Source organism: Delphinus delphis, chromosome 2, assembly GCF_949987515.2.
Source record: "Delphinus delphis chromosome 2, mDelDel1.2, whole genome shotgun sequence".
Lineage (NCBI taxonomy): Eukaryota > Metazoa > Chordata > Mammalia > Artiodactyla > Delphinidae > Delphinus > Delphinus delphis.
The window spans coordinates 133367471-133439559 of record NC_082684.1 but is presented as its reverse complement, the minus strand read 5'-3'; positions in this window follow the sequence as shown (position 1 = coordinate 133439559).

Sequence of the window (72089 nt, the reverse complement as noted above, 5' to 3'; positions counted from 1 at the left end):
TGTCTGGGGTGGGAGCTAATTAGGGTGCAATTTTTCAATTATGGAACATTGAGTGAGTCTCTCCCCCGCCCCCCCCACCATCATCCCTCAATGGCTACACTCTATTTGTCTATTTTCCTTTATTTCTTAATCATTTGATGATATGACAGCAATTATTTGTCATTTGGAAGAGAAAATTGTCACGGAGCTATTGTTTCCCTCTTGAAACCCCAGGTCTTCTGCTGAGATGGTTACATTTGATAAACGTTTTGCATTCCCCCCACCCCTCTCCAACTCCCACTCGGGGTTGGTGTGGCAACAGGAAAACATTAGCCTGTGATGCGGGCCTGCTCTGATTGAAATGCCATTTGCACAGAGGCTTCGAAAGGAGCAGGACCGAGTTTAAAAGCGCCACAGCTCAGAGCGCCGGGCCCACCCACGTCACCTAGGTTGAGACTGTGGGACATTTGCTTTGGGAAATTCGGTCATTTCTCTGAGCTAATAAGCCAGCCTCAGGATCAGGAATGCAAAACAGAAATGGCTCAAAAAGAAAAAAGAGGCAAAGCAAAGAGCAGAACTCCCCCAGAAATGGAAAAACTTAAATGACTTTGTTTAAATGTCATGGTACTCTCAAAACCCTGTTCTCATATGTATGCAAGTTAATTAAATGGAAAAATGTCAAATTAGTTGCTTAAAATATTAATGGCAGGAATTATCCCTGATTCTAGAGCAGGCAGAATCGAGGAAACGAACCTTTCAGGGCTTAACCCTTTTCTTGGTCATCCTCTCATGAAACAGGGCTTTCTTTCATCCACGAAGAGATCGGTGACTCTAAAGGGTTTGGTGGGCTTCAGGATGGGAGATTTCCAGTGGGTTTGTAACCTGCCATTCTCTCTGTGACACAGGACTCCCTAGGGGCATTTATTTATCAGCTTTGCATGGGGGATTTGAGGTCCTTGGAAAGGCCCAGTGATTATGAATCTGTCCTAATGGTCTGTTCTGTAGTGTGGGTAATCTGCCACTTTTTCTTTTGGTTTCTGAAGGGTATTTTGGCTTAAAGAGCCCATTAAAGTGCAAAATAGGAAATGATTGCACAAAGAGGGGCTCCAGTGTTCTACTCGCCAAATAATGATTCAGTACCAATGGGGTCCAGAGCCTGGGCTGAGCAAAATGGTGGGAAAAGTGAGAGTCACAGACTCGAGGGTTTGCGACCTGGTAGGGAGCCACGGGGCCCCTAATCTAGCCTCCTATTAGCATGCAGGGCAACCGAAGCCCCAGGAAAACAAGGACTGTTCCCATAGCCACAGAGCTACTGAGCGGTGGGTCAGGCTCATTCACTCCCGCGACACTGTTCCTGCCAGCCTCCCCCAGGGTCTTCCATATATTAGGAGAGGACAGGGCGGAGAGACACAGGACGGTGCAGGAAGAGTAGAGGGTGGAAAGTGGGGATATGGGCATCAGGGAGACTGCACCTCCGTAAGACAAAAAGCATTTTACTGTCTGCCATGGCAGCCAACCAACTGTCACAGTTTCTCTCCGCCCCAGCCAAGGCAGGCAAGGAAGACAAATGCCATTTATTGAGAAATTATGGCTAGTCCCTGTGTAAACACACTCAAAATTCTCTCCTGTAATTCGATCATCAGTTTAGCTCTGACAGATAGACATTATCCCTGTTTTACAGATTAGGAAAGTAGGAGACCACCAAGCAAAGAAAGTGGCTGCACTGAACCTGTAGGAACTTGTAATCCTACAGTAGACACTGGGATATCCGTTTATCACTAACGACAGATTAGCGACAGAAATGGCCAACAATAGGGGAACGGCCCAATTTCCAAAAGTGGCATCCTCAGAAGAAGGGAGGAGATATTCTTAGATGTGGGGAAAAAATTCCAAATACTTTAGGGAAACTCTACATATCCTTAGCCTTTTTTTGTATTACTCAGTGTGGTAAACTGAATTACAACCCCAAATAAGTCACATACTTATCTCCAGAATTTATGAATGTTACCGTGTATTTGCAGATGTGATTAAATTAAGCATCTTGAGATGGGAAGATGATTCTGAATTATTCAAGTGGACCCAATGTAATAACAAGCGTCCCTGTAAGAGGGAGGAAGGAGGGTCCACGTGAGGAGGAGATGTCGCAACAGAAGCAGAAACTGGAGCGATGGACTTTGAAGGTGGACAGAGGAGCCATGAACCGAGGAACATAGGTGTCACTAGAAGCTGAAAAAGACAGGGCAAGGGGTTTTCCCCTGGAGTCTCCAGAAGGAACCAGCCCTGTCCACACCTTGACTATAGCCCGGTAAGGCTGGTGTTGGACTTCTGACCTCCAGAGCTGTAAGAGAATAAACGTGTGCTGCGCTTAGCTCCTTGGTTGGTGGTGACGTGTTACAGCAGCGGTAAGAAACGCACATGGTCCGTTAAGGATAAGAAACAAATCATCTCAAGGCTGCTTTCTGATCCCGGGCTAGGCGCTGCATGTGGCAGCTCTGGTTCCGATCAGGGCCTGGGTTTTTGTTTGTTTGTTTGTTTAATTGAAGTATAGTTGATTTACAATGTTGTGTTTAATTTCTGCTGTACAGCAAAGTGACACAGTTATCCATATATATATATATATATATATATATATATATATATATTCTTTTTCATATTCTTTTCCATTACGGTTTATTACAGGATTTTTTTTAAACTTTCTCTTTAATAGATATTTTTTGGAGTATAATTGCTTCACAATACTGTGTTAGTTTCTGCTGCATAACAAAGTGAATCAGCCATATAACAGGATATTGAATATAGTTCCCTGTGCTATACAGTGGGCCCTTGTTACTTATCTATTTTATGTATAATAGTTTGTATCTGCTAATCTCATACTCCTAATTTATCCCTCCTCCCGCATCCCTTTTGGTAACTGTGTTTGTTTTCTATGTCTGTGAGTCTGTTTCTCTTTGGAGATAAGTTCATTTGTGTCATATTTTAGATTCCACATACAAGTGATATTACATGGTATTTGTCTTTCTCTTTCTGACTTTTCAGATAATCTCTAGGTCTATCCACGTTGTTGTAAATGGCATCATTTCATTCTTTTTTATGGCTGAGTAGTTTTCGTTGTATATATGCACCACATCTTTATTTGTCGAATGGACATTTAGGTTGCTTCCATGTCTTGGCTATTGTAAATAGTCCTGTATAGCTTGGTTTTAAGTCTCTCCACCAGCTACGTTCTGGGATAGTGGCTGCTAGAGGTGTGCTCTTTTCATGGCAGTGGCAAAAACAGGAGAGAAAACTAGCAGACACTTGCCATGTCTGTTCCCATTTCGGCTCTGAGACACCCCCCTTCGGCCCACCTTCCACTGGCCAAAGTCAGTCATGTGGCCAAGCTGAACACCAGGGGGAACTAGAAATACACACAGCCTAGTCTAGAGGGAGGTACTGCAAAGTCACATAGCAAAGGGCAGGGACCTATGATTCCAACACTGCGGAGGGGTAGTAAGAAGTTGGGACCTGCCACACTTTCCTGGAAAATGCACACGAACATGGTGCGAGCTCTGAGAAGCTCAGAGTAAACAGGCCTGTCTAGCTCTGTTAACGCAGTGTTCCCCCAATTTCTTTGAGCACAGACTCCTACTACCATCCTACAGGACTGATATTTTGAGACATGCTCATGGAGACAGTTCATCTTCAGATGTTCAAGGGAGGAGAAGGCTTTGGACTTGGCTGGGCCTGGAAGGATAGATCCAGCTGAGCAGTTGATGAGGTTTCCCCATGGTAGAGCAAAACCGAAAAGTTTTCATGTGAGTTAAAGTCCCTTTCCTCAAGGGATCTTTCTCATGAGAATCTCATCAAATCCTCCATTCCCCCATGGACCAGGAGAACCCAGAATACCCGTGTGGTCTGAAAGAGAACACGACTCTCCTGGAGTCTGATCTTCACTAGTGCAAGGCCTTATTGGAAATTCCTCAAAAGGAGATGCAAGAGGGAGGAGATATGGGGATATATGTAAATGTATAGCTGATTCATTATGTTATAAAGCAGAAACTAACACGCCATTGTAAAGCAATTATACTCCAATAAAGATGTTAAGAAAATAAAATAGGGCTTCCCTGGTGGCGCAGTGGTTGAGAGTCCACCTGCCGATGCAGGGGACACGGGTTCGTGCCCCGGTTCGGGAAGATCCCACATGCCGCGGAGCGGCTGGGCCCGTGAGCCATGGCCGCTGAGCCTGCGCGTCCAGAGCCTGTGCTCCGCAACGGGAGAGGTCACAACAGTGAGAGGCCCGCGTACCACAAAATAAATAAATAAATAAAATAAAATAAAATAAAAAATAAGAAAAAGGCAGGCATTCCCTTCTTATCCAAGGCCTGGGGCATCTCCCGCCAGCTTGGCTTCCTACAAACACGCCTGGATTGGGAAGTGTTGCTGGATTATAAACAAAGAGACAGAGGTGTGTAAGACAGGTTTCCCACCAGAGTCTCATCCTCTCAGGCCTGCTACTAGAAGTTCCCCTGGAACGGAGATGTGCACTCTGTTCACCTTCCCATGAGGCCCTAGGCTAGGGACAGGCAGAGGAGCAGGACACGCGGTCCCCAGCATGGATGCTTCAACTCCAACTTGTGCGGGAGGACAGAGGCACTGGGGGCAGCTTCTCACACCAACTCTGGGAGGCACCCAGAGCAACAGGGCGAGTCCTCTGACACACGGGGGCTGGGAGCTTCCTCTGCTCTGAGAAACAGGGGTGCGGAGGACGAACTCTCCCTGCACCCTGTTTTCCTCCACCTCGAGACATCTCAGCCCTGCCTGGGTAGGGCCGGCCACTCTGTGGGATGGTGACTTATTTGACACAATTAATTAGCCTATTTCCATGTAACACGTTTTCACGGAGGCCATTACAGCCTAATAAAAGGAAACAATAGTGACATAAATTCCAGGATCAATAGAAGAGAAAGCAGCGAGGAATATTTACCAGCTCCCTCACTCACTTAGCAAATATTTAGAGAACACAGACCATGGGCCAGGACACAGACAAAAGGCATGGGCTAGTAGGGGAGAAAGACCCAAAAACAGGACTGTTACAGTTCAGTGTGGCCAACGTTATGAACAAGAGCTGGAGGGAGAGACTTCCCAGAAGCAGAATATTTGAATGGGTTTTGAAGGATAAACAGGAGTTTTCTGGCTGGAGATGGGAATGGGGAAAGACAATGCTAAGACAAGGAGCAAGGCTCAGAGGCAGGAAAGGGGTGTGGTGAGCTTGGGGACCAAGGAGGGAGAGAGGAGCAGAGAGTGTAGACGTGGGGAAGGGAAGGTGTGGCTAGCGAGGTATGTTGAGGTCCGGTGGGGGTGGGGGAGAAACTTCAGTGCCAGCTGGATTTTGGATTCCTTTGAAATCCAGAGAAGCTGAGGGAGATTGGAAGGCACCGTGATCAGAGACAAGTACTGCAGAGAGGATTCCTTGTCTCAGTTCATTTGGGACCCCAGGGGACTGGCTTTGCAGGAGCTTCGGGTCCTGCTCTCCCAGGCAAACGTGGTAGGGGCCGCCATGGCCGCTTCTGCTTGTAGCTGAGCAGATGTGTACCTCAGCACAGCGGTGAGCACAGTACCAGTGCACAGGTTTGGAGGCAGGACTGGAGGGGGTGGGGGAAGACAGCGGAGGAGGGACTGATCCATTCACCTAGAAGGAAGGTGCTTGATCGGGAGACGCCTGTGAAGGTGTTTTGAGGGACACACGAGCTGTTCACACTCCAGGTGGCTCCAGGAAATGCCACCAGCTCTCCCGGAGGTACCACGCTAGTGAGTGGGTACATGCCTACGCCTGGTTAGCCTAGCGCTGGAAGCCTCACATAGCAAGGTCAAGGTCACCAGCTCAGGCCACTTTCCTGTTAACGGTGCTCAGAAATCTCACAAGTTCATTAGCTGTGTGCAAGAAGAGAGCTGGCTTCTTAGCTTGGCTTTGCCATCAGCCAGTGACTTCACCTCAGATGACTCACTCCATCTGTCTTAAAGACAGATAAAGACATCTCAGTGTCTTTCTGGTAAATGGATTTTCCTCAGTCACTCTCTCCTTCACCCAATCATCAGATCTGTTGCCAAGTTCAGTGGGTAGGACCACAAATATGTTTGCTTTCCCCTAGCTGAGGCCCCTGTCATATCCCACTTGGGAACTGTCAGAGCCCCTGACCTGGGTTTGACTTCCAGTCCTGCCTCTGTGCTCTCCAGGCTCTGTACTGAGTCTGTGAAGAGCTGGGTAATAGCTGTTTAGGCTTTGGGAGCCACTCACATCTACGTTACATATTCTTCTCTGGTGGAAACAACACCAATGTCCATCAGCGGATCACCGAAATGCGATCTATCCGTTCAATGGAATAGTATTCAGCCATGAAAAGCGATGAGATCCTGTCCGTGCTATGACGTGGTAGAACCTTGGAACGTTGTGGTAAGTGACAGAAGACAGACATAAAAGGCCGGATATTATAGATCCCGTTTACATGAGATCTTCAGAGTAGGCAAAGCCATAGAGACAGAAAGTAGGGCTGGGGTGAGGCGGGGGATGAGGTGTAGTAGCTAAAGGGAACAGGGTTTCTTTTTGAAGAGATGACAATGTTCTAAAATTCACAGTGGTCATGGTTGCACGACTCTGTGAGTATGCTAAAAGCCATTGAATTGTCTACTTGAAATGAGTGAATTATACAGTATGTGAATTATATCTCAATAAAGTGGTAGTAAAAAATTATAAAAATTGTTTTTTTAGTTCACAGGCCATTAAAAACAAATAACAACAACAAGCTGTGGACCAGATTTGGCCCATGGGCTGTGGTGTGCTGATCTGGGAGGTTTACACTGCTGCCAGTACAAATGGTCCTAAAATGCACATCTGGTCTTGTCCCTCCCCCGCCGGGAAATCTTCAATGGCTCCCCATTTCCCACAGGGTGAAGAGCGAAATCTCTGGCTCTCATTCATGGCCTTTGCACATTCTGTTCCAAGCTTGTGCTTCTGGTCTCGTGTCCTTCCATCCCTCTCAAGCTACAACCACATAGATGAGTTTTCATATGCACTGACACTGCCCACGGTCTGGTGCCACGCGCCTGCCAGCCTTGGGGATAGCTTTACTAAAACTGAGCGAACTCCAAGCTCTTTTCTTGGCCCACTTTTACGTTTTCTATGATTCTCCGACTTCTTGAGCTTAGAGATCAGCTGTTCCAATGTCTCTCATTTAGCAGAGGAAGAAATCAAGGAGCTGGAGGTCAAGCAACAACCCAAGATCAGCTAGCTAGTCGCTGACTGAGCTGGGACAGCAATCCTTGTTTCCCACCTCTCAGCTCAAGCCCTTTCTGTCCTCCTGGCTTGCCTTCCCATGACAGGCTTTCTTTCTCCATGGAAACGTATTGGACCATATCTAGTCCCTTCCCCTTTGGCTGTGGGAGTGCTCTTCCTCATCTCAGGGTGTGTTTCTATCTTTGCGATGCTCTCTCGTCTCCACGGGTGGAAATTGCACACCAGCTCAGTAACCAGGAGATGCAGGTTCTGTTCCTGGTTTCCACGCTGCTGGCTTTCAGAGAGGCCTCGAGTCCTTGCCCGAGCCTTCCCTGGCATGGATGCAAGGACAGATCTGGCAGGGGACTTAGACTCACTCTGTCCAGCCTCCCCCATCTTACAGATGAGATGTTGAGGCCAGGAAGGGTAGACGTGACAAACCCAAGCACATACAGAGCTTGGAGTCCCATCTAAGACTAGAAATTGCTACCTCTGCTGCGGGTTGTGGTTGCAGCTCTGAGGAGACGTTTGCTTCTTCCGGTGTGTCCCACGTGGAAGAATGAGAACCACGGGTCCTCGTGAATGGGGAGGCAGATGCTAGCTCATTTGAGGAAGCACATCCTGATGCCTAGCATTTTCTGAATTGTGAGAATGTCATCTGAGAGGTGGTAAGCTCCCTGTGGCAGGAGATGGCCAAGTAGAGGCCATATAAGCCCCCCAAGGGAGTGTGGAGCAGGGATCAGATTGAAGGGGGCTCAATGGCTTCAGTGCCTAACCCAAAGAGCCCATGACCCACCCCCCAACCACCACCACCAGGATCCAAGACTCCTGCCTTTCTATCTGGGAGACTGGGAGAGCAGGAGGGGGTGGGGCTTCCATGATAGCAAAAGCCTTCTGCCTAAAGAGGTCTCATTGCTGGCCGTCAACCAAAGATTTTGTGAGATGTTTTCTGAAATGTAGGTCTGGGCCTTATAATTTAATTTTAGCCCCCGAGGGGGTGTCTAACTAGATGAAAGGCCACAGCACTTAGAGGACCTTCCAGAACCTCCTTCTGGGGAAACGAGCCCAGGAAATGGGTGGGGAGTGTCCCAGACACTCAGCTGGAATTGATGGGGCAGATGAAAGCACAGGAAATGGTCCATTGTTCAATTCTGGGCAGCAGCCTGGACATCTCCAAGGACCAGGGTCTATGGACCTCAGCATCCAGGGGTCCTTGGAGGGTGGGGTCCATGGAGGTCTCTTCCAGTAGGTGAAGCAGGTCTGAATGCCTCTCCCAGCCCTGCGTCTCACTAGCTGTATCCCTGGGCAAATCCCATGGCATCTGAGTGGGTGTTTGCATCTCCCTCTCAGGTTGTAAGCACTGCCCAAGAGCAAGTAGATGAAGTTCCTAACACACAGCCGGGGGAAGAAGTGGTTTGAATCCTACATCTTGATTTACTGAGTGGAGTAGTCACTCTTCGAAGTTTCTTCCTCAGCTTGGGGCCAGCCCAGACCAAACGTGGTTTCCTGTGTGTGTGTGTGTGTGTGCACGTGCGTGTGTGTGTACATGTGCCTGCATGTGTATGGGCAAGTGTGCGTGCATGTTAGTTACTTGCCTTTCACTGGCCCCAGGCTTCATGTCCACCTGAGGAGCCCAGGACTCCCTCTCAGACCTGCCCAACATGCCAAGATGTCCCGGGACCCAGCAAGACCAGGGCAGACAGACCCCGGTGAGTGTTAATGGGGTGTGTCTCTTGTAAGGGTGGGAGTCGGGTGGGGATATTGCCCTTGGAAAAATCATGTAATGATGCAAGTCACAGAAAATAAAACAAACTTCAGTAAGCGAAAGAATTCTCTCCCTTTCAGTTTTGTTTCTGACAGATTTTCTTAAACCTTTGATACCTGGCGTTACCTTTACGTTAGAATCTGGGGTAAGTCTGGATCTGATCTGACACCGAATCAGCTATTAGTTACTTCATTTAACTCTCTCTAGGTCTTTCAGAGAGTACTTTCGCTTCCAGACCATCTGCCCCCAGAAAGCTTTGAGAATCCCTGAGAGCCACTGCTCCAAAACGATGCTTATTCTTCGGAAGCAGGGAGACTTGGGACCTAGACGTGGTTCTCCACCAGCCCACCATTGACAACCCTCCTCACCTTGCTGGGCCTCAGTTTCCCACCTCTGTCTGGAGAACAGCAGTGCCTACCTCATCCTACCTCGTGGGTTGGTCCCAGGCTCGAGGGGGTGGAAGAGTTGTGAAATGCCAAGTCAACCCGTTCTAGTTGATTCTTACGTGAGTAAATTCCACAACGACTGGGCGCAGACTCTGCACAAGTGTCGTGCTAGGCTCTGGAACCCAGAGATAGCAGGACCTACCCTCTGCCCCCGTGAGCTCACAGGCTCTTCTTGCTTCTAGAAGTGGACTTCACGTCTGCGTGTTTTTTTGCGCCCATGTGGCATAGAGTCTGCTTGCCCTGTGAAGTTTTGGTGAGGGAATTCTTAACATGCTTGCCTCCCCTCCTCCCTTTCCCCCCTCCACATGCTCGCTCTGCAGGAGAGGAGGGGGGGCCTGCTAATACCCCCTGTCCAGATAGCAGGTAGGGCCAATGAGGCTCAGAGGAGTGAGTGACTCACAAAAACTGTGTAGCAAGATGGTGGCCGATGGGAGACCAGGGCTCCTGCCTGATTTTTTTTTTTTTTTAGCATTTTATCAAGATTTAATGTACATTTTTCTTAACACGTGGGACATATAGTATAAAGATTTCATGCTGAATAAATGATATTCATTAAGTCAAAAAAGAAAAAATGGAGGACTTTGCATTTTTTTGGCTACATTATTTGAAATACAAATATGCAGATTTTGTCACTGAGAAAAATCTGAACTGTGTTTCTCTATCGGTGGCTTCAACTGAGGCTAGGACTTTTTCATACCTCAATTAGAAAGAAAACACAACAATAACAGAAAGCAGAAAAACTAGACTAATAGTTCCTTGGCTTCTGAGACAGTCAGGCCTGTTCCACATCGTGTCAAGAGAGGTGACATCTGGCAAGAGATTAAATGGCTATGTTGCACTTTGCGTAGGTCACCAACTTGCTAATTCATGATACTGTAAAAGGGTGGCTGGGAGGGGGCCAAATTGTGCGGACCCAGAGGGTGTGCGCAGCAGGAAGGTCATATGTACAGATAGCAGAGTTCGTTTCTCACCCAGCAATGAGTTGCAAAGCAGAGACACCAGGGATGCTCAGAGCTTGAGTGCCCAGGGCAGTCTCCGTGTCACTGGCATGGCTGGGCTACCATTGGAATCTCATCACATGCCAGGGCTCAGGAAGAATGAGGGAGGGCATCTTAGGGAGGGCCCTTCCCAGCCTCTGTGGACCAAGCCTGGAGGAGCCAGTGCTGGAGAGGCCCATGCAGGTGGGAGCAGGACCAATGTGCCTGGACTGGCCTTCCTGCCCTTCATCACAGGAAGAGATGACCCTCGTCCCTGGCTTCCCCCAAAGACTGTTTCCTTGAGTTCTTCCACAGAGGTCACCAACTGGTGACCTGAGGGTCTTGTGTGGGCTGCAGACAGGTTTTATTTGAATGAATTTTTTTTTTAATAATTGCAATAGCTGTCAGCATCGAAACACTGAGTGTTTTCACATCAAAAGTCTGGCCTTTCCTGAGAACTTGGGACATCTGACCACACTGGGCTGGGCTCCTGCATGGCCACCATCGCTGGGGCCAGTTGAGTCCCCACTGCCCTTTATTATTATTATTTCTTTCTTTCTTTTTTTGGCCACACGGTGCAGCATGTGGGATCTTAGTTCCCCGACCAGGGATCGAACCCACAGCCCCTGCATGGGAAGCCCAGAGTCTTAACCACTGGACCGCCAGGGAAGTCTCCCTCCCCCTGACCCCCCCACCCCCCACCCCCCCACTCCCCGTCGCAGGGCCACCGCTGCCCTTTAGCATACGTGTCTTGGTCCCCACCCAGCCAGGCTCACTCACTTTCATCACCTCCCTGGCCCCATGGCATGGGCACCTGTGACCCATCGCCAAGCATGTCTGTATTTTATTGATGGGGAAGCTGGAGACCTGGTTTAAAAGTCCTGGAAATTGTAACTCTGAGAGTACTCCCCTCCCCCCTCCCCCCACCCCCCACCTCTTTCAAGCAGCTCCAGGCTTCACTGGCCGGAAACAGCTGGGTCAGCAGGAGAGGCAGAGATGTTGGCCTCCACCCCACCCTCGCTGTGGACTGTGCCCTCTCCCCACCCGCTACAGCCATTGCAGTTTCCAGATTAAAGATTCCAGGTAGGCTGGGGCGTATTTCCCACTCAGTGTCTGGGGCATATTTTCTCCTTCAAGTCACTGCAGGCTTGAGATCTCTAGCGACCCCAGGTCTTGAAGGCGGAGCTGCCTTTCCTGACAGCCCCCGGGGTGCTCAGACACCAGGCTTCCTGTGTCCCCTTTCCATATGCCTCACTCTAGCCTTTGGTCTGAGTGTAGCCTGTCAACATTAAATAAGTGCTTCTTGTGGTTCGCTCATAACAATCCTTTACATCTTGGGAGCCAGGCTGTGGAGCTCTGCATATGTACAGATCTCATTTTCACACAACAGGCTGCTTAGCAGATGGGGACCCAGACCAGCCTCCAACATTTAGCTGTGAGTTAAGACGTGGGAAACTAGGTGGCTTCTAACCAGCCCGTACTGCCAGTGCTCAACCTTAGGGAATTTTCACAGGGAAAAGAAGAAAAAAAAAAAAAAGAAAACGACCCAAAAAACCACCACCACCACCAACACACACACATAAAACCAACAAAACCACAGTTTTCCTTGCTCCCCCAAACCAGATGGCAGATGGCATGGAACCATTAAAACACAGATTCAAACGTTTGTTTACTTAACTTTGAATGTAATATGGCTTTGTGGTCCCTTGCAAGGAAACACCAACCTTCCAACCGAAGAAATGACGGATTACAGTCAAACCTCAGGGCGGCCGTTGGAGAAGTTTCTGGGGAGGCTTTGAAAGGAGGGGCCAATTAATGGCCGGACCCCAAGCCTCGTGGCCCATTCGCCTCTCTGGGCGAAGGCCTAGGAGGTCTTCTTGAGCGCTGAGACGCTTGGTTTTTGTGGCTGGTCTTTGGTCGAGATTCAGGGTAGAAGGCAGCCAGCCACATGAGGAATGTTTCTGCGTCATTTCTGAAACAGCTGTGGAAGATGTCGATCTGGGCCACCAATGCAAACGATCATGAGAAAAAGGCCAGAGTACTTGAGCAAAGGCTCTCTTTCTTGGTGCTTTGTGGTTGTGATATCAGAGAAGGGGAGCTTTGTGATGCAATGTGGTTCCCTTTTCGCTTTGGCTTCCAAGAGACCCAGAGCTAAATTATATGCTCAGTTGAAATAACGACATTCGTTAAGATGCTTTTGGTTACAAGTGGCAGAAATCCAACCCAGACTACTTTAAATAAAAAGATAATTTATCAGGTCAAGTAAGTGCAGCGGGCTTCAGAGATGTCTGGATCCAAGGGGCTCACTCTTTCCCGGGCTCCCTTTCTAGATCTCAGATAAGCTTTCTCCAGAAGACAGCCCCAAACTGCCCCAAACTTACGTCTTATGAGTTTAGCAGCCCCAGAAGAAAGATAATCTTTTCCACCAGCTCTGGCAGCAAAGCCCTATTGGATATTCTGAGTGGTCCTGCTTGGCCTATATGCTCATTTTTGAACCAGTCACAGTGGCCAGAGACTTGAGGTACTCTGATTGGCCAAACCCAGGCCAAGTGACCATCCTATAGGTGGGGAAAGGAGCCCCACCCTAAGCACATGGAATAGATTCTATATAGGAGATGTGCGGAGGGGGAAGGGGAGCTATCCAAGCAGATGTCTGCTTCAGCCTGGGATCCTGGCATAGCTTTCTGTCCCCTCCCCCTAATTCATTATATGTCGCTCTCTTTTTTAATGGTGTGACTAAAGGTATGTTTTACATGGTTAGCAGTCCTAAAAATTATTGCAAGGAGAGGTAACTTATTCTGAATGAATGAAGGAATAAGTGAAAGATTGAGCATGCTCTGAACTTTAGAGTTCCTTGGCAAAACTGAACTGTCATAGACTCAGAATGCCAGAGCCAGAGAGAGCTATGGAGCTCAAACTGTTCGTACCAGTTGGGTTGCGGATGAGATCATGGAGACCCAGACAGGGGCTGCTTCGCCCAAAGCCTACTAGCAAACTATCTGCAGAGGCTGGAACCCGGAACCTGATTTCAGGCTCAGGGCTCTTCCTGTTTCCTGTCTGACTGTGGCCTCTCATCTTTCTAAGTCTCTCTCTGTCTCCCTGGGCCTGACCCCACTTTCACTCTCCAAGCCCTTGCTCTGGAGTTTTGCTATGAGTTGGCTGGTAAAAATTTCTTGCCAATGCACTGACTTATTAGAATGAAACTGAATTTCCCCCAGACTATTTGGGACTTCCAGACCCCAAAGAATGCATCTTTAAGGATAATCTATCAGGGGCTTCCCTGGTGGCGCAGTGGTTAAGAATCCACCTGCCAATGCAGGGGACACGGGGTCGAGCCCTGGTCCGGGAAGATCCCACATGCCGTGGAGCAACTAAGCCCATGCATCACATCTACTGAGCCCGCGAGCCGCAACGACTGAAGCCCGCGCGTCTAGAGCTTGTGCTCCGCAACAAGAGAAGCCACCGCAATGAGAAGCCTGCGCACCGCAACAAAGAGTAGCCTCTGCTCGCTGCAACTAGAGAAAGCCTGCGTACAGCAACAGAGACCCAACACAGCCAAAAGTAAATAAAATAAAATAAATAAATTTAAAAAAAGAATAATCTATCAGCTTGTTAATGGCTGAGTAGCAGAGCAGCTCAAATGTAGCAACTTAAAACAACACACACATTTATCATCTTGCAGTTTCTATAGGTCAGGAGACCAGGCACATCTTAGCTGGGTCCTCTGCACCAGATCTCCCAAGACTGCAGCCAGGGTCTTGGCTGGGTAGCATTCTCATTGGGAGGCTCAACAGGGGATGGATCCACTTCCAAGATTACTCAGGTTGTGGCTGAATTCATGTCCTCGTGGCTGTATGACCGAGCGGCCGGCTTTTTGCTGGCTGGGAGCTGGAGGCCGTCCTAGAGCTGCCCACCCCCGGTTCCTTGCCATCGGGGCTTTCTAAACATGGCTGCTAACTTCATCAAGCAGGCAAGGAGAATCTCTCATTGCAGTCTGTCAGTGTGGAGTTTTCTATAAAGCAACATCATTGTGAAATTGACAGCCTATCACCCTTGCCTTACAATGTAACCAAATCCTGGGGGTGATACCCCATCACCCTTACCCTGGTCTGTTGGTTTGGAGCAAGTCACAGGTTCTGCCAGGGGTAGGGGTTATTAGGGTGACATTAGGGGCTTCCTCCACAATCTCTAACACCTTGGTGAATCACCCAGCATCTACCTATCTCTATGTAACAGGAAGCCCTTGTTCCATGCTAGGCAGCACACTGGTCTCTGTAAATAGTCACGTGGGGATGATGAGCCTATGAGCAGAAAATGGTCTTATAATAAGGTAAATGCCCAAGGCTGTGTATCTGAAGGGTCTGGGAGTCTGGGAGTCACAGAGAATAGAGTATCTCCTTGGGCTGGGAGGGCAGGGCGGTAGGGTCAGAATGGGCTTTCCAAAGGAGTTGGCACTGGCACAGCCTTGATGGATGTATCGGAAATTGACAGGAAGATAAAAAGTGTGGCAGAGAAGGCCAAGACGTGGAAGCAGAGGTCAAGGGGCATTTGGGGAGGTACGAGTAACCTGGTGTGACTGATGTGAACACACACCGGGGTAATGGGGGCGAAGCCAGATCACTGAAGGACTCAGAAGCCAGCTTTAGAAGTGTGTCTTCCTTCTGTGGTCCCTGAGGGCCACCACGAGGCCATAAGAGGGAAGCTGGGGGCAGTGGCGTGATGAGCTTGGGGCTGCAAGGAGAGATGGACCCCAGCAGCAGCCCGAGCAGGGAAGTGGCTCTGGGCAGGAGACACGCCTCGCTTGTCTGTGTTAAAAAGGAGCCCTCCGCTCTCCCCCACAAAAGCCCTGGGGGAGGCAGACCTTCTTCCAGCCGTTTCAGGCAGCCAGGCTGTCAGAGTGATGAGTCCTGCAGCCTAGAAGCTGAACGAAAGAAGAAAGTCCCAACAAGCTCCATTTCACTGCCCTTGACCTTGCAGTAGAGCTCTAAGTGCAAAATCTGTCATCTATTAATCTGTTAGAAGTTGACAAAAGGGACTTTGATCAGCGGTTGTTCCCCCCCCCCTTCTTAAGTTTCCTGATGACATATAATAGCCCATTTCAGCCGGAGGGCCGGAAGCACGGCCATCATTCTTTTGCTCACTTCAACCCCAGTGGCCTCCCAGCCCTGTGGCTCTCTCCCCGCCCCGATATTAATTGGCCTGTAAGTGGTTACATGTGTTCCTTTTTATGTGTCAGTTGGAGTCTGTTATTTGAACTTCACAGCTATTTGGGAACACAGGAGTGATGCTCGGGGCCATGTCACACTGGCTCTCACCTCAGGATTTTTGTCTTCTTCTATCCCCGAGGCCTTGATGCCTCCTACCCTCAAACCCACTCCCACCTCACCTCTCGCCTCTGAGTTAGGCCCTCTAACTCTGCAGCCCAGCTCTTGGAACCACGAAGTTCACAGCTGGGAGAAGCCTTCAGAGGCCCACACCGTAGCATCTGTTTAAAGGAATTGAAGCCTGGGTGGGACGGGGGGATTTTTTAAATAAAAATAACATCTGTCGAGGCTCCCTTATGTACATGTTTCTTACATGTGTTCTCTCATTTCATCCTCAAAATAACTCTGGGAGTTAGGAACCATGGCCATTTTTTTCAGATGGGGAAACTGAGGCTCTGGGAGACGAAGCAGAGAGAGCTCTAGGGCCAGCTTGCCTCAGACCGTGTCCTGCCCCTGACACTTAGCAGCTGTGTGGGCTTGGGCCAGTGGTTTCTGTGTCGCAGATCAACATCATCAACGATGGGTCTAGCAACAGTACCTACTTCCAAGGGCTGTTGTGAGGATTAAATTGATTTTACGTTTTTAGGGGCTTAGAACAGTGCCTGGCGCACAGACAGCGCCTGATAAACGTCAGCTGCTGCTGCTTTGTGAGGCAGGGTAGTACAGTGGTCTGGAACGCTGATTCCAGAGTGAGCCATCCTTGGTTTCGATCTCTCCTCTACCGGTTCACTGTGTGGCCTTGGGTGAATTGCTCATTTTCTCAGTGACTGCACCCCAATCTACAAAGTGGGGATATTCCTGGTGGTTGGGGGTGTGTGTCCCTAAATGAAATGGTTAGTTCCCCACATCATTACCTTGTAGTGAATTTCACCAAGTGACAAACCCCATTCAACCCCACAGAGCTTTTCATCTAATCCTTAGCGACCCCTTTTCAATATGTTTTTTGGACTTCAAAAAATTACAAGTAATATCAGAAAGATGAGAAGATATTGCATCCAAAAAGCCAACATCAGAATGTAAAAAGGAACAGTGGGGGATCTAACTAAGAATTACACAGAGCTCTTGAAAATGAAAATTAACAGACCAAAACAATGTTTTAAATAACACAACATTTGGAACACGAGGCGAACTCTCAGAAAGTAAAACAAAAGGATAAATAGACTGAAAATAGGAAAGAAACATAAGAAAATTGCAGAGTCCAGCTAGGATATTCAGCATCCAAGTAGTAAGAGTCCCAAAGAGAGAAAAAATGGAGAAAACACAGGGGAGGCAATATTCAAGGAAATAATACAACATAATATTCCCAGAACTGAAATCACGAGTTTCCTTGTCTGAATCCAGCCCATGCTTGACACAGCAAATGATGAAAAGACCCACATCAAGGCAAATTGTTAGAAAACCAGGGATAAAAGGAATATTGAAAACTTCCAGAAAGGAACAAATGAAAAACAAAAACAAGATATGTATAATGGATCAGGTTACAGGATGACGTTGGATTTCTCAACAAGAGTCTTTGAAGGTGATTTACACCCTTGGATTCTATACCCAGCCAAACTATTAATCCAGTGTGGGCTTCCCGGCAGCAGCACTGAAAACTAGAAGCAAAAAAGCAACGTCTTCAAAATTCTGAAAAGTATTTGCAATGTAGAGTTCGTACCCAGCCAAATAACACTCCAGCAGAGGCTCTAAAGACATTTCTAAAACTGGAAATTCCTCCCAGATTTGCCTCTCATTTTCCCTGTGTCATGATGCTCCTGGAGGGGGTGTTCTGCTAAAATGAAGGAGGTCCACTAAGGAAGAGGCAGACGTGGGATCCATGAAGCAGGTGATCCAACAGTGGAGAAAGAGAAGGGATTCCTAGGATGATACGGAGAGATGTCAGGATTGCTGCCATGGCCCAGGGATAGGGCTCCATCTCTCCCTGCCACCTTACTGAGACTGGTGCCGTGCACCCCCTGACAGCTGACTGACCCTCGATCAAGCCCTGTCTGGCTTCCCGAGTCACCCCCACGGCAGCTCTCTGTGCCCCACAGGAATTGAGGAAGACTCTGGTTCCGCCATCTGTGTTCTCTGTTTGAACGCCCCACCCCAGTTGCCTCATCTTTTAAACATGATAATAATAGCACCAGCGTCATGAGGTCATTGTGAGGGTGAAATGAGTGAATGTTTGCTGAGCACTTAGAACGGTATCCAGCACGTAGTCATGCAACATTGGTGTTTGTTAAATGGAACACGTTACGTAGTGACATGAAGGTCAACTTGTACTGTAGTTGGTTAGAAAGACATAAGTTTAAACTTCAGCCACAGCTCCCCATTGTCCTGTATAGCTAGACACTCCCAAATGTATTATTCTAGAGGCATCTCAACTTGTGATGCCAGTACAAGTCTGACCACATCAGTTCCTGCTGAATGCGCTTTAGCGGCTCCTCATTGCTCTGAGGAAGAAGCTGGGGTCCTCTCCCCAGTCTGCCAGGCTTGCTCTGCTGTCCTCTCCAGCATCACCTTGACCCAACCCTCCTTTTCTGCCCGTCTTCCATGCCAGCAACCTCCTCCAGTCAGCCCCTCAGGAACTGTGTCCTCCTGCGTCTGGACCTTCAGCCATGCTGCTCCCTCTACCTGGGCTTCTCTTCCTGCCACCACCCCTCCCTCCTTCAGCTGGTTTCTACTCGCTCCTTGAATCTCAGCTAGATCATCATTTCTGCAAAGAAGCCTTCCCTGGACCCAAAGGTGACCTGTGACACATTCTCATGGCCCAGGATAGGTTTAATTCTTGCACTCGGCATGACATCTGCAATTCTTTGTGTCATTCATTCATTCAGCACATACTTGTTGAGTGCCTGTTATATGCCAGGCACTGTTCCTGGCCTTGACGATACAGCAATGAGCCAGATAGACAGAAACCCGCACCATTGACGGGGTGAGTGTGCTATCTAGTGATTACTGGATGTCTTCACCTTACTAAGCATCAGCGCCATGGCTAACGCGTACCTGTCAAAAAAAATAAATGTTTGCTGAGAAATAAACCACAGGAACAATGCTGACTTCCCCGAGAGAGTGAAGACGGGGGCTGAGGCCACCGTCCCCCTTCTATTAAGCGTGTAAAGATCTCCTAGTAGCGCTGGCAGGAAGGGAGTGGAGTTGCTGACAAGCAGTTTCTCGGGCAGTTTGGCAAGAGAATGAAAGAAGAAAAGAGAAGCCCCATCCAGGTGGAAGGGCAGAGTGGTTTCCTCAGCCATGTCTCCCCGCCCCCCACCTTCCCCTCTTCACCCCCTGCTCACCTGGCCTTGCTGGTGACCAGGCCAGCCTTCCAGATGAGCTGGGGTTGTAGGGGTAGCCAGTGGCAGAGGCATTCGTGAGTGGGTAACCATGACTAATCTGGAGAAACAGCTCTGGCCCAGCGGTTCACCCCAGGCTTGTTTGTGTCTAATTTCCCCGGAGGCAAATGGGCCCCTTATTTTCATTTTGAGGTTTAGGGTTTCCCCTAGAGCTGGTGGGGAGACGGGCCAGGATGTTTTGCATACGTGCGGAAAGTCTTGGAGTTGGAAGTAAGAGATGAGGTCAAAGTGAAGGGGTGAAGGTGAGCCAGGTGGGGGGGCACCCAGCTGAGCCTGGAGGAGGGCATACTCCCCAATCTCTCAGTTGTTTCTTCCCAGGCCACTCTGCAGAAGCATTTAACAGTAACACCAAAGGAGACAGAAGGATTTAGGGGGTTTTTTTCCCCTAGGGGAAAGGTGGGGAGAGGAATAAGAATTAGGGAGCACAAGGCCCTAAACAGATGAGAATAGGTTCCATCTTTTGTACCCGAGCCGGGCATTGAGCTCAGCATAGAGCGTGCATTTCACACGTGCTTTGTATTTTCACACACAGTTCATTCCACACATGGGCTGGAGGAACTGGGGATTACAAAGCACATCTCCCTGGATTTGGGCCCAGCTCTCTTACTTCTGTCCCATAAATTATGGACTTCTTTTTTTTTTTCAGGTGTCCGCTCTGTGCTGGGCTCCGGAAGTACAGACACAAAGGAGAGAATCCCTGTGCCTTTGTCCTTGAGAAAGTCACTTCACATCCCTGACCCTCATTCTGCCTAGGTGAACGTTTTCTCTGCCTGCCTCAGAGGGTCATGAGGCTTACCCAGGACAGTGCTCTGCACATGACAAAGGGCTGCGGCACCTGTGGTTAATTAGCAGCACCCTCTTAAACAATCTCCAACTAACCACCTTGCCAGATTACTGGAGGCTCTCCATGCCCCGCAGCAAGCACGGCGCCTGTGCCCAGGACACACCAAACCCTTGAAGCTAGCAGGTACTCTCCAATTTCCCCCGCACGTCGGTTCCAATCAGTTGAGTTGTATAGGCTTATCAAGAGTTATTTGTGTTTGTTCTCAACCTGTTCCTATCACTTTAATTAAATAGTTCAATTATTATTCCGTAATGCAATGAAATATGAAGGCGTAAAAACAGAGTCGTTTCATCATAAGCTAAGTTGAACGCTTGGGAGAGAATCAATGCATGTGATAACGCAACAACTTCCTGGTGAATTAATTGTAAGTGATATAACTGTAAAGGTTAGAGGGGAAAAAAAAACCTGTAAAATTGAATCTTTGGCATTCACTTTTATGTTCTCAGTCTACCTTAAGGAAACAGAGGCTATAAATTGTCCACAATACTTTGTGGGCGTGGTTTTTTTGGGAAAGATAACAAAGGGTTCAAATCAGGGAACCCAAGGGATTCCCCACTTTCTATGACCTGTTGGGCCAAGTGACCCTCATCAAGCCAGCTCTCATCAGGTTCAAGAGAGTTTGTTCTGTACGTTTAATGGCTCCCCATGAGCTGGAAGGGGGAGTGTCATGGCTGACTCAAGCCATATCATCAGGGTGAGCCCCTCAGAGCTGGGAGAGGCTTCGTAGTCACTGGGCCGAGGCTCTTCCTGTGGTGGGCATGTCCACCACAGACCCACTGCCACCAGGGATGAATGCCACCAGGGACCCACCACCACTCAGATCAGAACCTGGCTAATTTTGAATTGTATTCTGGTAAGCACGCTTGATGCCCTTCTATCTCCTCTTTGCACTCCGTGAAGAGCCCTCCTCCTTTGCCTACAGGTGAAAGAGCTCCATGACTCACCCTCAGCTAAGAAGACAGCAGGTCCAGAAAGCAGCTAACACTCTAGTCTGAATTAGCTTCATTCATATAATGTCTAGGAATCCATTTTCCCAGCGGCAGCCGCAGGGTCTTCTTATCCCTTCTAATGATTCTTTATTCCTTCCTAGGGCCTTCCCACCTCTCCAGCCCCTTCTTCCAAAAGATCGACCCTTGACCCCATTTCTGGCAAGATTTCTGGCAAGATTCTACCTGACCCCTGCTTCAAGTATAGAGGGGTAAGTACTGTACTCTGGATCAAGACAGAGTCTAATCCTAGCACTTTCTACCTCTGAGAACTTAGACTATATACTTAACCTCTTCTGAAAGCTGTGATTTTCTCATTTGTATAATGGGAAGTCAAATAGCTTATTGTGATGGTTCATTCATTCAACAATTATTTTCTAGCACCTGCGCTATGCCAAGCGCCGTGCTGCTAGGTGCTGGGGTTGCAGGAGTGGGAAAACCAGAGACCTGCTGGAACAGCGAAGGGAAGGAAGCTTTGCTGGGTGATTGATGTGCCGAGACAGGGGTTGGCAAACTCTTGCTGTAAAGGGCCAGATAGTAAATATTTTAGGCTTTACTCTGCCATTTTAACACAAAAGCCAAGCAAGCCATAAGCAACGCATAAACAAATGGGGGTGGCTATGTTCCAACAAAACTTCACAAAAACAGGCAGCGGGCCAGGTTCCGCTGGTACAAGTGTGCCTGCTTCTGGGCTAACGTGTTAATACTTTCGGACCGGAGGCCAGTTCCAGATCACTCCAAGAAGGCTCCTTCTAAATTGTCTGCTGTTGGATTCAGCCTTGAATGCAAGGAGTTCTTCTGGAGGGTCTCCAAAAGTCTTTCTCTCCCTCCACAAAAGTCTCGTGCCTTTTGCTTATGTGGAGCTGGATGTATTAGATCCCAAGCTGGCTTAATTAGCTTTTCCAACCTGCTTCCCTAATGGGGAAGTGCGAATTCAATAGCATTCAGTGGTCCCTTTTAACGAATTCAACAGGCACGACAAAGAGGCAACCGGTTCTGTGCTGCTGGGCTGGGAGGGCAAAGTCAGGTCTCCTCTCCAGACTTCAGTTTGTCTCTCTTAAAATGAGAGGGCTGGACTAGTGGTTTCCCAAACTTCAACACTCATTGAAGGATGCAGGGTGCTTGTTAAAAATGCAGATTCCTAGGCCACTGCTTTGGCTCCATTGTCTCAAATTCTGGAGATGGCTTGGGGACTCTGGAGTATTAACACGTGTCCCAGACGACTCTGGAGGAGGACACCCCAAGGAGCAGAGAACTTGGCCTCTTCTAACCCTGACATTCAGTGGATGTCAACAGAGTTGAGGGAGACTGTGTGCCTTCTCTGGGCTGGGCTGGGCTGTGGTGGTACAGAGAATGGTGGTGGTGAGAATCATTATCTCGTCTGCAAGGACGTGGCAGGATGTGGTTGACCTGAACTTCCTGTGAGTGGGGGGAACCAGAGAACACGGGGACAGATTCGCACCCAGGCAGGAGGCTCAGCCCAGAGGCCTAGAGTGTGCTCAGTGGGTATTGGGAAATGAGAGCGTGGCCCCACCTCCTCTCTCTGACCTTAGGCAGGTCATCTCACTTCTCAGAGTCTCAGTCTCGTCATGCATAAAATGGGGATGCTGGTGGGTCCTTGCAAGGATACCATGAGGAACAATAACACTTATAAAAGCTCTCCCTCCATTAATGGTAGAAAATCCTCTTTCAGTGGAATGAATGTCCCCCTGAAAAGATCCAAGGCCAAGGTTAGGAGACTGCTCCAGGGGCCGGGTTTTACTGATGACTCACTGCTTGACCATGGAGTGAGTGAGACCCTTGGCCTTACTGAGCCTCACTTTGCTTGACTGTAGAATGGGATGCTAATGCACTTATGCTTCCCCACCGCCTTTCTCAGGACTCTTGAAGACCGGAGGAGACTATAAGTTAGAAAGTAGCAGTCAGGGACTATGGCAAAAATGTCCAAGACCTTCCTCGTTAGGCAGGGACGCATCTGACTTTCATAATGCCCTTGCTTTCCATCTGTTCTTTTTCAGACAGAGGAAGGAAGACAACAGCATCTCTGAAAGACATCCTCATCATATACAGCATTCTCTCTTTGACTTCTTTCCCTCTGAGTTTATCAGTTGATTAAGAAACTCACTGGATACCAACCGTGTACTAGGTGTAGGAAGGGGGATCCCTAACCACGAGAGACTCACTGTCCGGTTTGGAAGATAACACGTGTGAAATAGCGCTGCAGTGATGCTGCTGACGGTGACGAGGCTGGAAACGATGGGGAGAATGAAGATGATGGCGGCGCTGCCCATCCTGAACCATGTACAGTCACAAAGCATGTTTATGGCCATGATCTTATTTCATATTCAAAACTATCCAAAAGAAACCCAATTTCAGGGATGAACAAACGGAAGTAATAACTGCTCTGAGATCAGATAAGAAGAAAATAGCTGAGTTGGATTCCAGCTTCTTTTTTTGGGCTCCACAAATGTCATTGTCCCCGAGATATCACAACCTTCTTCCTTTAAATTGCAGCAGAACGTTGCAAAATGCACATAATCATTAGACAGTAACTTGAGTAATTGCCACATGGGAAGTGAATGTGACCAGAGATCAGAGAGCAGGCCGGTCAGGAGATGGGGCTGTAGTGATCAGAAGAGGCTTAGAGGAGAAAGGAGCAACTGAGTGCCGCCTAGGGGGCTGCACAGTATTTGGACATGCAAGTGGTAGAGATGGGAGATGGGGTGGCATGCTTGGCAGGAGGAAACATGTAGGTAAGAAAGGAAGTAAGAGAGTTCAAGGTGTATCAAGAAACGCCAGACCCTCGTCTGACTGGAAGGAGGGCATGTACAGTAGATCTGCTGGAGAAGAGGAGAACTTGGGGACGGTTTCTTCCAAAGGCCTGGAGCATTTCCCTTCATTTTGCCATAGGTGGGAGGGTCCACCCATCTTCTCTCTGTCGTCCTTGTTGCTTTCAACCCTAAGTCCCTTTATAATCAAATCAAATCGAAGGACTGTCTGCAGTCTTAGCCCGAAGACAGAGCCTGTCACTTCCGACTTTTTTCTTTTAAAAATGTCAGAGTGCTGCTGAAACAGGAACAGCATTGAGGCAAGAGCTGCTCTGACTCACAAAGAGAACATCAAAGAAGCAGCAGCGATAAGGGGCTGGCAGTAATTGTGTGTGTGAGCAGAGTTTTCCTGACACTCTTTGAGGCCTAGGGGCCCCTCTGGGCAGCCTCGTTGTGGAAAGAAGCATGTGGTTTTCAGAAACAGGGTGACTCACCACACAGGCAGAGTTTGGGGACAGAGATATAGTCTTGGTCTGCTGGGACTTTCAGCCAGGAGCCCAGGCTTAGGGCTCTGGGTCGTTGCACATCTCAGGTCTCCAGTGAGCTAAGATTCATCTGTCCATCCAAACATTCAAGCATCCATCCATCCATCCACCCGTCCATCCATCCATTTAACAAATACTATGAGCACACACTCTACGTAGGCCCTGTGCTAGGTGCGAGATGCTATAGTGGTGACCAAGATAGACACAGTCCCCGCCTTCAAGAGGCTGACAGTCTAGTGAAGAACAGATGTATTGAAGAAATAATTACATGGGTAACTGAATCACTACTGTGATAATGCTGTGAAAGGAAATATAGAGTACCCTGAGGGGGCACATAATAGGAGAGCTGACCTGTTCTGGGAAGCTGGCCAGTGAAATCAGGGGCAGATGCTAGAAGATGGTGATACTAATAACCGTATGATCAGCCTTTTAGCACCATCTCTCCCACCATCAGGGATGGTAAGAGTGTAGAACTCACCCTTGTTCTTTCAAACCCTCTCTTTCTCCCCCCTCCCCCTCCCTCTCCTTCTCTCTCTCTCTCTCCACACACACACACACACACACACTCACACACACACACACAACCCATGATGAGTTAATGGAACAATCAAGTACTCTTTTTTTTTTAATGTCTTTATTGGAGTATAATTGCTTTACAGTGCTGTGTTAGTTTCTGCTGTATAACAAAGTGAATCAGGTATATGCATACGTATATCCTCATATCCCCTCCCTCTTGCATCTCCCTCCCACCCTCCTTATCCCACCCCTCTAGGTGGTCGCAAAGCACGGAGCTGATCTCCCTGTGCCATGCAGCTGCTTCCCACTAGCTATTTATTTTACATTTGGTAGTGTATATATGTCCATGCCACTCTCTCACTTCATCCCAGCTTACACTTCCCCCTCCCTGTGTCCTCAAGTCCATTCTCTACGTCTATGTCTTTATTCCTGTCCTGCCCTTAGGTTCTTCAGAACCTTTTCTTTTTTCTTTTTTTTTAGATTCCATATATATGTGTTAGCATACGGTATTTGTTTTTCTCTTTCTGACTTACTTCACTCTGTATGACAGACTCTAGGTCCATCCACCTCACTACCAATAACTCAATTTCGTTTCTTCTTATGGCTGAGTAATATTCCACTGTATATATGTGCCACATCTTCTTTATCCATTCATCTGTTGATGGACACTTAGGTTGTCTCCATCTCCTGACTATCGTAAATAGAGCTGCAATGAACATTTTGGTACATGACTCTATTTGAATTATGGTTTTCTTAGGGTATATGCCCTGTAGTGGGATTGCTGGGTCGTATGGTAGTTCTATTTGTAGTTTGTTAAGGAACCTCCATACTGTTCTCCATAGTGGCTGAACCAATTCACATTCCCACCAGCAGTGGAAGAGTGTTCCCTTTTCTCCACACCCTCTCCAGCATTTATTGTTTGTAGAACAATCATGTACTTTTGATTCTAATAGACTTGGGTTCAAATCCCATATTCTCAACTTCCTACCTCTGTGGATTTGAATAAATTACTCTTTCCGATCCTCAGTGTCTTCCACTATAAAGTGGAATAATGGCCTTCAAGAGCTAGTTTAGGATATATAGACTGAAATCATTTCTATCCACTTTCTAGCCTAGAGTAGACCCTCAGTAACCTTGGTCAGATTTTAACCTGCTTTCACCTGTATGCAACTGTATGGAAATTTCATAGTAGGTTTTCTTCTCCAGAGATGGCCAGAGCACCAGTCCTTTTGTCTGAACTGGCTGGTGGAGTTCTAGAACATACCCATCTTTGATGAGAGTCTGAATTTGATGATCCCTGTTGCCCCAGGCTCTTAGAATTCTAGAAAGCCTTCATGAAAAAAGCAAAAACACAGCCTGGATGTAATACACTCAGGTTCTTGTCCTGATTCTGCCATTGATAGCTATGGAATCTCTTTTGTCTCTGTGAACCTCAGTTTCCCCATGTGTCCAATGATGGAGTTGGACTCAAGTCCTCCTAGCCTAACAGTCTGTGACTTTGTGATTCTCCAGGAGGCGAGGTCCTGGCCAGAGCTGGAGGCTGGTCCAATCGTGGCATCAGTAGAGTTTTACGTCACGTCTTGTCCTTCCCCAGGATGCCCTTTCTGCCGGCTGGCTCCCAATGCCAGAGCTCCCACCTGCCCAGGTTCCTCCAGACAGAGTGGGGAGCACGGCCAACCAATAGCTCAGGTTGTTCACACTGTGATCCTTGCACATTAATGCGCTTTCTTTCCCGAAGGGGATGTGCCTTTGGAAAGATGAACCCGGGGAGGGTAATGCTTACCTCCACCAAGTCCATCAGTAACGGGGAACTCCAGGGCTTGGGGTGGGGAAATGTATAGCTTCATCTCATATCACACCCAAGAGGGTGCTACTTACTCTGTGTATAGGCGGGGTACCAACCCTTAGGCTAGGGGGAGGGGGAGGGACCTGGGAGTCAGAGAGGGCAGAGCTGAAGGGGGCCTCCTGCCTTGTGGAGCCTCTCCCAGGGGAGAAGGAGTAGCATCTGCTGAGGTTGAGGCTTCTCTGTTTTATGGTCTGGCTTCCAGAGACCAGCCAGGGTGGACCAGGTCTAGGGGCATATTGTCCTAGACTCCCTCTCAGCTTGATTCAATTTCCTTAATACTTATATATAAGTCTGTTCAGATTTTCTATTTCCTTGTTATTCAGTCTTGGTAGATCATGGGTTTCTGCGAATTTATTTCATCAAGGTTATTCAATTTGTTCATGTCTAATTTTTGTTCACAGTACAGTCTTAGAATCATTTTTATTTCTATAGACTTGGTAGTAATGTTCCCATTTCTCATTTTAATAATTTGAATCTTCTCTTTTTGCTTAGTCAGTCTAGCTAAAGATTTGTTAATTTTGTTGATCTTCTTTTTTTATTTTTTGATCTTTTTGAAGAAACAACTTTTGGTTTTGTTAATTTTTTCTATTGTTTTTCTATTCTCTATTTTGTTTATCTCTGCTCTAGTCTTTATTATTTCTTTTCTTCTGCTAGCTTTGGGTTTAACTCTTTTTTTTTCTAGTTCCTTTAGTTGTAAAGTTAGGTTATTGATTTGATATCTTTTTTTGTTTTTAATGTAAGTGTTTATAGCTATAAATTTCTCGCTTAGCACTCCTTTGGCTGTGTTCCATAAGTTTTGGTATGTTTTATTTTTTATTTCATTTGTCTCTAAATATTTTCTAATTTCCCTTGTGATTTCTTCTTTGATCCATTGGTTGTTTAGGAGTATGTTTTTAATTTCCACAAATTTGTGAATTTTCTAGTTTTTCTTGTTAATGATTTTTAACTTCACCTCTTTGTGAAGGTACTTTGTATAATATCTATCTTTATAAACTATTGAGACAATTTATGGCCTAACATATGGTCTATCCTGGAAAATGTCCCATGTGCACTTGAGAAGAATGTGTATTCTACTGTTGGGTAAAGTGTAAAGTCAGGTCTGGTTAGTTTAGTATGTTGTTCAAGTCCTCTATTTCCTTATTTATCTTCTGTCTGTAGTTTTACCCAATACTGAGAGTGAAGTATTGATGGCTTCAATTATTATCATAGGACTCTTTATTTCTCCCTTCAATTCTGTCAATTTTTGCTTCACATATTTTGATGGCCTATTATTAGGTGCATGAATATCTATAATTGTTATATCTTCTTGATATATTGAAACTTTTATTAATATATCCACTCCCATTCTCTTCTGTTTTCTATTTGCATGATATATTTTTCTATGCTTTCACTTTTAACCTATTTGTGTCTTTGGATATAAAGTGAGTCTTTTGTAGACAGTATATTGTTGGGTCATGTTTTCTTAAACCATTCTGCATTTGCATTGTTGAGTTTAATCCATTTACATTTAATGATATAACTAACAATGAGGCTTACTTCTGTCATTTTACTATTTGTTTTCTATATGCTTTATAGCTTTTTTGTCCCTCTTTTCCTTCATTACTGTTTATTTGGGGGGTTTTTGTAGTGAAACATTTTAATTCCCTTCTCATTTCCTTTTGTATATATGCTATACCTACTTTCTTTGTAGTTACTATGGGGATTACATTAACATCCTCAAGTTATAATATTCTAATTTGAAATGATACCAGCTTAACTTCAATAACATACAAAAACTCTGGTCCTTTAGAACTCCATAACCACCCTTTGTTATTGATATTACAAAATTACATATTTATACATTGTGTATCCAAAACCAAAGTAATAGTTGTTTTTTTTTTAGAGCATTAATCTCTTAAATCATGTAGAAACCATAATATGGAATTACGAACCAAAAGTTACAATAATGTTATTGTTTTTGATTTTTTCTTTTAGCATTTTGACTATATCGGCACAATACCTCTGGTCTCCAAAGTCACTGATAAGAAATCTGCTAGGGCTTCCCTGGGGGCGCAGTGGTTGAGAGTCCGCCTGCCGATGCAGGGGATACGGATTCGTGCCCCGGTCCGGGAAAATCCCACATGCCGCGGAGCAGCTGGGCCCGTGAGCCATGGCCGCTGAGCCTGCGCGTCCGGAGCCTGTGCCCCGCAACGGGAGAGGCCATGACAGTGAGAGGCCCGCGTACCGCAAAAAAAAAAAAGAAATCTGCTAATAATCTTATTGACAATTCTTTGTGAGGAATCACTTCCCTCTTGCTTTCAAATTCTCACTTTGTCTTTGTCTTGCGATAGTTTGATTACAATATGTCTTTGCGTGGGTCTCTTTGAGTTCATTTTACTTGGAGTCTTTTAAGCTTTTTTTTCACGGCTGCATTCTGAGAGGGGGCAAGTGGTAAAGCAGAGGTCGTCTCTGTGCTGTGATTTATAGGGTGCTTTGTCAGCAGCTGCCTGTCTTCCCCACAATGCTGGAAACTCCCCATTACGACTTCAGGTGAAGACCGATAAAGGGGCACCGTGGCCTCCTCCCATCAGCATGCAGTTCTGTACTAGGGAACGCGTGACAACTATACACGGTGGTTCTCACTAGGGCCGTTTTTCCTCCAGGGCACATTTGGCGAAGTGTGGAGACATTTCTGTTTGTCACAACCGGAGGGTGTGGTACTGCTGGCGTCTAGCGGGTAGAGGCCAGTGATGCTGCTTTACAATCCACAGGGTAGCCCCCGTAACAAAGAATTACCCAGCCCAAGACATCAACAGTGCCGGGGCTGAGAAACCCTGGACTGTGGGATAAATGGATGAGTCGGAGCATCCCTAGAAACATTCATTTTACTCATTGGTAAATAATTTAAAACAATATTTAATATTAAAATAAGTATACCTATTAAGGTATAGTAAAGCAGGACAGATTTTTTTTTTCTTCCCCTAAAACCCTGTCCTCCCTCCACCCTCCCCTCCTCTACACCCTCTTCCTGGGGCTTAAGACCCTTCAAAACCTCCTCAGGAGGCTAGCCAAGCTGAGATAAAGGAGAAGGTCCTTTGTCATCTATCTCACTGCAGGCCTAAGGGTCCACTGGATGGTGGAGCCCGGGAAGAGGGGTAGCACTGTGTATGTGAGGGGGAACAATGTGGGCTCAGAGGTGAGAGTCAGGTAAGAGGGCTGGGGGAGCTGCATGCAGGGCGAGAGCAAGCTGTGTCCTGAGAAGAGCACAGGGAGTGTGAGGAGGGAGAGGACGAGGCAAGTACCACCCGGCAGGTGAAAGTACAGTGGTACCTGAGAGACCACGGTTAAAGAGTAAATATCTGCACTGCAGAAAAACGAATTACTCCATAAATCACCTGGGAAAGTAGTGGGGTGTAACAGGGGGATAGGAACAAAGAGAACAATCCAGACTGAGTAGGATGAGAGGGGCTACTCGAGGAGTAGCCCTTCCTGCATCCCTGACCCCTGGTGCCCTGGGTGCAGCCTGCCTGCCTGGGCACTGATGCCTCGGGCTGGTCTGGCCGATCAGGCTCCTTTCCCTGCTCTCAGCCTCTCCCTGCCACTCTGCCGTTCTTCTGGGTCCTCCTTGTTCAATACCACACTCGTGCTGCACTCCCCTGCTCAAGAACCACCAGTGGCTCCCTATGGCTCGTGTCATCACATCCAAATGCCTCTCTGTGGCTTCTGAACGCAATTATTAATTCAATGAGTCTTTATTTTTAAATCACATGTTGGAATTGAAAATGGAACACATGAACATGATCAAATAACCCAACAGTATAAAAGTATCAATATAAACAATGAACATTGCCTCTCACTCAGATCCTCAAATACCCCAGGGACACGAAATGTTCTATAGATATCAGATGATACATGTACATGCTTTTTCTTACAAAAATAGGACATTATATACTTTGTTCTTCACCTTGACTTTATCCCTTATAAATATATCTTTGAGATGCCTGCCTTTTAGCACAGTATTCCATCAGACGAAGGCACCATGGTTTATTTAATCAGACCCCTACTGAAAACGTGGCTTCTAATCTTTTGCTAAGATAAGCAATACCACAATAAACACCCTTGTACAGCCCCTTTTGCATATGAGCGATGCACAGCTACATCTGAGAACTAATTCTTAGAAGCAGAGTGGCCATATCAAAGGGCATGTGTGTTTTCCGTTCTGCTAGGTGCTACAAACCGCTTTGCAGGGCAGGCAGAGCCAGCTTCCCTCCAGGCTAGTCAGCCTGTGTTCTCATCAAACATTGTGATCTTTGCCAATCTGCTAAGTGAAAAATAGCGCTTGTTTTATTTTGCATTTCTTTGATTATGATTGAGGCTGGGTATCTTTTCATCTGTTTCAAAGTCATTTGTATTCTTTTTCCTGTGACCTGGCTGCTTTCAAGCCCTTTGACAATTCCTCTCTAAGGGTCTGGAGCAAATATTGATCAACAGCCACTTATGTGCCAGGTAAGTCAGCGATGGCCTCTGCCCACCCTAAATAGTCGATCCTCGTCCTCCCTGATCCACTGTTATCCCTTAGTCCCCCCTCCCCAAACCCCAGCTTCCATCCCGTACTTCTGTCATCTTCCAGACACCACTTGTCCTCACCACAGCCTCCCCTGCACAAGGTAAAGGCAGGTGAGTGTGCAGAAGTGATGAGTACCTCTCATTCTGTTAATAACATCCTTCAATTTCTAAAACAGTTAATTATGAAAAAAAATAATGCATACCGGGCTTCCCTGGTGGCACAGTGGTTGAGAGTCCACCTGCCGACGCAGGGGACACGGGTTCGTGCCCTGGTCCGGGAAGGTCCCACATGCCGTGGAGCAGCTGGGCCCGTGAGCCATGGCCGCTGAGCCTGCGCGTCCGGAGCCTGTGCTCCGCAACGGGAGAAGCCACAACAGTGAGAGGCCCGCGTACCGCAAAAAAAAAAAAAAAAAAAAAAGCATATCCTCGTAGAACACATAGATCATATAGAGAAGTGTAAGTAAGAAAATTTAAAAATCCCATGTGATGCCAGTCACACTGAGATAAACATCTTTAGGTTACTTCTTTTGCTACTGTACTCTGCATATATGTGTCCTTCTTATAAAACTGAGATCATACTGTACGTATAGTTTGTTTTGTCTTTTCCCAGTTAATACTATGTTATTGAGAACTTACGGGCCTCTCACTGTTGTGGCCTCTCCCGTTGCGGGGCACAGGCTCCGGATGCGCAGGCTCAGCGGCCACGGCTCACGGGCCCAGCCGCTCCGCAGCATGTGAGATCTTCCCGGACGGGGGAACGAACCCGCGTCCCCTGCATCGGCAGGTGGACTCTCAACCACTGAGTCACCAGGGAAGCCCGAGAACTTTTAAACTATTCAAAACCCTCACTTCTATTGGTCAAAAATCTCTTTCATATGAATGTTCTAAAATTTATTGAACCAATCCCCTGTTCATGGATTTTGTTTTTCTTCTCCCTTCCTCCCCTCTTCCCCTCCTCCCCCCACCCTCCCTTTCTTCCCTCCCTCCTTCCTCTTTACACACCAGTACTGTTTATATCTCCAATTATTTCCTTCATGTGGATTCCTAGAAGAGCATCTACTAGGTCAAGGGTTAAATTTTTTATTTTTACAATTTTTTTTTAAATTTAAATTAAAATTTTTTTTGCGGTACGCGGGACTCTCACTGTTGTGGCCTCTCCCATTGCGCAGCACAGGCTCCGGACGCGCAGGCTCAGCGGCCATGGCTCACGGGCCCAGCCGCTCCGCAGCATGTGGGATCTTCCGGGACCGGGGCACGAACCCGTGTCCCCTGCATCGGCAGGCGGACTCTCAACCACTGCGCCACCAGGGAAGCCCCAAGGGTTGAATATTTTTTAAAAATTATATTTATTAAACTATAGTTGATTTACGATATTGTTTTAGTTTCAGGTGTACAGCTTCCGATTCTTTTCCATTATAGGTTATTACAAGATATTGACTATAGTTCCATGTGCTATACAGCAAGTCCTTGTTGTTTATCTATTTTATACATAGCAGTGTGTCTCTATTAATCCCATACTCCTAATTTATCCCTCCCCCTCCCCTCAAAGGATTGAATATTTTTACGGTTCTTGATTTGCTCAATTGCTGGTTCAAAACATATTCTACCTCCTTCTAACCAGTATGTCTAGATATTGGACAGCAAAAAAACATGACCCCCTTACAGTGTGGATTCTTGATGTGATTTTGGTTCTGTTACTGAGGCGAACTTCTGTGAGTGCGATTCAAAGCTAAGTCATGGGTCGGGGAGAAGGCAGGAGGGGCACGAGGCACCCGTTTTGCCAGCACAGATCAGGGCAGAAGTGGCATGGTCCTGGAGCTGTGAGTCATGGTGGCCATTCCTGTTCTGGAACTTTCTGATCGAGGCAGAAGCAGCAGTTCCATTGGTAGCCAGTTCTGTCTTGTGCTTTTGAGACTCATCCCTGGAAGCCCAGCCAAGGAAGATTACTTGCACGTCCTGGTGATTCTGCAAGCTACCTATTTTCCTTAATAAATTCTGTTTTGCTTAAACTAGCTGAGTGGATTCTGTTGTCCACGGCTAAGAACACTGACCAACAAAATCCCCGTTTGTCAAGATGTCCACCAGGAAGGTCATATCAATTTATGGTCCCACAAAGTGTGAGCGGACGTGATGCTGAGGGCATTTCAGGAAAGCCTGCTTCTCTTTTCTGGGGAATGTGGTCAGGGAAGGTGTTCTTAAAGAGATCCTGGCTGGGACGGTCAGTGCTACTGCTTCATTTTTGAGCGCTTACCATGTGGCAGACATGAATCTTATCAGCCTTTCAAGACCACTATGAGGGATGTAATACTATCCCCAGTTCACAGAGGAAGAAACTGAGGCTCAGAGAGGTCACATGACTTGCCCCAGGCCACGCAGCTAATTCAAAGGGAAGATCGGACACAACCACAGGTTGGCTAGACCCCAAAGCCCATGCTTGGCTCACAGCTGTGGTCTACCTTGCGTGTCCAATTCTGTTCCCGGGGTTATCCGCCTGTCACTAGAAATTCTCTTCTGCCCCTGGCGCCTCTCTGAGCTCAGGGCACGTCACAGCACCACCAGTGACATCTGGTCCCTCTGCTGCTGTTTGCTGGGAGCCCCTTCCATCACCAGGGGAGGGGGACCGTCTTCTTGATCTCCAGGTCCCCTCCTAAACCTCAGAAAGATGTTCATTGAACACCCACTGCTGTTCACCAGGCAGCTCTTCCAGTGTGCCTGGACGTTGTGCTCAATACTTTATTCACATCGTCTCAACCAGTCTCCAAACTTCCCTGAGAGGCAGAAGTACAATCTTTGTTTCATGAGTTTAGAGAAATTAGGTAATTTGGCCAAGGACACACAGCTGGTGAATGTTGAAATCCAGCCACAACCCAGCTCTGCTTGACTCGAGTTCAGGGTTAAAATAGGATCATATTCCCCAAAGAGTAGGAAAAGTGGCAAATGTGCGGGGGAGAAAGCCTGCAGATACCACCTCAAGCCAGAGTCAACCAACACAGCCATCCCTGGCGATGAGTGGGCTGACATCACATGTCCTGACTAGCGGCCCCGAGAAGGACTCTTCATCTCTCCTGGGATAGCCCTGCCCCAAGTGCGTGTCCTGAGGAACTACCCTCAGACAATGCCAAAGGGAGGGACGTTCTACAAAATAACTGGCCTGCACGCTTTACAAGTGTCAAGGTCAAGAAAGACAGAGAGCACAAGAACTGTTCCAGACCAAAGACATCCAACAAGCAAATGCAAGGCCCGATCCTAGATTGGACCGTGGACCAGAAAAAAAAAATTGCTCTAAAAGACATTAGAGGGACAATTGGCAAAATTTGGATGGAGGCTGCATGCTAGCATTACATCCCTGTTGTGTCCTGAGTTTGTTGATGTGGGTATATGAGAAATTATCCTTGCTTTTAGAAAACACCTGCTGGGGTAAAGGGGAGAGGGAATAGTCATAGCAATAGACAGTGTGATATGTATAAATAGTGATAAAGCAAAAATGGTAAAGTGCTAAGTTGGCAAATCTAGGTGAAAAGTACATGCGAATTTGTGGTCCTATTCTTTCAATATGTACTTAGGTTTGAAAAATTACAAAATAAAAATTGGAAAAAATATCGATCCTTCCTGGAGCCAATGCTTTAAGCTACAGACAGAAGAGGAAGAAAGGCAATCCCCACTTACAGAGGACCTGCCCTGTGCCGGGCACTGACTTCCATGTTTAGATTTCCACAAGGCCCCTGGGAAGTGGTGCTGCTTGTGCCCATTTTACAGATGAGGAAACTGATGCTCAGAGACCCAAAGTAAACAGCCTAGGGCACACGGCAGTTAGTGGCCGGGCAGGCTTTCAAGTCCACGGTTGTCTGACTGCTAAACTCACGAGCTTCCCACCTACCGCTGGACAGAGAGGCAGTGCAGGAAGGGTGTGGGTGGGGATGACAACCTTGATGTCTGGTCCTAGACTGGCCCCCATGGGCCCTGAGGGCAGAGACCCTGGCCAGTGGAGGGTACTTTGGGAGGATGACCAGTGAGGGGAGAGAATGTTGGGAGGGGGCCCAGGTTTCCCATGCCTGCAGCTTCGGATCACAGCCCCTGTTGTCACCCAGGCTTCTTCTGAACGGGGCCGCCAGGAGGCAAGAAGAGGGCCAGGGTCCGAGCCGGCAGGAGCTCAGAGCTGCTGGCTCTTTGGGGAGATGACAAAGCCTGAGCTGGGTCTGAATGCCAGTCCCACTCTCCTTTTATGGGCAGAGCCTACTTTCTCTCACTGAGGCGTTAACTAGTAAAATGACATGATGGAGAATGGCTGTTCTCAGCATCCACCCTGTCACTGTGAAGCCATTTTATATTTCATCATCCTAACAATCCTTGCAAGCAAGTATTGCTGTTCCCATTTTACAGAGGTGGGGACTGAGGCTCAGGAAGCCTAGGTAACTCGCTCAAGTTTGCATTGCTCAGGAAAAGCAGAGTTGGCTTTCACGAGGTCTGGGTGGCCCCGCAGCCTGCCATGGTGCTTTGGCCCTGGCTCCAGACCCCAGCAGGGGGAAAGGACCTTTGGGAACCAGCATGTGCCTCCTCTTATTTGGCAGTGGAGGGAGCTGAGCTCTCCAGGGAGGCATGGAGACATACCCAAGGCCCACTGCCAGGGAGTGGCCAGCCAGCCCCAGAGGCCAGGTCTCCGGACTCCTGGTCCAGTGCTCCCTTTGGGAAGTGTAAGGTGTGTGCAGAAGCTGGGCTGTTGGACTAGTTGGGGCCACCGTGGGCCGAGTTGTGCATTGGATGAAAGGGTTTCTGATGATGCACTCGGCCACCTCACCTGCTTTCTCACATCCTCCTGTACCCTCGGCTCTCTCATTGCAACCACACCCAAGCATACTCTGTCTACATGCTGTGTTCTGGATGATAAGGGCCCCCTACTATGGTGGCCTGTGCTCTAGTAACCCCTGCCCCTAGCCATCTGGGAGAGGGGTCTGCTAAAGAAACTGACAGAGTCAACAACTATAACACTATGTAGCATCCCTTTATTTAACAGGCATCTTCAGGAGATCATGATGCCTTACTTCCAATGAATAAAGCTCTAATATAGAACTTCAGGCACTATGGTAGGCTCCCAGGGAGACATGTTGAGATGGAGCCTGTAGTTTGAAAAATCACAGTATCATAAAACCTCAAGCCACCCAGTGTAATCCCCTACTCCAACCTGAGCCTGGAATGCCCTTAAAGTATCCCCACCAGGGGTCATCTGGCTTGGTTACCTCTAGTGCCAGGGAGCTCATTACCTCACGAGTCAGACTATTCCATCCTGAGCGGCTGCTCAATAGCTTCGTTGTGTAACAGCTAACGTGATCCTTTTTTTTTTTTTCCAGGGCTCCAGCTGGTCTGTCTGAGGGCGGGTGGCTGGTCAGGGTTGACTCTATTCCAGCAGGAACAGGTGTGCATTTCTCCCCGTGACAGCATGGAATCAGTCATCCTCACACCCGAGGTCAAACATTTGTCGCCTCTCCATGGTGGCGGCAGTCAGCCTGCCTTATTTTTCCATGTCGGAAGAATCCAATTTTAGCAGGACCTTTCTTGGGTTACATGTCACAGAGTTCTCTGACATCAGGTCGTATTTACGGGCTCGGTGCCAGGACTGTCCCCCAGCACGCCCCACCTTGGCTGGCCTTATTTCCCATCAGTTTCTTTTGAAAACATGGAAGTAAAGCCCCCGAGTCTCAGTTGAGTGTAATATGCGTGAATGGTGGCAACAGAGGTCTGTGACCCGGGCCCACCCTACAGTGGCATACGGCGCTGTCTGGAAGGTACTATGCTGATGAAAGAGACACCAAACCAACCAGCTAAGGTCATATCACCCAACTCAATAACTGTCTTTCCACGCTTCCTGATATGTGCCACACTCTATATTGGAACAAATAACACTAAATAAAATAGAATTCGGTGCATCAAGATTTGGTTTAGGCAATACGTTCTGGAATGCATGGTGTGGTATGGGAGGCAAGATATCATTGGTGTAATCAGGGGATACTTCCTCGGGGAGGTGGCCTTTGGGTAGGTTTTGAAGAATGGTTACAAGTAGCTATGCAAAGTGAAGGAGTTCACCTGCTGTAACTAACGGCCAACGTAAAAATAGCAGTTTATTTCTCCCTCATGTAACAGTAATAACTTAAGCAGTCTGGGGCTAATGTGGCAGTTTCATGGTTTTGAAGACCCAGGATCCATCTGTCTTATTGCTCTGCCATTTTCTATCAGCAACTTTTATCATATGGTCCACAATAGCTGCGATAGCACCTGCCATCATATCATGAGTTCAGTCTACAGAAAGAGAAGAAGTTGAGGAAATGCCATCTTCATTAAGGACAGACATGACCTAGAACTTGTACACACCACTTTCCTCTATCTCATTGGTAGAACTTTGTCCATGGCCACACCTATCTCCAGCCTGGGGAATAGAGTCTTTAGTTCTAGTCCCAAAGGCCATGGGAGAATGGATGCCTGAGGGAAAACAGCAGTCTTTGCCACAAAAAAAGAACCGAACCCAGGCAGCAGGAGATTGGCATGAACTTGGCCTGGGAGTGAGGGGATGAGTCTGTGAGGAGGAACATTTCCCCAGACGTGGAATAGTGGAACACTGGACCCTCACATTGATCTTTGAGAAAAAAATCTGTACTCCAATAAGTCTGGAAAATGATGCCCATTTTATCTCTCTCTACTTAGAGATCGACCAAGCACAGCAACATGTTGATGGTTCTGATAAGTCCTGCAGAATAGAATCCGATAGGCTTTTAAATCATTATTGTTTCCCAAACTTTCAGGATCAGAAAACAATCCATGCATCTGGCCCACCAGGCCACTCCTCACATTCCTCTCTGATAGGGTTCCTCCAACTGGAGAGAGGAGGACGGTTAATCGCCAGGGGACCCCAGGTAAGGTCGTGGCTTATCTAAGTTGCTTAACATTTCTGTTGAGGTTTTAGAGAAACAATAAACAACACCCCTTATCTTGCCCCACTTGAGTTCAGGACACGTTGAGAGGTGGCTGCAGGGTCACTCAGACGGAGATCAAAATGTCAGCTTTATTCTGGTAAGTGTTACATATGGGTACAAGGCTCAGGCTCGTGGGCAGAGGGGTTGCTCACATCCCGCCTGAATCAGCCAGACTTTCCCACCCAAGCACGGACACAGCGAGCTGACTGCAGGCCCCATTCTCAGTAGTAGGACTGAGGGTGCCCTCGGTACAGGCAGGCAGACCCCCAAGAGGGAGAGCCCAGAAGGGCAGAGCCATGGGGCTCAGTTCCTTCCCAAACTCACCACTCAGGTAAGTCACCCACCCCTCCCAACACACTCCACGCCTCGGTTTCCTTACTTGTCAAGTGGGAGTATTGAAACCCATACTACCTGCCTCCACGGTTGCTATGGGGATGCCACAAAGGTTGATGGGGAAATGTCTTGAAACAATTTAAGCCCCAAATTATCTTATTTGGGTATCTGTTCTCATATTTTTCTCATTGGGTTGATGTTTATGTTAAATATTCAATGACTCATTCATTCATTCGAAGAGTACATAAGTTAGGTATAAGCTGGGAGCTGGAGAATACAGCACAGATTCTCTGCTCAAGGAGAAAGAACAAGCTGGGCTCACCTGGCCCAAGCCCTCATCTGTGGCTGAGGAAGCACAGCTTGGAACCATCAAGGGCCTCATCCAAGAGCTGTGGTAGCTAGGCCACTTGAGCCCCTAGGTTCTCCCAACACGCCACATCCCCGCCCCACCTCTGTGCCTGCCTGACACCTTGAATGTCCTCTCCTCTCGACTCCACTTACACAAATTCTATCAATTCTTTGAGATCGCTCCAGACCCATTCTGTCTGCTATACCATTGTTTATTTTAGCCATCCCTATCTTGGCGCTCACCAGACCCTTCTTATCTTCAGTGTTCATCTTAGCCCTCGACTTTCTTCTCTGGTTTTACGAGGCTACGTGTCATCTCCTCCCTTAACTGCCCCATGCCCCGGTCTCAGGCGCAGGACTGGACATGTAGGAGGGGTCAGGGAGGGCTTGGCGACTGACAGCCTGCTGACAGATTTAGCCGGCCGGGAAAGGTGACAGTGTGGACATGATCTCATTTTCCCCTTTCGCTGACATGTTCCTAATTCGGCTTTATGAGACTTTTCTGGAGTGTCAGCTGTGCTGTTTTGAGCTGGGCTGTGAAGGGCAGAATGTCCAGAGGTAGGGGATGGCATGTGGGAAGGGCTTGGCCGAGGGCAAGGGTGTCTGCAGCCTTTCCCAGCTTTCAGAGGGTCTCGGAATGTTCTGGCCCACTTTGGAGTCTTAAAGGGACACGTTGAGAAAAAAAAATACTTAGAGAGATTTGGGAATGTGGACCACAGGGAAAACATAATAGAAGGCCCAGGGTAAGGTGCCCCGCCCTGGGCAAATCACTTAAGACCTGCGAAGTTGGGGCTGTGAGCGGAATGCCATCCCATGATCAGTGCCGACGGGACAGGCGACCCGGAGGTGGGATTCCCCAGAAATGACTCAGCCATGCTGGACCTTGGTCTGCGTGTGGTCTCTGATGGCCGCTACTCCGTGCCTCAGTTTCCTCATCTATTAAAAGCGGATGGAGTTGGACTCCACCTCCGGTTACAAGTTAGTCTCGGGTGTTTCATTTTTAAACTTGAATTGTTTCTCTATTTAAAAGTTGGAATATTTCACATTAAAAATTGTATTTTATGGATGTCCTTTAAAAAAAGTCAGAACGCCCAGAAATCCTGGGCCCGCAAGACAGTAGTCTGTGTGGCTGTCACCACCCCTCTCCCTGACGTGTCCTGGCTCTCCTTTTCCTCCGACGTGACCTTGTGGCCCCAATGGCATTCGGGTTTGTCTCCAACCATCGCCCTGACCCCATGCTTCCTGTCGATTCTTCCAGTGACAGCATCATGTGATTCTGAGTGGAGAGCGGGAAGGGCAGTGCCTAGGGGACCCGGGCTCTGTGTTCTGGCCCTGACCCTGTGCTGACCCGTCGATTGACCCCGGTGACCCACCTCCCCTCTCTGCCTTCATTTTCCTCAGCTGTTAAAAGAGGCAGTCGGTCAAATCCATCAATAAGGTCTTTTCAAGTTCTCACAATCTGTGACTCTTTGAAAATGCCAAGTACCAGAGTGAAATGGAACTATGATTTAAACCTTGTGGAATTTGGCTGCCCTGTTCCCTTGCAAACTTCATGTTGTGTGTGAAGGGGGAGAGGGAGGGAAAGAAGGAATGGGGGGGCGGGGCTTGAGAAAATCCTCCCTAGTGAGATGGAGCAAGTCTTTGACTCAGGCAGACCTTCTGGGCTGTGGATAAAGTTGAAAGAGGCAGCACCGTCTCCTGAAATTCCTTCCAGGTCAACTGAAGTCTTGGAATTCCCTCAACCCAACACTTCCAGAAACCTGAGGCTCTGAGTTAAAATGGATGGTGTATGTATACTACCAAATGTAAAATAGATAGCTAGTGGGAAGCAGCTGCATAGCACAGGGAGATCAGCTCGGTGCTCTGCAACCACCTAGAGGGGTGGGATAGGGAGGGTGGGAGGGAGACGCAAGAGGGAAGAGATATGGGAACATATGTATACGTATAGCTGATTCACTTTGTTATACAGCAGAAACTAACACACCATCGTAAAGCAATTATACTCCAATAAAGATGTTTAAAAAAAATGAAAAAAAAGTTCTTTGACAAAAAAAAAACCAGTTATAGTAGTAATAAATGTTCAGATGAATCCGAAAATTCACATAAGCAGAGCACAAGTTAAAATTATGAATAACCTGAGAGAGAACTCCTGTTAAGATTTGCTGTATGATCGTTCAGAGTTGTTTCTATACATATATACATATATGTAATTCTATGTATTTTTTCCCAGTCAAAATAGAACTCATAGTATACCCATAAAAAAAACAAAAAAAATTGATGGTGTGCAAACCAAGTGTTCACAAGGGCAGACGCAGAGACAAATTCTCTGTCTACTCTGTGCCAAGGAAACTTCCAGATAAGGCCTGGGGTCAGAGGAGAGTGTGGAGCCGTGGCACTCAGCAGGAGGGGCTGCTCTGGGCTTGGGAGCTGCCTGTGTTCACTCCATCTCTTTCCTAACTGGCTATTACTTTATTTATCTGAGCCTCGGTTTCCTTGCTTGTCAAACGGGATTGAAACAACCCCCAAATTAACCTGGGCTATCCGTCTCCTAGAGGGAAAAACACTAGAGAACAGAAGCCAAACTCTTAGAGAAGAGATGGATGGGCCACCCGTGGGCTTTTGGGGTTTCTTGGGAGTCCTCTCTGGGGTTTTCGTACCACGGTTCTCCAGGACCATGAGGGTCTGTCTGGAGCAGTGCTGGCGGACAGGTGCCTCCCCACTGAGCCCTCCTATCAGAGGGCGCCTCCCAAGCAGCAGGAGCCCTGAAGAAGGACTTGCCATCCAGGGGGATCATACACTAACCCCCTGGTCTCCTTCACAGCACCTTCACTGCCTCAGGACACCCCAGTCCCTGCATGGCAACTGTGCAAGAGGCCTCCTGGCTGGGGGAGGACCCCTGAGGGACCTGCAGAATCCTGGCAGGACTTGGCACCAGAGCCCTGATGCAGGCAGTCCTTGTAAGCCGGCCGTCGTGAGCTGCAGAAGTTTGAAGACCTGTGGAGTCACCAACACACCTGGGTTCGCAGGCAGTACTGTGAGATGTCACAGAGGGACACTGGGTTTCGAGGTCTGGATCTGTCCCATCCTAGCCCGGATGACGGGGTGTTGCTGGTTAACCATTTTGTTTATCCCTGAGCCTCAGTTTCTTGACTGTAAAATGGGAGAACATCCTTGCCTGGTCTCCCTCACATCACGGTTGTGAGAGCAGATGGAAAGAGGCACCGTTCAGGCCTGCAGGGCAGCTGCTGCCAGCAGGGGCATGGAACTGAGCAGGCCGACTTTGGAACAAGAGCAAAAGTGTGGTGGAAATGCCCTGGTAGAAGGTAGTGAGAATGGGGGAGGGAAAGAGGGCCCGCCTGACGGAGGGACACCCTGTCTCCTTCCCACAGAGGCTGCCTGGTGAGAGGGTGAGAGCTTGGACTTTGCAGCCAGGCTGGCCAGAGTCTGAACCTGATCCTGCTGCGTAGAAGCTGTGTGGCCCTGGGCAAGCCGTTGTCCCTCTTTCAGCTCATTGCCTCTCTGTAAAATGGCGCTAGTTATTCAGACCTCACAGGGTAGTTTGGAAGATTAAAATGAGAAGGGTAGGTGTATGTCAAATGTCTAGTGCAGAGCCTGGCACACAGTGGTTGCCTGATAAGTGTTGCTGCTAATATTTTCTGTGAGTCTTTGCTGTGGCTCACTTCCTTCCACTAGGCAGCTCTGGGCAGGCCCCCGCCTGAGCCCAGCTCCTGGCCCAGCAGAGAGGATGTAAGATGCTCCCTGGCTGAGGCAGGAATGACGTCAATGATGCATCCCGCCTGGGACCGCGCTTTGCGCTGCTGCCTCGACCTCTCACTTGGTGGTGGGTGTCTGTCTTGCCTTGACCATCAACACCAGGCATCCCCATTCCTGACCTAACGTATTCCTTCTTGACTCCTGGACCTGTTGCGGCCATTCCCTTTTCAGCCTGCCTTGATGCTGAGCGACAGGGATTAGTATCCAAAGGCCTCGGTCTTCCAGCCTTGAAGGAATCAGAGGAGGCTTATGAGCTGTCTGAGGCCAGTCCAAGGCTCCCTGAGGTGGCTCCTGTCCCCTACCCTCCAATCCCCTCCAGAAATGAACTCACAGCTGCCTGGACAGCGGATTTCTATCCACCTGAAATTGATTCCGTAGGTGACAGCCCAACAGACTCCTTTGAGTTCCTGTGAGTTTCTCCTACAGCGTCCCGACCAAGGGCACGTGTATGCTCTGTAGCCAGACTGACTGGATTCATGATCCCAAGATCACGGCTATCTAGCCACGTGACTTTAGGTAAGTTCCATAACTTTTGTGCATCTCATTTTCCCCAGGTATAAAAATTCTTCCTCACAGAATCCTCATGCGAATTAAACGAGACAATGCAGTTCTTGGTGCGTAGCAAATATTACATTCATCATTCATTTTGCCCCATACCTCCTGAAATACCCACCTTGGATTTGTGTCCAAGTCTTCTCCCACCCACCAGCCCACGTGGTGCTTCTTGGAGGGCATAATTCCCCCATGAACTAAGTCAACACTTGGACCTGGATTGGAAATGTCCAAGGACTGACCTAGAGAGAAAATAAGGGATGGAGAATTGAATAGTGGGGTCAGCCAAGCGAGGGAATGGGCCTGGGCAGGGTGCCTCTCACCTGCCCGCCTTCACCTGGGTGTAGAAGGCAGAGAGGTCACCCAATTGGATGGATCCAGACTTTATGTTGAGTTCCCTGTCTTCTGAAGCACCGCTCTCTCCCTGCAATAAAACGGTGAACACATGCCTGGGCCGGATACGGGCAGGGATACGGGATACGTCGGCCCTCCGACGAGGGCCTAAGCTCCAGGGTTAGGCATGGGAATTGCCCCCAGGGCTCCTTTCACCTACTTACTCCCTTCTTCCCTTTGCCCCTCGTCACCGGAGATACCATTCACGTGTCATCCCACACCCAAGCGATTGGGTCCATCTGCTAGCGAGTCAGAGGTGAGATGGTGGTCTTACTCTGCAGTTCTGTGCAACCATGTGGCAGTGCAGGGGGCGCTGGTGAGCACCCCTGGAACGGGAGGTCTGGGCAGGGGTGAGGCCATGGCAGCCAGCGTTAGGCCCACTTCCCTTCCCGGGTGAAGGCCAGAAGACCAGGCCAGGCAACTGGACTAGCCGGTCATGCGTAGGGCTGTGGTGGTACATGTGACTGTGAGGGTGGGTTGGCTGGGAGAGGTGGGTCCCCATTGGGCAGGTTTTGGTCCCAGGCCTGGATGGCCCTGTGGGTGAAAGCCGTCTCCTGGGGTCTACAGAGGGAGAAAGCAGTCAGTGAGCTGGAGCTTTGCTCAGGGCTTTCACAAGCCTTATTGTAGCAAACCCTCAGAACACCCAGGGGTGGAGGGGCTGCTTACAAGCCCTTTTTTCCCTGGTGTATGACTTGCCCAGTGTCACGTGATCCATGAGCAGTGGGTCTGGGATTCACAAATACAGCTCTTCTGGTTCCAAACCCATGCTCTATCCCAGGATCTTATAATTATCACAGAGGGTTTACCTGCACTGTGTGTGCAGTGCTGGTAAAAATAGGAGATTAATTCATTTACGAATATTTTTATTACCTATTGATATCCTGACTACTTCCAAAGAATTTTGATCCAACTTATAATATGCAGCTTACATATGCGAAATCTGAGAGAAAGAGAACATAAAATCAAGGTCTTGGTCTTGAAAGCAGAGGCAAGGGGTAGGAATTAATAAAGGCCAAGAGGTGAAACGCCACTGAGAGCCCCCAGGTGTCCAGCACCATAGAAGGTTCTGCGGGATGTGCAAAATAATTGGATACACCTGCAAAAATAATTAACACCTTGATGATCATAGTTCAAATAGAATGAAATAGTTAAATAAGAGTCAACATTCATTGACTGTTTATTTTGTGTCAGGCCTTGTTCTAAGCACTTTACTTGTTTTGAAAATAAATTTTTATTTTGGAGTAATTTTCGATTTACAGAAAGGTTGCAAAGAGAGCACAGAGAGCGCCCCTGCACCCATTTCCCCCGTGTAATTGTGATACATTTGTCATGACCGAGAAACTAGCATTAGTATGTCAGCAGGCACATAAACTACAGTTTAGCATTCACTAAACTACAGACTTTATTTGGATTTCCCCTGTTTTTCCACTAATGTCTTTTCCCTGTTTTAGGATAAAATCCAGGATTCCACATTACATTTAGAAGCTTTATACTTTTTCTTTTCTGCCTCCCTCTCTTTCCTCTCCTCCCCTCCTCTCTCCTTCCCTTTTCTCACTTTTAATCCTCACAGTTAAAGAGGAACCGAAGGGCTTCCCTGGTGGCACAGTGGTTGAGAGTCCGCCTGCCGATGCAGGGGACACGGGTTCGTGCCCCGGTCCGGGAAGATCCCACATGCCGCGGAGCGGCTGGGCCCGTGAGCCATGGCCGCTGAGCCTGTGCGTCCGGAGCCTGTGCTCTGCAACGGGAGAGGCCACAGGAGTGAGAGGCCCCCGTACTGCAAAAAAAAAAAAAGGAAACCGAAGTAGGAAGAGTCATTTTCAGACGGCTCACGGCCACACTGCTGGGACGTGGCCTTGCTGAGTTCAGACCCAGACAGGCAGCCCTACTCTTGGCCTCTGTGTTGGACAGACAACACAGCACAGGGTCCTTGCTGAGGAAGGGAGGACCAGAGGGGAAAAACAAGGTACAGTGAGGACTCAGAGATAGAGGCTTCCTGGAAAGTGCTTCAGCACCTTTTGTTTTACAGAGGGAAAGGGAAAAAGGCGTGGGCTCCAGGGTTCATGCCTGCACAAGATTAGGAGGGACATTCACCCCATCTCTCTCGCTGCCTCCCCCTCCACTGGCCGGGGAACGCTTTGCAGGGAAAGACCCAAAGCACAAATGGTCCTCCAGACCATTCCTCCCCTTGGGATGAAGGAGCCCTTTCCTTGGGATGGCTTCTTCCTTTTGCTATTGTTTTCATACCCTATAAGTAATACCTATTTATGTAAAAAAAAAAATCAGACAATGTAGCTAAAATATTTATCATTGAGAAGACTGTTTATCTCTGAACTGTCATGCTATATATCAGACTTTTTAGCAGAAATGAAATGCTACTGGATGGACTACTGTGTAAGCTGTTTTTTCCACCCAACAATATTTCATGAACATCTTTTTTTACGTTAATGTACACCTTTGATTCTAAAAGAATTCCATAGATGTACCACAGTTAATTCAACCAATCCCCTCTTGATGGACAAGTGGGTTCTTTCTAATTTCAATGAGTGTTCCTGAATTCAGATATTTGAGCCCATTCTTTATCATTCGGTTGAGATGGACACCACCACCCCCTCCCCAAGTAGAACTGCTGAGTCCAGAGGCAGGTGCCTGCTAAGAGTTTGCCTTGCACCTGCCGTAACTCTGGGCTTCTCCACCTGAGGGTCTGCTGCTCTCGACAGGCTCCCGCTACCCTTGTCCCCACAGGGTTGTACCTCTTCTTTTCTCACGTGTGCCACGGGCATATCATTGGTTCATTCTGGTTTCCTTGCTTTTCACCAAGATTGAAAATATGTTCACGTGTCCCCCGGGCACCCTCTTCCTACTGTGAATGGCTTGTTCGTCTAGCTGAACTTTCTGTGTTTGCTTTGCTTTCTCCTGCCTGGAAGCAGTAGTTCCTGGCTGAACTGATGGCTAAGAGTTAAGCCAGGATGTGGGCATCCTAGCTTCCAGAGGTTTCTAAGGTGGAAAGAAATGAGCCAGTTGGCCTGAAAAATCTGGGCGTGCACCAGCCTCCGCTCCCTGCAGGAAGCTGGGTGGGACAAGCTTTCCACCGGATGTTTTCCAGGGAGGATGGACAACTACTTGCCTTGATAGAGAGGGCTGGGCCGAGTGGTTCTGGTGGTTTCTCTGATCCTCAGATTCCATGAAAGATTGGGAAGGTGGAGACCAAACTGAGATATGGCCTGGCTTTCAGATCTGAGTTCTGACCTGCTCTGGAATCAGGGTGGGGGTGATAGTCAGAGTCGGGGGGAGGGGAGGCTAGACAGGCAGAGGAGCGGCAAACTCATTATGCTCCTAGAGCAAGTGAGCACCCGACGTGGTGCCTGACTCACCACTTAGATCCACGCATCACCGTGGCCCCGTGGCACTGTCTGCTTTCTTTTCCCCTTTCCCTGGAATTTTTCTGGCCTCAGAAATATGACCACCAGAGCTAGAAGGGTCCTAAAAGATCTTCCAGAGTGAGGACAGGAGCCATGCAAAAAAAAGAAGAGTTAAAAACAAAGCTGAGGGCTTCCCTGGTGGCGCAGTGGTTGAGAGTCCGCCTGCCGAAGCAGGGGACACGGGTTCGTGCCCCGGTCTGGGAGGATCCCACATGCCGCGGAGCGGCTGGGCCCGTGAGCCATGGCCGCTGAGCCTGCGCATCCGGAGCCTGTGCTCCACAACGGGAGAGGCCACAACAGCGAGAGGCCCGTGTACCGCAAAAAAAAACAAAAAAAAAAACAAAGATGAGCACACATGATGATGACCGCATTTATGTGCTTATAGGAGGTTAAATGTATTTTGCAGGATATCTAAAAAGAAAATGAATAAAACGTTTTTTAACAAAAGATTTCCTTCCTCCCAGTTATTCCACTAAAGCTCCGTTTTTTTAAAGAAGGTGATGGGAGGGATGAGAATCTTCCGATCCACCCCACCTATTTTATAGAAGGGGAAACTGAGGCCCAGGGCAGGCACACGATTGCCACACACGGCAAGTGGTGTTTGAATCTGAAGCTCCTGCCTCCAGGGCTGGGGTCCTTTCCTGTGATGTCTGGCTCCACTATTCGTCCCCTGAAGGGCTGCTTCTTGCCTTGGGATTGAGAAAATAAACCAGAGCACGGGCTGTGTTAGCAAACGTACAGACAGAGGAGAAGGATTCCCTTTTTATTCTGACCTCCTTCGACAGGACACCATTTTCAACCTGATGGAAAATGGTCCTTTTTTCCTTCATTTTCTATATATAACTTCAGGATTTTGTTTTTGAGCCTCATGTGTCATCCCTTCAAAGCTGACAACACACATCACACGGACTAGAATCAGAGGGACAGACGGGGCTTGGAGGTGGTCCTAGAGCTAGTGTCAGGGTCAGGACTTGTGGAATATTTCCTGCTCACTAAGAAGCCTCGGAGACTTATTTTTCCTTCTTTTCTTATAAGTAGGATGCTGGCTTTCTAATATTGCTCCCTCCTCTACGTCCATTCTAGAATATTCTCTTAGGTTCTTTCTTTTCACTCTCCATGTCCTTAGAATCCTGCTAACCTCCATCCTGGGATCCCTTTCTCCTTTTCGGAGCACTTTCCCACTGAATGCCTCGCTGGATGTCAGAGTGCTCTGTCAGGGAGATGCAGCTGGCTTAGGGTATTCCTCTTCTACAGAGACCTTGCCCTGAGATCTTAAGGGACAGTCACCAAGCGCATCAAGGTCAGAACTTCAAGACTTCTGACTGCAAAATCAGAGCTCTCTCTCTCCTTCACCAGCAAGTGTGTGGAGGGCACTTGGTGCGTTGCCAGGGGTTGGGACTGAGCCTCAGGGCTGAGCAAGCTTTCTTGGAGGTTCCATCCCGGGGTCGAGCTCTGGCGGACGCACGGGCTGGGCTGAGAATACCAGCCAGATGGCCTCTCTGGTGTCAGCCACTCTCCACATCTCGCAAAGTCTGTGATTCGACTGCTCGCTGAATTCAACCTCACTAGAACTGCTGGGATTTCCAGGCCGACAGACTTTTATTTTCCAGAGCTGTCCTGAATGTGTTACTCTGTTGAGCAAAACCCTTTCTTCATGGGCCATTTCTCTTTCTTGGATGGTACTGCTACTTCTCTTTGGCAGAATGAAGAAGACAGTTGTCTCTGCTACCTGCTCGCATCCCTTTTGGCCCTATGAGCCTGCCCAGGGTCCTTACAGCGGCCCAGTTTCCCCCAACTCCTGGTACCTTGCATCTGGCGTGAGCATCCCCCACGATACGTCTCACATCTCCGCGATACTGCAGATAAAAACGGAATTCACAAGGCTGAAACTGAGCCTGCAGGCAAGTGAAGCCAGACTGCCCACAACTCAGGCACAATTCAGCTCATGGAATTCCCAGCTCTCTGCATAACCTGGGTGCACTGTACCCACGGACAGATGCCCTTCCCCTTCTCAACACGACACCTCCATCTTCCTTCCTGGTTCGTCTTGCCCAAAGTTTGTTTTTTTGGTTGTCTGCTCTAGAAATCAGCTCTAACATTTGTACCTCAGCCCTGCTATGTGTCTCTCGTCTTCCTCTCATAACTGTCACCTCTTTATCCTTTTTTTTTTTTTTTTTTCCCCTTGTATCCCAGGAGAGCTGGCCAAGTTCTTTCTCTACTTTGCTGATTTGTTTTTCTGGGTCATCAAGTCTGTTTTTCATTACCTTCTTCCAAAGTGGTTTTTAATTCAGCTATTATGTTTTTAGTTACTTTATAATTCTTCCACTTCTCACACGTCTCCCTTTTCACATTACCTCGTTATTTCATCTTGAAATGAAGTCTATATTCTCTCCCTAAGGCTTTCTGCTCCTCTTTTAAGCAGGTCACGCCTTCTTTTCTACTGAGCTCGCTGGGGAGGTAGATACGTGTTCCTCTCAGATCTATAGCTGGGGCAGGCTGGCGTGAGGGCTCCCAGCTCAGTCCCTGACTCCTGGTGTATCTGTGCTGTGCTGCGGTGGGATTCTGTCACCACCACCATCCCTGCCCCGGGGCCTTGGGCACTTGAAGATGCTGTTGGGGTGCAGGGAACCCCAGCACACCCTGGCAGTTATGCTTCTCCCCTCTGGCCCCAGCTCCAGCTGCCGGTGAGAAAGCCATGTCCCAGAATGCATTCCTCCACCTGCTCCAGACTTCCATCTTCTATCACATGGCTGTGGACAGACGGTGACAAAGGAAAGAGAGCGCTACCGTGAGGAGAGGTTACAACACTCTGCTTCAGAGAATACCTCTTAAGAGCCAGAGAGGAGTAGCTGGCCCCATTTCTGGTGGGTCCGAGCCTGGGTCACTGACACAGGACCCATGAGAGAAGAGGCGTGAAGGATCCTTCCACCTTTTCCCAATGGGTCCTTCGCTGCCTGATGGAGGGCATCCTGGGTAGGTTGGGTGATATTACTGGGAATTCTCCTAGACAGGCTTAGTGAGACGTTTTAAAGGCTAATTGGTGGGCCACTCAAGATTTTGAGCTAGATGTCTCATAGTCAACTTTTAGTGCACACTTACTCTTTAATCCCTCCCCTGCATTGACTCCTTCCTCTTACAAGGACAGCTGACTTTTCACTTGTTACTAATCCTCTCTTAGTCCAGGTGACCTGGGTGGGGCTCTGGAGGTGGAGCACATGACCTTGACCTCAGCGAATCGGCACTTCACGTTCCTAGACCACAGTGATTTGTTCAGGGGTGGGCATGTGACCGGAGGCTGGTACAGTCAGAATGAGGTTCAGGACTTTTGTGGAAACTCCTGGAAAGGATGCTCAGGTTTCCCTCTAGACCTGAGCCTGAAGGCTTGTGAGCTGTGGGCTAAGCTGCGGCAGCCTGCAGCCTGGGACTACAGCTGAGGACTGGGGAGGGGGTGTGTCCTGAAGGCGGTGAGGCGCTCCTATTCCAGCTTTGCCTGAAGCTGGCCCTACCCTTGGATCTTTTAACACTGAGAACAATGAATTCTCTTTTATGTTTAAGCTCCATTTGAGTCAGATTATCAGTCACCTGAGGTAGAACGAGTCCTCATTTACACAAATGTGACCACAGGACTAGGAAAAACAAGACCAGATGTTTACAGTATTATCTTTGGGTAGCAAGATCGTGGGTTATTCTTATTTCTCTCTTCATATATTTTATTGCATTTTCCTACATTTTTGTAGCAAGCATGTTTTGTGAATAAAGATCAAACAAACAAGGAAAACCTCCAAGATATACTATAGTAAAACTCTGCTGCGTCAACTCGGAAAGGCAAGAGGCTAAAGGGACCGGTGCTCAGGGCCCGTGGAAGCCGTGGATCCCCTAGAGGGCTGTGCGGTGGAGGCGGGCCTCCCACCCAGCCCTGTAGCAGACATTTGAGGCGCTCCCCTTAAAGCTGGACAAGGAAATCCTTCTCTGGGCAGTGAGAAGCAACTTAAAGCAGCTGTTCTCTCCAGAGAAGGTACAAGTTGAAAAGAGAAACAGTTTCAAGAGGTTTTGAACCGTTCCCGAAGGGCAGTTCTGCTGCAGGATTGGAGGGAAGGGTGGTACATGTGGAGCTGTCTCTGGCCTTAGGGTGGGAGTCAGGGAGGCCCCCAGATTCTCCCTCGGGGCCGAGCCAGGACCGTCTGCGAGGCTGGGCCACTACACTAGACCCATCTGGTCTCCCATGTCAAGGTGTCGGCGAGGCAGGTGGCAGCACACTGCCCTCGGCCCAGCTGAGTGCCCAGGGCTCAGGAAAGCACACATGTTTTTGCACTTGCTGCATCCTGAGTGGTGCAGAGGACGAATGGGCCGATGGAGAGTGGAAACCCCAAACCTTGAGTCACCGCAGACGGTTGCCACAGGCATAGAACTCCAGCTGCAGGCACTTAGTGCGGCTTATACCTGTGCATCCAGGAAGCTGAGCGGTGGCGGAAAAAACATGTTAAAATGGAGTCAGGCCGGGCCGGTGTGTTCCTGTGTGTGTGAGGGAGAGAGTTTTGGAAGTCATGCAGGACGTTGTCTTTCCTCAGGTGACACCTGGGATCTAGTTGTCTCAGAGTGGGTTCCATTGTGTTCTAGTTCTTGAAATGGGCAGCGAGGAAACGTGTTTGCAGCAATATTCATTTGGGAGCTAATTTATGAATCCTATAGTCCTGTCTCGGAGAATCACAATGTACGCTAGTGTACTAAAGGCTCTGAGAGGTCCTGCGGTAAAGGAACCTTATTGATTGAAGGATCATAGAACTCATTTTGGGGGGGATCACCCACACGCTGGATGGAATGTGGCGTGAGGCCAACTGTGCAGAGGGTGACTACTCCCCAAAATGTGGACGCCTAGAGCATGGTGGAGTTTGGGGTATGGATGTGTGACCCAGCCAGGTAGGCTGGGCAATTCGGCCCCAGAGCATTAAAAGCATAAGGTAGACTGTAAGATCGTGGAGTTCATCTGATTTAAACGCCTCACGTTATAGAGATGGCCGCTGAGGTCCATAGAGGAGAGCTGAGTTACCCACTATTACCAGAGTTCTTGTCTCTACACCATAGACGCCAATGCTGGATAACCCAAGCGGGGAAAGAGATTTGGTGGGCATATTACCAGGGAGCCTGCCAACCCACTGGAAGCCTGGGGAACCATGTTCAGAAAACAGGCAGGAATCCAGGGTAGGTGGGCTGCCGAGCCCATGGCCAGACCATGCCATGGAGCTGGAGTAGGCTGCTTCAGCTAGAGCCAGGATGCATTGGAAACTGACCCACAGCTCTTCGTGTCGCCCCCACTGGGAAGAGCCGATTGTCTGAGCACAGGCTGTGTGCCCCTCCCCAGCCGTCAGGCTCTGGGAGAACAGGTTTCTGGCTGTTTTGGCTTCTGCAGCTGAAGTCTGGAGCCCGTTTCTCCCTGAGACTTGCAGAGGAAAGCAGCTCAGCCATTTGGCTGGGGGCAGAGCGAGGTTACAAACCCTGTCTCCTATTTTCCAGTTCACATCATGCCGTCCACGTGTCCTCTTCCCTATAAATGTTTCCAACCTTGAATTAACTAACAACATGGGCCTTGATGAATTTCTACCCACCTTGGTAGGATCAGATTTGGAAATCATTTAAACATTCACCTGGACTCTTCTTCCTTGATGTTTCCTACCCTTTTCCTAGTCTTTACTCCCTGACCTCATGGTTAGTCATCACAGCAGAAATAGAGGGAGAAACAAGTGAGTATGTAGGTTTTGAATTTCATGGCAGATATAGTTTAGGAGTCTCCAAGTGTTTCCTCTGGAGCATCTAAACCCTGAGGGTGCATGCCTCGGGTGGACGAGGGTGTGTTTAGTTAACCATTTTTTCCTACTTTACCAGATTAGATTAGTCCTTCCTTGAGCAAAAAAAAAAACGGGGCCTCAGAAGCAAAGAGTTAATGCTGACATGGAATTCTGAGAACGGTCCTGCCACACGCTTCATGCCCCCACACACTGAAGTTGAGGGGAAAATAGGATACCCAATAGTCTGGGGGCTCTGAGAGCAGAGGGGAAAGGTGCCCTACCCCCTGAGAGAAGTTGGGGTGCTGGAAGTTTCATAGAGAAGCCCCAGTGTTCAGTGAGGGAGCAGCAGCCTGAGAGCCCAGGCTGCATCGCGAGCTCCAGAGTCTCATTGGGGGAGGGGGCAGAAGGATACTTTGGCTGGTGGCCTGAGGGCCAGCAAACCTGGAGGGCCTCACGCCTGGGGTGGTGGAGATGTGACAGCAGGTGCAAGCGTGGGCCAAGAGTGGCAGAAATAAGGACACCTCACCAGCCCGTGTGGGTGGCCACCGGGGACCAATGCCCTGCTCAGCAGAGGCCAGTGTGGACAGGTGACCGCAGAGAACCAGGCATGCTCCCTGGGTGCTCTGATACCTGTTCCCCCCACCCCAACTGGGTGCCACCTCTGGAAGGAGAGAGGGGGGACCACGAGGTGACTAAAATAGAGGTTCTGCCCAAAGTGGGATGGGAGCCAAGGGGGAAATAAAGTTTTGCTTTCTTTCCCATCTGAATTTGTGGCCTATGAAATTAATTCTGATATAATACGGTTAAAACGAATCCAGTATATTTTTTTAAAAAAGGTTTCAAGCATCTTCCCTTCTTGAATTATTACCGAACACTATCTGACATTGGTTTTTCCTTACCCACACTCTGGGTCAAAATTAAAACGATGGACAGCCCATTGGCAGTTATGTTTTGTAAAATAGGGCTGGCACTGGTGGCCACCTCTTGGGTTCTGCTGGGGGGAGTCCTGCCCGCAGCCCACCAGTGGCTGAGTGTCCAGGAGCAGACTGGGTCCCTCATCTAGCCCTGCCTCCTGGGCTGAACACCCCATGAGTCATTCTTTTTCCTGGTGGGGTAAACGCTGGTGAGATGAGGCTGATGACAGTACAGTCATCCCTCAGTATTTGTGGGGGATTGGTTCCAGGACCCCTGTGGGTACCCAAATCCATGGTTGCTCAAGTCCCTTATAGTTGGCTCCCTGCATCCACAGCCCTGCATCTCCAGATAGGGAGGAACGACTATACGTTTACTGAACAAAAAAATCAAGTGTAAGGGGAGCAGTGCAGTTCAAACCCATGTTGTTCAAGGGTCAACTGTACATCGAAAACCCCAAATCTCTGCCTGTGACAGAGCCTCCCCTCGGGGCTCCGTTTCCTCACCTGTAAAAATTCGCTTTGCTGCTCCCGGCAGCCCAGCTCTCTGGCCCCCAGTGACTGCCACGGGCAGGCGCCTTCCCCACAGGCCTCTTCTTTTGTCTTCACGACAGCCCTGTCCGTTTACAGATGTTGGAAGCAGGTTCACAGAGAAGGGCCTCGCCAAAGGCCAGACGGTCAATTCATCGAATTTAAGACTTCATAGATGGTGGGACACACTATGATTTTAGAAACAGGAAAGAAGTATAACTGCAAGGGGTCACAGCTCCTAAGGCCATTCTAATGTCACAGACGTTAAAATATGTGAATAGTGGGCCTTAGCACTGACGTTGAGCAGACAAGGGTGCAGTCCCGAGCCCGAGGGATACAAAGCTCACAGTCTTTACGTTCAGTCCAGCTGCCAAAGGCTGATGTGAGTGAGACTTGAAAGAGCGACAGGACATAACGGGACTTCTAATCATGTAACGTGCTGGGCAGACATAGGAATCATCACAGGGCGGCACGTGCCAACAGCTGGAACGGAATAACTCCCTCGCTGACTCTTACAGAAGCCGCCTGATTTAGACAGATTTTCAGTGAATTGGAATTGGGGTGAGGTTTGGGTGGAATTGGATCACAAGGCCAAAAACTGACTCTTGCCTGTGGTGTGTGATGCAATCTTAGGAACCAGCTTATCCAAGAACTGCTTGGCTTACCCCAGACCCAATTCTCTACAGGGAGTAGCCTCCAGATCTGTTGGAGATTTGAGGAGGCTTCCAGTTGACACGATGGACCTGAACAAAGTCCAGAAGACTGCCTGGGCTCCCCCAGGCTCTCCCTTGCCCTGAGTCTGGGGCTGCAGGAGGCTCTGGGGCCTGCCTCTCACCAGCCCCTCTCCTTGGGTGGAGCAGGTCCCTCTTCCCTGGGGCCCACTCTTGACTGGGGACACGTTCGGGTCAAACAGAGGGTCAAGTATCCATGGACCCTGGAAACTGCCTTTGCCGTGAAACCCTCCCCCAAATCAGAGGGAGAGTGAGTCCCCACAGCTTGGGACACTGGGATCTAGACCTTTAATCACTCCTCGTGGTGTACCCTGTCTGGATCTGGACCCGTCCTTTCCTGGCCCCTTCGCCTCCTCTACCGTCCTCCCAGATGGCCATCTGACATGAGATACCGTTAATGCGGGCAGAGCATGACCTGTCCCAGCACTTCAGGGACCTAATTTCATCAGGTGTGCTCAACACTCTCTGAAGTAGGAATTATCATCCCCATTTTAAAGATGGCAAACCTGAGGCTCAGCAAAGCCAAGAAATAACACATCCAAGGCCGCACGGCCCCTAAATAAGAGAGGTCTTAACCAAGAGCAGTGCCTGAGCCAGCAGGAGTGCTTGACTACTTGTTAGATGACAGAGTGAAAACCGCCTTATGATGATGATGCTAAAAATTTTGCTGCGAACTAATTGTTATTTAATTTTATTCATCTGAGCACCTGCTTTTGTGTCCAATGTGGACCTACAGAGGAAGTGGGTTCTGGGCAACCGAGGCTGTAACATACATGCACACGCACACACAATCCTCCCTTAATGACCCGCTTGCAATTCATATACTCCTAAGTAGCATTTCGTGTACTGGGGAGATTCTATTTCCACACTAGCAGCAAACTTGACCTTGGTGTCAGCTGCCAGCTGCTTATAATTCTGACAGATGCGAGCACATTTCTGGGAAGCTGTAGTCACTCAGGACCTCACAGATCAACAGGCAATGTTGGCGGCTTTGGTAAGATTGATCGACCTTCGAGAATCCCATTTACAGCCCCAACAGAGCCTCGGTTTACCACGGCCCGGGCCCTGATGACTTCGACAGCTCCCTTCTAAATCTGTCAGCTGGGGCGGGTGGCGATATTAAAGAACACTCTATTTATACGAAGCAGCAATTAGAGGAATGCTCACCAACGGGGCACCGCTTCCAAGTAAATCCCCGGCCTTCCAAATGGTGTCACGCTCATGGTTATTTTAATCCGCTTGGAATTTCAGGGATATTAATGTGACGGGCCATCGCAGAGGATTAGCCAGGTTTATTTCTGCTGACATTTCAGAGAGCACACTCAGGTTCCCAAGACGGCCCGCACCAACCTCCTGACACATCCACATCGCTGGGCGGGGGTGGGGGGTGGGGGGGTGGAGTGGAGGGGCAGGCGCCGGCGGGGGGGGGGGGGGGGGGGGCGGTGCCGGGGAAGGGAGAGGCAGCTGCAGAGAGGGGGAAGCTTCCCCGTAGGCTCCGCCTGCCCTGCTCTCTCTTTCTTCCCCTGCCATCCTCCTCCTTTTCCTGCAGCACATCCATTTTCTGCCCACCTCATTCTGGGCCCCTCCACTCATTTCCTCCCTGTTCTGTCCTTTTCTTGTTCTCTCCAGGAAACCAAGCTGTATCTGAGATGATCTTCTGGACAGAAGTATAAGGGGTCCCGTTTGACAGTTAATGGGGCACTGGTTATAACTGACCTAGGAATGGGATTGCCAGAGAAAATGCAACATCTCACTTAAGTGTGGATTTCAGATAAACACCTAAGACTTTTTTTCAGTGTATGTGATATTTTGAGACACACTTATAAAATCCTTCATCGTTTATCTGAAATTATTTCATGGAGTGCCTTGAATTTTTATTTGCTATATCTGGCAACCCTACATGGGAAGGGTGGGTATCAAGTAGACAGACCGGTGCTGGACCAAAAAGTGTCACACCTTCATGCACAGGCTGAGTTTGTCCTTCGTCTCAATCACCTTGTTAGAGCCCCCAGGGCCCTGGGCATCCCATTACACAGCCTCTTACTTTTTGATGATTTTTTTCCTGCTACATTGTGGGTCTCCTGAGGGCAGAGACCAGGCCTTATTTCTCTTTAGATCCCCAGGTCCTGACATGTGTGACATTTGGAGGTGATCAATAAAGATTTATTGAATGGTTGGATGAATAAAAGTGTCTTTTACTCCAATAATGATGATGTCATCTCTCAAAGCATTTTGGGAACGCTTTTGAATTCAGTGATGAACCTACTTAGAAGAGCAGGCCCCTGGTGCTGGTTATGAACTCTTCAGTTGCAAGATTGTAGGGAACTTCTGGGAGGGTACTGGGAGGCCCTCAGGGAGATGAAGAGCTGACTGTTACCAGCTGGTATGGAAATATTTCAATGTTTTCGCTATAAGCCTGGCTGCATTGCTGTTTCCAGTAGCTGAATATCGTTGTTTACCTCTCCTGGAAACAGAAATATGATCACCCCCCCTTCCCTCCGACAGGTGAGCAAACTGAGACACAGAGAGGTTAGGAAGTTTGTCACTGGACACACAGCTCAAGCTGCAGTGCCATGTTTGAACTCAGGCAGCCTGGCCACAGCCTCCATGCCAGATTCCCTTTCCCAGTGATTTCTGCCCCTTTATTACGTGCTTAGCATACCTGTGCTGCCAGGCATTGTTCTAAGAACTTTCGTTTTTACATGCTGTCTGTCTTGGTCTGCTCTGGCTACTGTAACAAAACACCATAGATTCTGTGTCCTAAACAGCAGAAATGTATTGCTCAGTTTTAGAGGCTGGAAATCTAAGATTAAGGTGCCGGCTGATTCAGTTCCTGGTGAGAACTCTCTTTCTGGTTTGCGGAATGACTTCTTGCTGTGTCCTCACATGGCAGGCAGAAAGAGAGAGAGAGAGAGAGAGAGAGAGAGAGAGAGAAATGGTTCTCATGTATCTTCTTGTAAGGGCACTAATCCCATCACAGAGGCTTCACCCTCATGATCTCATCTAAACTTAATTATTCCCTAAAGGTCTCATCCCTGGATACCATCACAATGGGGGTTAGGGCTTCAACACATGAATTTGGGGAGGACACAAACGTTCCAGAACCCAGTCCTCACAACAACTCTATGAAATAGGTACCCTGATTATTCCCACTTTACAGATAAGAAATCGAGCCAACCTGAGGTTACGTTACTGGCCCAAGGCTACGCAACTAGCAGGAAGAGGGGTTAGGACTGGACCCCTGACTGCAGAGTTTCTGCCCTCACCCAAACTCCTATGGGGCCTCTGAATGGGGGTCAGGACCTTATTTCTCAGTTCCCATAGAACTTATATGTGGGGATCATAGGTCCTGGGCCCTTGTTTGTTCCCCCAACAGGTGCTTAGAAAACACCTGTGCCTTGCCAGGCACCGACGACGGTTGACAGTATGAAGGACAGAAAGGTGCATGGACCACAGTCCCTACCCTGAAGTGACTAAACTGGGGAGATGAGGCCTGTACCAAGTACCAGCTGTTGCCAAGTCCCAGCTCTTTATTCTGCCTCTGGAGGGTCCTCTCCACCTCTTCACTTCTCTACAGCTTCTCCCACCACAGCTTGGCTGGGATCAGGTGGGCCCTCATGGATTCTATCACCACAGACTACTAGCAGTGACCCGGTCTCTCTAACCCACCTTACACCCTGTCCCCCAGATCAGCCCATGGTGGTGTCCTTTCCTGCTCAGCATCTCTCTTATTTGTCTTTGACAATTTTCAAAGATGCCTTTTGTCTGCATGTTGTCTCTCTGGGCCCTGCCCCCTCACTGTCTACAGCGTAGAACACAGATCAGCTGGACCTTCTGCAGTTCCAATGGTGTGGGGCCCAGGATGCAGCAGCCCGTCCCTCACCCTGTAGCGGACTCGGGAATTCTGCCGAAACCCAGGGTTCCAGGAAGCAGGGTCATAGCCGATGGCCTGAACATACAAGATGGTACCCCACAGCCTGGCCTCGAGGCCTTCCGTGGTTGGGTCCTCAACGGCGGGTTCCCTGGATTTACCCTGCAAAGTCTCTGTTCCAGCCAAAGCTGGCTGCTTCCTGCCCTCTGTACTGGTCTGAGGGGGCTGGGCTGGTATTTCCCAAAAGACCAGCTCTCCAATTAGGCCAAGGTCATGCCAACAGTCTCACTGTGGAGGATGTTTCCAAGGGCAGGTGTGGGGAAAGGCCAGCCCTGCTGTGTGCCCAGCACCATGTGTACACTTCACGTGTGGTCGTGGCGCACCCTCACTCCCACCTCCCAGGCTGTATTGTCAAGATGGGCCTCCAGGCATTTGCATATTCAACTCTCTGGTCCTCTCCACTCAGAAGTCACCTCCTCCAGGAAGACTTCCAGGACACCCAGACTGACAGCTCCCCTCCTCTGTGTTCCTGCAGCATTGCCTACATCCTTGTTTGATTAGAGTTGCCTGGTGACTTGGCCTCTCCCACTGGACTTCAACGTCTTTCCCTTTGCTGTGTCCCCAGACACCATTCTTGGCACATGGTAGATGCTTTGTCTGTGTCTACCCGGTGGATGTCTCCAAAACCCATGTTCTTCCTCTGCCCACTGAGGCCCCAGACAGCCTGGCAGGCCAGCGAGGAGGAGCTTACTGGCTGGGACACAGGCCACCTCCATATCAAGCCAGGGCTCCCAGGGTGAGAATTGCTTGGTTTTCTGTGACTTGGCCTGTGGCTGGGATGCTGGGAACCCCGTGACAGCCCATCTGGGCCTGTGGAAATGTAAAAGTCAGAGGGTTTTATTGCTGCTTTAGGAGTCTTTGGACAGTTCCTTCTGGAAATAATTTTAGAAATCAACCAAAGCCTAGAGGTATCCAGAATTCGGCAAGGGACCAAGAAGGAGGCAGGCCTGGCCTCCGTGACTAGCTGCTCCGCCCAAGCGTCGGGCCAGGAGGAGGTTTATTGCGACTCTGGCCCTCCATCCCGGAGACCTGGTCATAACTGTCCCAACAGGGCGGAGCCCCTGTTCCTCCAGAGTGGGCCAGGAGCGGGAGGGGGATACGGAGCAGGCCATATGAACCCAGCCAGGGTGTGTGTGCATGGAGGGAATAGAGGTTACTGATGGAGAAAACCCCGATTCTCGCTAGCAGCCCGGCTTCAGGAACCAGACCCGCCCATTCCTCCTCGTCTGGCACTTGAGAGCAAATCTCGACTCTCCAAGTCTTAGCTCCCTTGTCTCTAAAAGGTGCATCATAATATCAGAGGGTAACGATGCAGGTTGTAGGGGAGCGGGATTTTGGAAGTGTCTGGATAACTGAAACATACCACTGAGAGAGTTACTCAGGCTATAACTGAAGGTTTAAACAAACTCAGACCTTGGCATCACGAATATACAGAAATATGGACTTCAGCTCTGCCTTCAAGAGACTACACCCTAACATGGTTTCACGACCCCGAAAGAATTTGGGGCATTGTGTGCTAAGCTGAGAGTGGGCAGAGAGGGGAAGCCAGGTGAGACAGAAACAGTCAGAGGATGCTGGGGGGAGATGCTGGCCTAGGGGAAGCTGAGGGCTGAGCACCAATTCTGGGAGGTGGGACCGGGCAGCACAGAGCCTCTTAGGTGTCGGCAGGAAATTATTTCCCAGTTCTGAGAATAATATTTTAATTATATTCCAGTTCTGTAGAGGGTAGGGGATGGGGAGTTGAAAAGCAGAGCCAAAGCCCCCAGCTCTACACAGGTCCTGGGAAGCGAGGCCTCAGATGGAGGGATACTTAGGTAGTCCTGAAGCCATGTCCTCTGTGTCTGTCAACCCCTGCTTCCTTGCGCAGAAATCCCCCCTGCTTTGCTGTGATCACAGAAAGCCTGTTAAATGCTGTCTTGTGTGTCTCTGTCAATATTCCCTTATTTCCATCCACTAAACAAGCACATGTTTTGGAAGGCAGAGAACACCACTCCTCTCCAAGACTTCCTCATCCTCTGGCTTAATTTCCTGGTATGTGTGTGTGTATATATAATTTTAAAAAAATTTTCTCATGAGAGGGAAGGCCTGTTGACTCTACTCTTAGAGTTGATGCTTCCATTCAGAAAGAGAGGGAGTTGGTCTCCCTTCTGCCCACCCTCAACCTCTGCCAAAGGCTGCATGGCAGGCTCCTGTGGAGACAGACCCACCATGCCCAGAGCTGGGTGACGTGCCTGGTGCCCTATGCACGGGACGAGGGCCACAAGCCCTGGTGCCCGGCCCCTCGACCTCTAGGCTGGGAGAGCTGACACCTCGCGCAGACCATTTGGCTTCTGTGCCCAGAGGAGGTGGGGATGTGTTGATCTTTCTCCCTCTCCCTCCATCTCCCACTTCCCATCCTCCCCCTATGCTCCCCCACCCTCACGGGAAGTGTTTACACAGGGCGAGCTTTGCTCTGAGTGCTGGCTGGAATAAGGGCGCCAAGCCACACGTTCAGGGGGTCCCTGGCTGCGTAGCTGGTTTCCCTTTGAAACCCTTCAGCTGGAGAATGTCCTCAATAAAACCAGACTGGGATAGGAGCACAAGTCTTCAGTAACACTTAGCTCATGAGTGAAACCAGACAGAGTATAATGCTATTGGTTCCACGTGGGGAATCTGGATTTTAAATCAATCTGAAATTTTATTTGGAGAATTTCTTCTGGGTGGAAAGTTGAGCTCCACCTTTGAGAGTGAGGTTGGGCTGGCCCACAAGGGCTAGAAATGACAGCCATAGGAAGCCACCCATGGGTTGGAAAAGGCTCGCAGGAGCTCATAGCAAGGGGGGTGAAATCGAGTAAGATTGGAATCCAGCCGGGAAGATTGGCATAAGGCAGCAGCCGGCCAACCTGGGTTCAAATCCCAGCACAAATATGGAAAAGCAAGTTGTTTACTATCTCAGAGCTCAGCTGAGGAGGGGGCGGGGGGGGGGGGTTGGGGGGGGAGGAGTAAGAAAGAAAACAACAAAACCCATGCACCCTTCTCTGACACCACATGTGCTGTTTAAACTGACTGCATTAATTCCTGGAGGAGTGTGTAAGTGTGTGTGCGTGCGTGTGTGTGAGTATACCTGTGATCAACCATTGTTCATTGGTACTGTATCCACTGATAAAACTTCACATTAGATAAATATCCATTCTCTCACAACCTACAATGGGCCTCTTCACCTGCTGGGCTTCTGTTTCGCCATCTGTCCAATGTAGATAATAAAAATAGTTGCTTTCCCTCCAGAATCCACATGGTGGGAGGGAAAGAGCAGGGGTGTTGGAATCTACAGCCGCAGATCAAATCTAGTGCTAACAGGAACCAGCTGTGTGACCTGCTTCCCTCAGTCATCCAACAAATCTGACGTTACCTTTCTGGCTCTCAGTTCTCCCGCACGTAGAATGGGTCAAAACCGTGGGCCCACACCATGGGGCTGTCACTGAAGGCATGTAAGGCCGTGGTTTTTTCCTGGCAGCCACCCAGGCAGGCACAGCTAACAGGGAAGAGCACGGACAGAATGCAGTCTTAGGAAGAACAGAGGCAGCCTACTTCCACTTCTCTAGGGGTTCACAGTCTGGGCTTGTTGGTGAAAAGGATGAACTACGGAGTCAGGACAAGGTGCTTGCACAGCACAGGGAACATAGCCGATATTTTATAATGACTTTAAATGGAGTAGAATCTACAAAAATATGGAATCACTATGTTGTACACCTGCACCTAATATTGTATATCAACTATACTGCAATTAAAAAAAACAGAAAAAGCTTTAGAGCCCTACCCCCTACCTCTATGACCACTATGGGCAACTCTTCTAATTGCTCTGGGCCTCAGTTTCCCCATCAACAGACTGGAGCCAAACCCATCTTTGCATCTTGGGAGTGCTTAGAATGGGACCAGGCGTGGAAGTTGCCACCATTATTCTTTGACCAGACTCCACTGTGTCACCGAATCACATGTCACCGGAAATAGAGACTCAAAATAAGGGGAGAAAAGGCTGGGTCTCCTGCTCGTTTCTGATTTGGTGACAAGTGATCCATTGAAACATGTGACACCGTCCCTTGGCACAGTTTGGGGAACACGGTGACATTTTAAATGAAGTTTGGCTACAGAGTGATTAACTGCTCAGGCAGGTCCTTCTTTCTTTCCTCCTCGAAAGCCACACGAATCTAGCCAAACAGATTACATGGTCATTATGTTGCATTGACATCCAACGCTGTTCCCATTAAATGCACTCATTAGCTCGTAAAAGTCCAATAAAACCCCTTTAGATAGCTTCTCACTCCTCGCCCCCCCGTCCCCGGGTTCCCTATCAAAAGACACCCCCAAGTTTCCGTGCAGCCGTCAAAGACCTCCACCAGATCCTCCCCAAACCATCGCTTACTAGGCTGGAGTTCCTGCTGAATGGAGAAACTGTCTTCAGAAAGATATAAATAGGGCTAATTTAGATATCTTTATGGCCATGGCTCCACCAAGGGACCTAGACACGAGATAGATTCCTGAGACTTTCTTTAAGCATGACCTCATCTCTTAGCTATCTCCTCTTTGAGAGCAAATGGATTTCAATTACTCCACGCCTGAGCGCAGGAGACATGGAATTTATGCCTGAAATTCCCCCATTCACCAGTGATTCAGGTTTGTTTGTGCCGTCAACGAATCTTTGTGCTGGCGATGCTAATGTGCGGAGAACAGGGTTTGATTTCACATAGAAAAGCTCCCCATTCAGCGCGGCTTCCCAGGTGTGCTGTAGCACAAAGGCCTTGATGTTCGGGTGATTTGCCATTGAAACCTGAAGTTGATCACCCAGCTTTTGAGGCCCCTCCACCTGCCGTGTTTGTCCCTGCTCCGCTTGAATGCCACATCGCCGTAGGGGCAGCGCATGGAGGTCAACAGCAGAACTCTTGGGCCACTGACTAGTTGAGGTGGCCTTGGGCGAGGTGCCTGACCTGCCCACAGGGTTGCTCTGGGGATGAAACGGAAGGGGACGTTGCCCTGGGAACCGTGCTGTTCTACACAGATGAAAGATGTCACTATCTTATCTGCCCGCTCTGTCTACTCCTGTCCGCTCGCTTCTCTGATGTTTTAGTCTGGATCACAGCTAATGCTCATACCAGGCAAGAACTGAGGGACTTCTAGAATGTTCTTTCTGTCCAAAGGACGACATATTAGTTTGCGTTACCTACGGTTTTTCCCAGAGGGTTGGTTTGTGCTTTATTTGCGTCGTGGGCTCCAGGGGTCCGTGAGAGCGAACAAAAGAAAACTTCTGGCTAGGCTGGCACCCCCTGGAGGACCCGGGCCTAGGAGAGAAAGCCCCTCAATCTTCTGAGGAAGGGGCAGAGACTCCCAGATAGGCTTGAAGGATATCACCCCCAACTAGGAATTGGGTCAGTTAGATTAAAGTTCGGAATTCTGCTGGTCTCTAGGAAGAGACAAGCAAAACTCTAGTTTCTGTCCTTGAAGCCCTGATTCTATCTGCTGAGCCCTTGGTAACGAGAGCTCTGTGTTTCCCTGATAAGATCTGGATGGTGATGGTGAAGGCGAGCTTCCCGTCCTTCTGGTGTAAATGATGGGAATGTGGAGAAAGCTCAGACCCTCTGAAGATGCTGGGCTGGCAGCTTCACACTGCTGATTAGCAGGTGTGTTGACAAGCTTTCTAGAACCTATCTGCGGTGAGAAAGAGAGCTGTGAGGAAAAAATGACTCCTAATGTTAAGAATAGCTAAGGGACTTCCCTGGTGGTGCAGTGGTTAAGAATCCGCCTGCCAACGCAGGGGACACGGGTTCAATCCCTGGTCCGGGAATATCCCACAGGCCACAGAGCAACTAAGCCCGTGCACCACAACTACTGAGCCTGTGCTCTGGAGCCCGCGTGCCACAACTACTGAGCCCGCGTGCCACAACTACTGAGCCTGCGCTCTAGGGCCTGCGTGCCGCAACTACTGAACTCGCGCGCCTAGAGCCCGTGCTCTGCAACAAGAGAAACCACTGCAATGAGAAGCCCGCACACAGCTACGAGAGTAGCCCCCACTCGCCACAACTAGAGAAAGCCCACGTGCAGCAACAAAGACCCAACGCAGCCAAAAAAAAGCTCATCATTTAGGCATTTGGAATACATGTGTCCATAATCTTCATATAAGCCCTGTGAACTAATTGTTTTTATCCTCACTGTGCTCAAGCTTTCAGCTCAGAGTGATGAAATGACTTTCCCAGGGTCACATAACGCACAACAGGCAGGATCTAGAGCTGGGCCTTTGCCAGGACTCTACGCTGGCCATCAGATCCAGCTGGCTGTCTTTGTGGCCAGCATGGCTGCGATTTTGGCATCAAGGGACAGCCAGGTGGCAGGGCTGTGGTGTGGGGCAGGCTTCACACGAAGCCAAGGGAAAGCCCTGCCGAGCCCTGCCGGGCCTTGGAACAGGGCTCTCAGCCTTGGAACAGGGCTCTCAGCCTACATCACACAGGTACAGAGACAGGTGAGCCGCAGGCAGGGGAGTGTGGACCCAGCTGGGTTCCCAGCAGCAGAGGACTGAACCTTGTGAATACACACTCTTTAATCAGGGGGCTGAGGAAGAGGGTCAGGCTGGGAGGCCAGGAAACAACTGGTCCTGTTTGTGTGCACCTGGGAGGGAGGCAGAAAGAGAGAAATGGGGTCAGCTTAGTGGCCACAAGACCACATGTGCATCTCAGGGCACCCATGGGCTCACTCTCCCATCGTGGGGGGCTAGAGGAAGACCTCCTCCTCCCAAAAACCTTCCACCGTTTTCTATGGTCTATGTCTATGGTAGAAAGTCGGCACATAGTTTTGGAACCAGGCCCAGTTCTCACTCTACCTTTCTCCTTGCAGATGCAGAAACTGAGGTCTGGAAAGTGACATGCAAAAAGATAATGTCCAAGAGGTCCCTAGACTGGGTCTCCAGCCTCCGACGCAGGGCATTTCTTGTTTTTTAGAATTTTATTTATTGATTTTTATACAGCAGCTTCTTATTAGTTATCTGTTTTATATATATTAGTGTATATACGTCAATCCCAATCTCCCAGTTCATCCCACCACCACCACCGCCCCGCCCCGCTTTCCTCCCCTCGGTGTCATGTTTGTTCTCTACGTCTGCGTCTCTATTTCTGCTCTGCGAACCGGTTCATCGAGCTGCCTTATCCACTCCTCGGCATTGGCTTTCAGGACCCTTCCAACCAGGTCAAGTTCCCCTGGCCTGTGGGCTTCTTCAGGGACAGGGGTTGTGACAGAGTTCCCTGGTGTCGGCCTAGAACACGTGTGACAACTTGGGCTCCATAAATGCTTCTTGAATGGATGACTCCAACTTGGGGGGTGATTTCTCTTCCCTCGGGAGCCCCCTTTTTAGACACAGTTCCAGGGATATGGGTCCCCTTTCTGAGAGCACATCCAGGTGGCAGGTCCCGGGTGAAGCAGGGCTGGTGGTCACTGTGGGCTTGTTGGGGGAGGGGTGGTGTGCAAGAAGCAGGGTGGAAGCACCCCAGGGCATTAAGAGCTTTCCTGCTTATTCTAGGGGCTCCTGGAGGGCAGGGCTGGCCATCCTCACACGCTCCTTAGACACAGCGCTCAAACCCTGCAGAAGCTTCCCAACGACCCAGTCGTGGAGTTGACTGAGGCCAGACCTCCAGGACACCAGCTCCCAGGGAGCCTGGGGTTATTCCCTGGTTGTCACAGAGGAAAGTGCTGGAACTTATTTGAGTCAGATGAACCCAGGTTCAAATCTGGCCTTCTGTGCTTTCTACGTCTTTGGCCCAGGACAATCACTCGGCTTTCTGAGCCTCAGTTTCCCCATCTGTCCAACGAGGCTGAGGGGGCTGCCCTCCCAGGCCCTGCGCATCCCAGCACAGACCCTGGGACCCGGTGCTTCATGGGAATAGATCCAGGGGCCCCTGCTTGCTGCCTGGATGCAGCTCTTATAACCTTAAGAAGTCACTTAAAACTTCCCTGTGCTCCGTTTTCCAGTCTGTAAATGACGGGTTTCAATTAGAACAGTGGCTTTCAACGGTGCGGTGGGTTCAGCAGCAGACACTCTGAGACTCACTGGAGGCAGAAGCATCTACCAGCTGATGTCACTGCTGCTCTAGATGCAGAAGCAGGATTGCTCCTGGGAACTCGGTCTGCAAAACTGAAGGAGAGGGTCTTTGAGCGCCGGGCCAGCCCAAACATCCCAAATCCCTGAATCCTCTAGCAGGGACAGTACAGGCCGTGGTACCTGAAGTGTCAGCCTCCCTTTCTGCCTTATGTTGCCTCTGCCTTGGAGATCAGGTAAGGATCTCCGGGTGCAAATAATGCAAATGACTCTGGGTAACTTAAGACAAAAGGAGGTTTCGGGGGCAGCCATAGAATTGAAGGAGCTGCAGAACCTCTGGACCTCAGTAGCTTTGGAGACTTCAGAAGAGGGAGCTGGTGGAACATCTCTTTGAGTGCCGCCCCCGGTGAACCTTGACTCCAAACAGCCACCAGTCTCTGTGGCTTTTGTTCAGTTTCAGGTCCCCACAGAGAGAATGTGATTGGCCCAGTGGGAGTCAGGTGTCCATCCCTGGCCCAATCAACTTTCGTTGGGACTAAGCCATGGCCACTTGTGTCTCTTGAGAGGATTCCAGAGAAGGGGAAGTCCTGGTATCGTGGCAGCATAATTGATGGCTAGGACATCTTGCCTCCCCAGTTATATGGCCCATTCCTGGAAGATAAAAGCCATGGCCGAAACCTATACATTTTTAAATGCCTCTCCCAGAGCAAAGCAAATTGCTCCAAGTCCAAAATACAGGCACAGGGTCTCTAGAGACATGGTTCGGGGATGTGGGAGCGTCTCTTTCTCTGTTTCCACAACTGCAAAAGCCTACAACTTAAAGTAGGATGTGGGCAGAGCAATTTCATCCATTTTGTAGACAGACCAGTCAAAACATACACCTCACTGGTCCTGGGAGGAGTGAGTGTGAAAAATCTGAATGTGCCTTTGAATGAGGAGGAAAGGGTGTGTGTGTGACACCTACAGAACCCCAAAACACATCCAGACAGGCACCAAAAAAGGAAATCACACTTATTTGAATGTATGCCACTTTAAATGTCCTTTATCATTAATAATAATAAATAAATGGCTCAGGGAGTTCTAATTTTCTCTTGCTCTCAAAAATTAGCATATTTTTTTCCATTTTCCTAAATTGCTACCTTTTGGATAATGTGTATATAATTACTGAACGCTCCCTGATTCCACCCAAACTCACTCTTTGTTAGGCTGGCTGACTTTGCCTGCCTGCTGTCAGACGCTGGTGAGATTTTTTAAAGCACTGTTATGATTGATGTAATTAAATCGAGACAAGCCTTCCATTTTGCCTTTTTTCCTCTTTCCTTTTCTTCCTCCCCTCTCCATCACAGCAGAGTTGAGAGAGAGAGAGAGAGCATTAGTTGTCTTTGATTTCTTGGAACCGCTTTACCAGAAGGTGCAGTATCTGCATTTTGCTCAAAGAACTTAATAAAACACCCAGAGCAAACTTCAGGCTGAATTGTTCTCGTCAATTACTGGTGCGGCTGGGTTTCTCCTCGTTAATTGCTGCGAGCAGGGAAGCCTTACTCAGTGCGCAGTGTACCCAAGCATGTATGGGGTTTAATGAATCATACTAACTCTGCACTCCAAGCAATTAGGTAAATCTCGCTGTTAGTTAGTGAGGCATAAAATAAATTTAATCTCTCTTCTAAAAAATCAATTATAGTGCTGTAATGTATAATTCAATTTGGGTCATGCTACATAAATTTTCTGTTTTTAGTATGTTTTTAAACTGGTTGTTATTAGATTTTGCAAGGTGTGTGTGTGTGTGTGGCATCGTGTGTGTGGCATGTTTGTGTGTGTGTATGTGTGTGTAGGCTGGAGGATGGGAGGAAGGGACAACTCAAGAGAGTCTGGATTTATTAAGGAAATGGTATCTCACAGGGTCTCTGTTCATTTGGTTCGATGTCTTACATGAACACCTACTGTGTGCCAAGTCTCATGGAAGTTAGAGGGAAAGTATAATAAACATCTGCCCTCAAGGAGCTTATAGTCTAACTGATAGTGCAAAACCAAACCAAATAGAAAATGAGAACATAAAACTCATGTGAAGCTGGATGGAACAGACACAAGAAAGGGGTGTTGGAGAAAGAATTTGGGATTTCCAATCTAGGTGTTTGGGCTCCATTTTTTTTGGGGGGGGGTGCTGTGTTGGGTCTTCGTTTCTGTGTGAGGGCTTTCTCTAGTTGCAGCGAGCGGGGCCCACTCTTCATCGTGGTGCGTGGGCCTCTCACTGTTGCGGCCTCTCTTGTTGCGGAGTACAGGCTCCAGATGCGCAGGCTCAGTAGTTGTGGTTCACGGGCCCAGTTGCTCCGCGGCATGTGGGATCCTCCCAGACCGGGGCTCGAACCTGTGTCTCCTGCATTGGCAGGCAGACCCTCAACCACTGCGCCACCAGGGAAGCCCCTGGGCTCCATTTTTAACTCTGCTATTGCCCAGCTGTGTGGCCCCAGTCAAGTGACCTCCTGTCTGAGCCTCAGTTTCCTTATCTGTAAAATGGGGCCTGATAGCCCCTTTCTCTCAGCGTTTTTGAGATGGATCTAGGTGATACTGGCTGGGAGCACACTCTGTAGTATCTTAAATCTGCTTCCAGCCTGGAGAAAAGTGGCTATAAATGTCTGGCCTCCTCAGCTCCCTGCAAGCACCCAGAGGCAGGGACCGTGTCTTGCCCTCTCTGGGGCCATTGTTCTTGGCCCCAGCCCTGGCCTGGCAGGCAGAGAGAATGCTCCCAATGTAGAAAGTGAGGAGAGGTAGATGGTGCAGAGCTGGGTGGGCTGGAGAGTGGATATTTGGAGAGTTAACCAGATAGGCATCCATCCCAGGCCACTTTGCATCAGGTGCCACGCCCATCATCGTGATCCTCAGAACAGCACTGCGTGGACAGCCCTAGTTACAGGCGAGGAAGCTGATCCTCAGAGATGTTAAGCCTCTTACCTAAGACCACACAGTGAAAAAGCAGCAGGATAGACATTTGAACCCATTCTTTTTTCTCTTTACCCTGTCTTGTCTATCCCACATGGATGACAGGCAGAGGTAGGAAAGATGAGAGAAGGCCCAAAGGAAACTGGAACTCACACCCCAGAGCTTTGCTGAGGTCCTGAGCCTAGAAACTGTCTCCAAGGAAGCCTCCAGAAAGCTCTCCAGCCCCCCACCCCAGCTTCTGCCTCCGTCTGCCCATTTGATTCTGTTAATGGAATTCTTAGGAAAAATTACACACCATTACATTTCCCTGCTAATCTCCCGGCAACAGCTATGGTACCAAACATTATTAAAATAGTTAAGGCTCCATCCCAGCTGTCTCTTTCCAATTTTCTTGCTTCCAGGGGGTGCTCAGCAAGGCGGTAGGCAGGCTTACCTACCGAGTGCTCCTTCATCGAGAGGCAAAACCCAGCGATCGAACCCAGAGCTCCCAAGACAGCCGGGGGCACGTGGGCACGTGCAGCATGGGGGCACGGGACGGAGGTGTGGGGACTGGAGAGAAATGGGGTTCTCAGCCTGGGTCCTGCCAAGTCTGCTGGGAGGCTGTGGGCAGATGGCTTTCCCTCTCTGGGCCTCCGTTATCCCCAAGGCCTGCTGGGTTCCCCTCCTGCTCAGAGGCTCTCGGCATGTGTTCTTTGTGACTCTGAGGACACACTCACCACTGGCTGTGCTTGAAAATGGAGGCTCTGGCGTGCACTCGGCGTTACTGTCTAATAAGCCATGAGCGGCTCAGTGTCATCAGCTGAGTCACTTTGCAGAACCTCTGGGTCATTAAAAAAACCCCAAAAAACCTAAACTAGTGCATGTGAAGTAGCTTCCACAAAATGATTCCCATCACAAAATAAGCCTTTAATTAACAGAGTATCATACCCAGCCGAAGCACGACATTCACAGACATAGACCCCGTGATGTTAATTATGAAATGAATTTGCACATGCATGATTTATGGGCCTTTGACTTTAAAGAGAAAAAAAAAAAAAGTCAGCTGCCTACTTTATTTATGCTTTCTGCCCTCTGAGAGAATTCACAAGAGATACCATGGACGGTTCCAGTGTTTCTTGGAAACTTAACGTCCATTTCAGTGACTTTTATGCTTTGCTTACATCAATCAGCTAAATATTTACTGAATTCTCAATTGCCCAGCACAGAGCCAGAGACTGGGGATGGGGGGGACGGAGGTTCAGGACGAGTCACTGTTCTGATGCTGTGTGTAGATGAATTATGTACCCTGGAGGGACCTTGCAGAACGTAGGGTCTACTTTCCTAATTTTACAGACTAGGAGGCTAGCCAGGAAGCGGACTAACTCCCCCAGAATTGCACAGTGAGTCAGGGTTGGCGCCCCAGCCCTGGCCTGATCTCCTGGCTGGGTGATTCCATGGTCCCCCAGCCAGCGCGGGAGGCACTCTGCTAGGCCCCGGAGCAGTGAGGAAGTACTGCACCTATGGCCTCGGTGGGTAGTTGAGACATGAGTGTGCACACACACACCCGCGCTCTGCAGACACCCCTGCGGAGCCTAAAATGACAAGATGAGTGGACTGCAGAGTGACACCTGTCGAGGGCCCCAGGACTGCGGGAGCTCTGAAGGGGGGTCCTCAGAGCAATCAGGAGCCCCTGGAGGAGGTGGCCCTTGGTCTGGCCCTGTGGGGAGTAGGACAGGCAGAGTGGAGGGGACACTTCTGCAAGAAGCTGGCACTGGTTGGGAGCATCGTGCAGGCCGGGGGAAGGTGGATTTTGCAAAGCCTTGGTCCATATGTGTTTCCTTCCTCCGCCTTTTGCACCCATGCCCCATCTTCCTCTGGGCAGCCGGACCAAGCTGCCAGTGAGTGACAGGGACAGCCTCCTGGATTTTTGAGCTTCAAAAGCTATAAACAGTGCATTTGGAAGGGATGCTCGCTGGTTTTGATTCCCACCCAAGGGGCGACGTGGGGCTAGGAGGGGAGGCGTTGAGTCGTGAGTGGGGAGCAGAAGATAATGAGAGAGACAGGACCCCCTGTGGGCCGCCCACCTAACCCGCTCTGCACCAAAGGGGGCTAAGGGTGGATCCCGCCCCTCAGATAGGCTTTAGGGAACTGCACCCTGCTCCCTGTTCCAGCCACACAGCATCCACGGAGGACTGGGCAATGGTAGTGGAGGAATGGGTTGTCAGGGGTGGCATGTAGACAGACGGGACCAGACATCTGGTGGCATTCCCCATCCCGGCAAGCCGGCAACACCTTAACCTCGGAGACTGCAGGCTGGTGGCCTGGCGGGGGCCTCGCGGTGTGGAGAGGGCCCAGCAGAGGGTGGCTGGCCTTTGGCTCTATGCCGG